This window comes from Chenopodium album, chromosome 15, assembly GCF_948465745.1.
Source record: "Chenopodium album chromosome 15, dcCheAlbu1.1, whole genome shotgun sequence".
NCBI classification, from domain to species: Eukaryota; Viridiplantae; Streptophyta; class Magnoliopsida; order Caryophyllales; family Amaranthaceae; genus Chenopodium; species Chenopodium album.
Genome location: NC_137848.1, coordinates 22,096,193 through 22,168,281, shown reverse-complemented (window position 1 = coordinate 22,168,281; position 72,089 = coordinate 22,096,193). Strand labels below are relative to the sequence as shown.

At 39.5% G+C, this 72,089-nt stretch overlaps 2 non-coding genes across 2 annotated transcripts; both read right to left on the bottom strand.

The window, feature by feature from the left end:
• Positions 1 to 58,313: 58,313 nt before the first annotated feature.
• LOC145583552 (small nucleolar RNA R71) lies at positions 58,314 to 58,420 on the bottom strand. The gene has a single exon (XR_014100191.1). It is a non-coding gene; the product is annotated as a small nucleolar RNA R71 (small nucleolar RNA).
• A 10,552-nt stretch (positions 58,421 to 68,972) lies between these two features.
• On the bottom strand, positions 68,973 to 69,077 carry LOC145583551 (small nucleolar RNA R71). The gene has a single exon (XR_014100190.1). It is a non-coding gene; the product is annotated as a small nucleolar RNA R71 (small nucleolar RNA).
• Positions 69,078 to 72,089: the final 3,012 nt, after the last annotated feature.

The window sequence follows — 72,089 nt, the reverse complement described above, 5'->3', positions numbered from 1 at the left end:
TAACTTTCTTCTGGGCCTGCGACGTTCTTGCCGTCACAGGGCCTTGTTTGGAGAGATCGCTCTTTTTAGTTTCTGGAGGGTCGTAGAGGTATATTTCTATCCTTTTGAAATTAGCACTAGACTTGTGCAAGCATTTTCTAACTCTCTTATCTGTGTAGATTTGGTTCTACGAGTACTTCCCCTCACTTGCACTGGTGAGACCTTCACCTCGCGAGCTTCCCGTTGGCGCTGGTTGGGGAGGTCGCATCGGTCAGGTTGAGACTGCACGTATTCATGATCTAATCCTCTCGGTAGATTCTCGTGAACACTTATTGTTTTGATATTTACTCTTTTGAGGGCATTTATCTTACATAACTGTTTTGTAGGAGCCTGGCGTGGTGTACCGACCATGGGCTGATTTTGCTATACCTGCGATGGCCGCGCGGTATATTACCGAGCATCGTTATTTTCAGGGGACGTATGACGCTACAGTGTATCTTGGCGAGAGAGTAGCTATTCAACACTCCTCGGATGTTTTCGTCGTCCCCACTTGCCCGCCTCAACATATGTTTCATGAGGCGTTGATGCGTGACTCCGCGAGTCGGTTGTCTCCTGGCACTCCCTGGCGGTCTCATTTCCATTTAGGGCAGAGTTTCGAGGATGACTTGCTGCCTTTGCTAGCATCGACCCTTGTTTTGTCTGAGGAGGCAGCGGTATGCTTTACTTTTTATTTTTCATTAGGTAGCCCCCAAGTGAATTTTGATCATTTGAATTTCACTTTATTAGGATGGGCCTATGGATTTCATCCCTCCGAGGATGTCTATCCGTTACCGGGGTATGTTTGGACCGATTGAGGAGATGATTCCTCCAGCTCCCAAGGATCAGCGTTTTGTGGAGCGCTCCATTCCTCGTCACCAGACTCGGGTAAGCTTATCTATTTTCTTGCTTTTGTATTTGTTTTGTATTATTACTGACTTTATTCTTTTAACAGTTTTCTCGCGAGGTGGTGACAGCTATGGCGAGGTGTATAGACGCCTTTCGCAGCCAGCTCGTGAGGTTACGGAACCGAGCTACCTGTCGGGGGAACGACGTTGAGGAGGTATCTCTGTTGTCTTTCTTTTGTGTCACCTTTTATTAAATTCTTTACTTGGTATCTGACTTGATTTACCTTTGTAGGGACAGCCTATTCCTTCACCCCGCTCTCAGTTGAGACCTGAGGCTAGGAGAGAGCCGACTAGATCTGGCTCAAGGCGTCGCCGCACTTCTGATGGCGGCCGATGTGGCCGGTCTGAGGCTGCTCCAATCGAGGATTCGGTTTCTTCGCCTGAGGATGTCTTTGCTGGGCCGGTGCGCCAAGGAGGCGTGACATCGGCTCCTTCGATGGGTGGTGGGACGTACGAGGTTGGGTCGTCGTCGCAGCAGCCCTTGCAGCTTCAGCCGTTGTCGATTGATCATCGGGGTGGGCCTGGGTGGACTGGCCCTGAGCTGAGGTTTCCGCCGGCTGGCGGGTCAGGAGATGGTGAGGGGCATACACCCCGGACTACAGCGTTCTTTGATATGATGTCGTACCTCATCATCTACGGCCTCTGGCACCATAGCTTGTACCTGTGCTTATTTATTTATTTGACTTCATAGGGCTTTTTCCGTTGTATTATATGACTCACATATTAGACATATTGTACATACAAACTTTTTATATTAAGATTATTTTATCTTTGCATTTTATTTTTCTTGTGCATGTGAGTGTGTGCAATTGTAACTTAATTTTTGCGCAAATATTTCCGTCATTTTTATTATCAATGGAGGGTATTCGACTTTCTCCCCCAAAAGAAAAAATGAAAAATAAAATGATTTTGACTAAAAATAAGCCTAAGCCCAATTTAATCAAAAGAAAAAAAGCAATATGGATTGGAATTGTATATAGGGGTATTGAATATCGGGGTGGAATGTGTAAAATCAAAGTCGAATCGAAGTCAGAAAAACGCGGTTTGTATAACGCGTAATTTTCGCTGGCTTAGGCGCGTTGTCACCACGCGACAAACTTGTCGTTTGGCGACAGACTTATTTTTCCAAATCCTTTCAGAATTTGAAATCTGCCAAAAAATTGTTTATAAATAGCCCCCAAATCTGACGATATCTGTATAATTCGAACATATTAACTCAAAAATTAATCATGGCTTTAATTAAGAAGAGTTTTTGTGATTTCACTCGTGAGTGGTGTTGTTCTTTAACTGCTAAGGAGAGAAAAGAACTTGACTTTTTCCATATGAGGGGTATTTATGGCATAAAGGGGGTAGATCTTGATTTAGACTTCATTCATACCACCTTAGAATATTGGGATCCTAATAGTCATTGCTTTAGATTAGGCTATGATGAAATTTTCCCTTTACTAGAAGAGTTTGGTGCCATTCTAGGCTTTCCTTCATTAAATCTTGTGGTAATGCCTAGGGTGAGTGAGTATTATTACAAAGATTATGAGCGTTTCCTTGACCTTGGGGGTAAAGATTTAAAAAACATAGTGCATGGTAGTAATGTTGATTTAAAAGAATTTGCACATTTTTATTTTGATAGACCACGCTCTGAATCGTTTCATGTTTATAGGAGAAGAGCTTTCCTCTTTTGCATGCTTAGCCAATATCTTCATACTAGTGGTAAAAATAATGATGGTCACGCAATTATAATATCTGTGCTAGAACAAATTGAATCTGGGAGAAATCCAATGCCATTAATCGTTGGAGAGACTATGCTTAGTCTTGTTGAATTGAAATAGAATCCAGAAGCACCTCTTCAAGGCTCTCCAAGTTTATTACAGGTAGAAAAATAATATTCTAAATTATAGAAATTAAAAACATATTTTTGTATAGCAATACTGATTATGTGCATTGATTTTTACAGATGTGGCTCATGGAGAGACTAGAATTAATTAGTCCTCCTGATAATATTGACAAATATACCCCTAATTGCTTTGTTCGGCAGAAGAAACGTTTCTCTTTGAAGATGGGTCGCCGTGAGTGGGGCAAAGTTTTTGCCTGTTGTGACTTCTCCATTAAATGGGTCGTTCCTTGGTGGAAGCTTGAAAAGATGATTGGTTGCAATACCCAACCCTTTTGTCGGCTTCCTAGTTTGTCAAAATTGACCTTTTTTATTATCCCTGTAGAGTAAAGAGGCAATATGGGATTGCGCAAACCATTCCTACGGGAGATCTTCGTTGCCCTTATGAATCCCCCGTTTCACAAGAAGTTGAACGATTTGACAAGTATTGGTGTGCTAGGCCTTTATGAGAAGTGATTACCCAAAAGGTTCCACCTTCTTTGTCCAATGATGTGAAGCAATGGTTGACTGGTAGATCTCAAAAGGACCGAACCAAAGTAGAGAAGACCAATGTGAAGACTCGCCTTTGTGACAAGAAATTTCCTGCTAAGGAACCCCTAGGTGAAAGAGTTGAGTTTAAGACTCCTGTGACGCCTAAGAAGAAGAGTGCTAATAAAGACAAAGGAAAGTGAAAGGTGGACTCTACAGAAAAGAAGGTTTGGGTAGAGAAAAAACACGGAGTTTTAGCTGTGGGAGAGACTATCCATACTAAAATCGAATGTAGAGCCTCTAATGGATGTGTCTTAGCAAAAGTGATGGATGAAGAGGAAGCTTCTGACAAGAATTGGAAAAGGATGAAGAAAGGAAAGAAAGACTAGAGAATTGCTTTTTCTTCAATTTATTAGACAATTTTAAGTTAATTTTAATTTTTTAAGCTTTATTTAAATTCCATTAATAATGCAATTTCTTCTTTTTAATTAAATTAACTTTACATTTGATTATTTAAAGCAATGAAAACAACTTAAATATTTTTTCTGAAAAAAATTTCTTCAAGTACGGAAGTTGAAAAAAATTTCCAGAACGCATCAAGGTTGTCCAGATGTTTGCAGAAAGTTTGTGCTGCTCATACGAGTCTGTCACCAGACTTTTCTACTTGTCACCTGGCGACACACTTGTCGTTTGGAGACAAGGTCTTTTTTTTTCTGCTGGGACGCAAAATTCTTAATAATTAAAGTGGCCGCACCCTTTAAAGGGTTGCCTACGTATCCTTTCTTAAGGAATCAGGCCAAACATAGCTCTCTTGAGTGTCCCACTCATGTAATTATGGGTAGTACTTCTTAAGTTGGTCAATATTGGTCATGTTTGAGAATTCATTGTCGTCCATGTCAGTTAATTGAGCTGCACCTCCTAACAAGATTGTTTTGACAATGTATGGTCCGGACCAGTTGGGCCTGAATTTGCCTCTTGGATCCAAAACATTTTTCCTTAGTGCTTTGAGTACCAAGTCTCCAACTTTGATGTTTCTTGTCTTGACCTTCTTGTTGAAGTGTCTAGCCATACGAGTTTGGTAGCATTGGGTATGATGTAGAGCTTCTAGTCGTTTTTCGTCAAGTAGAATTAACTCTTTATACCGTGCTCTAGTCCATTCAAATTCATCGAGTTTACTTTCTAACGCAATGCGTAGAGAAGGTATTTCTAGTTCTACAGGGTGTACGACATCCATTCCATTGACTAGGGCGAATGGCGTGTTTCCTGTTGAAGTTCGAATTGACGTGCGATAACCCCAGAGTGCAAAATGGAGTTTGTCAGGCCAATCTTTGTAATTTTCTGCCATTTTCTCGATGATAGTTTTTAAATTTTTGTTAGTTGCCTCAACCGCTCCATTTGCTTGAGGTCTATATGGGGAAGAATGGTGATGTTGAATACCATACTTTTGTAACAATTCTTCGCAGTCGGCTTGAAAGTGAGTTCCATTGTCACTTATCATCTCATGTGGGACTTCGTATCGACAAATTATGTTCCTTTCGATAAAGATTGCTACATGTTTTGCAGTGAGTTTATCATATGATTGTGCTTCGACCCACTTTGTGAAGTAATCGATTGCTACCAAGATGTGCTCGTGACCTCCTGTTCCAGGAAGTGTGATTTTAGGCCATGGTGAGGCCAAGTTGGAATGGCCATGGTGAGGTTTAGGTGTAGAGAAGAGATGGAAGAATGTGTTGCAAATTTGCATAAATTTGGCACTTAGGGCATCTTTTTATATATTGATGACAATCCCTATTCATGGTAGTCCAATAATACCCTTCTCGCATTATCTTTTGGACTAGCATTTTGCCATTAACATGTGTTCCACATACTCCTTCGTGGACTATTCTCATAGTTCTTTGAGCGTCCGTCTTGCCTACACATAATAGGGCTCGACCTTTAGGTACCCTTTTATGTAACTTTTCATTTATGAGTACGTATTGGGAAGCCAAATGTCTTAAAGCTCGTTTTGCTCTTTTGTCAGCATGAGGAGGGTATTCTCCTTTGGTGACATAATTGAGTATATCGGTATACCATGGTTCTTCTTCTTCTTCTTCTTCTTCTTGGATTGTTTCATCATCCTCTATAGCTTGAATGTATGCTGGTTTGTGTCTTTTCTCTATAGTCAGAGGCATTTTCTCAATTTCCCTAGGAATTCTAACCATTGAGGCTAGTCTTGCCAAGGCATCAACAAATTGGTTTTCTTCTCTAGGTAGATATCTGTAATCTACCTTTTCCAGTTGATCGGTGAGAGTTTCCAGATAGGTTTGGTAAGGGGCTAAGCTTTCACTCCTTACTTTCCATCTTTTGGAGATTTGGCTGATGATCAAGGAAGAATCTTCGAATATTTGAAGTTTCTTTAAACCCAATGCTAAAGCTGTTTCGAGGCCTACCACGCATGCTTTATATTCTGCAGCGTTATTGGTAACGTCGGAATCTAACTTTATTGAAATTGGAACATGCTCCTCTTTCAGTGATACTAATAGGACTCCTACGCCACATCCCTTTTGGTTCGAGGCTCCGTCGAAGTATAAAGTCCAAGTATCATCTTCCGTGACCATCGAGTCTTCATCTGGAAATTCATTGTCGTGTATTGGTGTCGAATCTTCTATCAAAAAGTCCGCTAAGAAGTTCGAGACTAAAGATCCTTTAATAGCCTTTTGAGGCATGAATCTTACATCAAACTGGGCTAGGTTGACTATCCACCTTGAGATGCGTCAGTTAAGCGTGGATTTCTCGAATAAGTACTTGAGAGAATCTAGTCGTGACACTACAAAGACTGTGTGAACAAGCATGTAGTGTCTTAACTTGGTTGTGGCCCACACCAATGCGAGGCATAATTTCTCAAGTGGTGTATAGTGTGCTTCATATTCGAGCATCTTTTTGCTTAGGTAGTAGATGGCGTTTTCTTTCCCTTCTACCTCTTGTGCGTGCATAGCTCCCATTGTTTCTTTGGTGACTGTTAAGTACAACCTTAGAGGAATTCCTGGAAGCGCTGGGGCTAATACGGGAGGATTGGCGATATAGGCTTTGATATTCTCAAAGGCTTTTTGACACTCGTCGTCCCATATTACTGGCACGTTTTTCTTGAGCTTCTTGAATATCGGTTCACATATTTTTGTTAGCTTAGATATGAACCTACTTATATATTGCAACCGGCCAATAAATCCTTGAATTTGCATCTCGGTTTTGGGCGGTGGCAATGACATGATTGCTTTGATCTTGGTTGGGTCTATCTCTATTCCTCTAGAGCTTATGACATATCCCAAGAGTTTGCCTGAGGTTACTCCAAAAGCACACTTGGATGGATTCAACCTCATGTTGTATTTTCTTAGCCTCTCGAAGAATTTTCTTAAGGCCACTTGATGTCCTGGACGGTCTTTAGATTTCGAAATCATGTCGTCCACATATACTTCGACTTCTTTGTGCTTCATGTCATGGAGTAGGGCAGTTGCTGCTCGTTGGTAAGTGGGACTCGCGTTTTTCTACCGGAATGGCATTACCGTGTAACAGTAAGTACCCCAAGGTGTTATGAATGTTGTTTTCTCCATGTCTTCTTCCGCCATGAGAATCTAGTTGTACCCTGCGTATCCATCCATAAATGAGAGAAGTGCGTGATTCGTTGTATTATCTACCAAAATATCGATGTGTGGCAAAGGGCAGTCGTCCTTTGGACTTGCCTTATTTAGATCTCGATAGTCGACACACATTTGAATCCTACCATCCTTTTTTGGGACTAAGACTACATTTGCAACCCATTCGGGGTATTTGGATACCCTGATAAAGCCTGCAGTTATTTGTTTTCGTATTTCTTCTTTTATTTTAAGAGCTACGTCGGGTTTCATTCGACGCAACTTTTGTTTTACAGGTTTCATTCCTGGGATTAGTGGTATAGTGTGCTGAGCTATTTCTCTATTAATACCTGGCATATCTTCGTATGACCAGGCAAATACATCGATGATTTCTTTAAGTAGATTAATTAAACCGGTTCTTTCATCTTTGTTTAGCGTGAATCCGATTTTAACTTCCCTTTTAATGGTCGGATCTTTTGAGATATCAACCGTTACAGTGTCCTCAACTATTGGTGTCTTATTTTCAAGTGTTTCCATTGCTTTAATAATTTCTTTGCCATTTTCATCGTTAGTTAAGCAATACTCATCATCTTAAGTTAAAGAAAGACACGAGGAATAAGGGGAAGAAGACATATTATTAAACTTAGAAATCATTACATCGAATAAAGAAATGTCCGTTGGGACTTGATTGCTAACTATCCTAGGAGTAGATGATGAAATAGAAGAGCTAGAGGGAGGTGCTACAACTAGAGACTTAAAGCACTCGATAGGGGAAGACTCAGACTCAGACTCAAACTCAGACGATTCTTCGAACATTGGCCCTTGTCCTGTAGTTATTGAGATCTTTCCGCTTGCAGTAGTCACCTTCACTATCTTGCGCCATCCTCGCTCTAAATCCTCTGCTGGAGTGATGAGCTTGGAAGGATCAAAGTTCTCGCTTTAATTTGTAGGACTGTTTGAATGAGTGAAGAGTTATCCTCTATATATCTTGGCTCATTCTTTTCTTGCCCAAAGAGAAGTCCCATGACATTAAAGGCAAAGCATGGGGGTGCTTTTTCTTTATGGATAGGAGTTGGGATTTCATCTAGAAAGCAACAATCCAGAAATATTTCGAACCCAGGTTGCCTTATACCGTTTACAATAAAGGGTTCTGGAAATTCATAACATGGATAATCTTCTCCCTCTCTTATGAACTGTCCATTTAAAGTAGGAGGGTATTGATCCATTGGGATTACTTTCTTTTGTGCGCGAGCATTTCTACGTGCTTTCCCAGGCTCGTTTAGATCTTCGAGAGTCGGTTCGAAACCAAGTCTGAAAGTATCTAATTTAGGGAGGCCAGGTAATCCCATCTGTTTTGCTATCCGTTTCTTCTTTCCTAGAGTCATTTTAGGGAAGTGTCCTTGTTTTCTCATGATAGCATTGGTTATCATGTTGGAGTGGAGGTCATAGCGAAGAGGGGTCCTTTCATCTTCCTCAATTAAGGAGACCTGTTCATTAAAGCCCCACAGATCTTCGTCATTCTCATCGTGCTCCACATTGATTAGTGGATTTTCTACTATTTTGATCCTCATGGGTGAAGCATCGATTGTAATTGGTACTCCTCCAACTATGGCTTTCACTTGTTGGTGAAGAGATTAAGGGATGACCTTGAGGTCATGAAGCCAAGGGCGTCCCAACAGTAAGTTGAACGAAGCCTTAATATCCACTACTTGGATTGTGGTGGCATGTTCAATTACTCCCACCATTATGTTCATAGTCATTGTGCCTAATGCTTGGCGACGTGAGTTATCGTAGGCTCTTATTCCTTGTGTTGACGGAGATAAATCTCCATCTCTTACCCCAACATCCTCGTAGTTCTAAGTGGGCAAATGTTAATTGCAGATCCATTATCTACAAGAGTCATAGGGACGTTCATTCTCTTGCAAATTACTGTGAGGTTGAGAGCTTTGTTGTGCTTGTCACCTTCCGGCGGTAGATCTTTGTCGGAAAAAGTGATCAAATTAGTAGGACATGGGAGATCACTCGTGAGGAAGTTAGCAAACCCCTCAGGAGTGGTGTTCGATTCTATCCCTACTTTAGCTAAGGCATCCATGACCGCAGCTCTATGTTCTCGGGATGTAGCTAGAAGTTTCCATACGTTCATTTGGACCTCAGTCTTTTTTAATTGTTTGACAACATCGTTGTCTTCTATGATTGGTATGGGAAATTGCTGAGTAGTGGGAATAGGTTGGGTAGTAATGGGAGGTTGCATTCTCCCGGACCTTGTGAGGACATCTATAGGTGAATCCTCTTCATCCCAAATGTCGCCTACTGGATAAATTGTCGAAAGTGGAGTTTCTTCGACGTCCTTGAGTTAAACATCCTCGTCATCACTATCCCAAACCCCATTAATGGTAGCATCTCGTTCTTGTGGGATTTGGACTAGTTTCTCGTTGTCAATCAATCTTTGGACCACGTCTTTGAACTTGAAACAATTTTCTATAGTATGTCCTCCCGATTGATGATATGGACAGTAGTATCTATCTGTCCTTTTTAGTGATTCAAATGGTCTCGGTTCGAGAGGTTGAATTTTACCATTCTCGGAGAGCATTTTGAACATATTTGCATAAGATGTCCCAATTGGAGTGTATGGCTTATTGCTCCTTTTGGGTGTGTCAATTACTTGGAAGGAGAATGATTTCTTCTCTTTAGGTAGAGGTCTACTTTTGAGTAGTTCATTTCGTTCTTTTATAACCTCCATGATCTCGCGTAACATTTCTCTTGCTTCCAATACAACCTGAATAAGGATACACACTTCTTGTTTTGTCGCAGGTTCTTGTCCACAAGGAAAATGATCCTCGACATCCTCGAAGATTTCCTGCTCTTCTTCAATAGCTTCGACAGGTTTAATGAGGTTCGAGGGGTCAACCTGATTTTCCTCATCGGAAATAGCCAAGGAATCCGACAGTGGTGCATTATTTATACTTGGCTTCTTGCTTACAGGGGGCAATGGAAGTTTGTTGTTATCAATTAAATCTTTGATTGCTTCCTTTAGCTTCCAACAATTTTCTGTGAGATGGCCCCTACCCTAATGATACTTGCAATGTGCATTGGGGTTCCAGCTAGCCGTTCTTTTTTCGACAGGTAGGTCCCCAAACGGTCCTATGGGAGTTATAAAACCTTTTGCATGTAAGCGATCGAATGCGGTGTCATAACTCATACCAATAGGAGTAAAGTTCCTCATAAATGGTTTCTTTTTTCCTTGATTATTCATAGCAAGGACTTCATTCAAATTAAAGGTGCTAACATTATTTGAGTGGGTGGTTTTGGAAGAAGAAGGATTGTCGTTCTTCTTGCCTTTCCAGCCACTATTAGAGGTACTGTTGTTAGCAGCTTTTTGTTTAGCTAGGTTGTAGACACCCATTTGTGTCTCCCCAAAACCAAACCCAGTGATGAATGCCTTTCACGTTGTGTTATTATCGAATTAGGTGAAAGTGGTTTGAAAGTCGAGTGTTGCGGTTTAGTTTTAATTAAATTCTTTTCTCTCTGTTTTTGAAAATGACTTTATTTATTTGAAAATAGCCGAACCAGTTTAGTTTGGTCCATAATTAAGGTCCAATAATAGTGTAGTTGGATGGGGTCGAAGAGATCTTTCCAACGATATATTATAAGCCCGATTCCGATGAATATTGAGGAAGTTATGGCAAAGATACTAAACTGGGCCTGGTTAATTATTTTAAATACGGTCCAATGATCTAGAGGAGGGCCCAATGTTAATTATTATTCCTAAAATTATTAGGATTAATTATAGTTTTCTAGAAGTTTCTAGAAGGTTCTTTTTAATTCTAATATTATTAGATTTAATAATTAATTATCTTTAATAGGTTTTTATTTGGAATAAAATATCGTTTTATTATCTTAAAAATATATATTTTATCTTCTGTACGGATTCTGTAGATCAAGTTGATTAAAGATCGGATTCCGCGTGAAGAAAAACGCGCTAATACAGGTTGTCGCCAAACGACAAGTCTGTCGCCACGCGACAGACATTGTCGCGTCACGACAGAGTTAATTTCTGGCGACATCGTGGAGTTTTATTCCTTATCAAATTCTATGATTTTTCTGGATTATTTTCATTATAAATAGCGTCCGACTCCTTGTTTTCAGAAATCAATCATCATAAATTCTCATTCACAATCACCAAATCACATTCAATTATTCCTTAATTCTTATTTTTCCCTCTCACTTTCTAAACTAGCTTTTTACAAACAATATTCCGCATTCACAAGATCTTGAATTACTTAGCCAAGTTCGAAGTTGCCTTCGCCCTAGACGTGAAAGGTTGATAATTTCTGAGGGTTTGGTCCAAAATTAGTCAAAACTTTATTTAACTTGATTTCAATTTGATTCTTTAATTATTGTTTATTATTTTCATTGAAGTTTACTAACTTGTGTATTTTGTTATTAGAAAGAGGTACAAGGCTTCAAAGTATGTAATCTTATTACTCTCTTTCAATGTAGAAAGCATGTTTATTATGTTTAATTCCTAGTATCATGTTAGGATGTTATTTAATGCTCTCTAGTATCATGTTTAGGATGCCTTTACTCTTTCTAATATCATGTTAGTACCATGTTAGGTTTAAAGCTTTGATCTTTATTGCTTAGTGACATGCTAGGATTTGTTATTAATCTTGTTAGTATCATGCCTAGGATCTTGTTATTATTATTAAGCTTTATTATGCCTTATCATGCTATTATCATCATTATTGTTATTGATTTATTATTATGTTGCTTGTTTTATTTTTATTGTTATTGCTTGATCACGCCTTTTATGATTGTTAAAGGGAATTTGTACTTGAAATCACGCTTAATAAGATAATTATTAATTTGGTTTAGGCTAATGTGATTTTAATTCAAGTGATCGCCAATAATAGTATTATTTGTGCATTAATTTCAACCAACATAGATAAACAGGGTAGGTTTAATATAATGTTTGTATGTTATTCGAAAAGCGCACATGAATACGAGCAGAACAAAGTAGAGGCCTATTTTATAGGGCGGGTCCTTTCTTTTGTAGATTGAATTCGTACCCTCATCCTCGGACCCTGTTTGGTTCAAGACCTTATGGAGTAGTTGATGGTCCTTTTGGATTGTCTTTTGGGTTTACAAGTTCCTAAAACTTGTTGGCGACTCTTTTTTTGCTCTTTTTCTTTCCCTTTGGAACGCCACCGTACTTTAGTGTATGATCACAGTGGGGTTCATGTTTGGGGTTATCGTAATGCTTGAAATATTCCATACAGTTTTTGGCGACTCCACTGGGGAGGATTTCTATTTATATTCCTGAAATGTATTTAATTTTGGCAATTATTTAGAATGAGCGGATGAGACTTGAAAAATTTTAAGTATTTCATGTGTGTGATTTGATTAACATTATTGTCATATGCATTAAAAGGTCCTCATGGGAGCACCCCATGAGTCAATCCATAGGAATTTTACACGTAGGAAATTTGTGAAATATCTTTCATGACTAGAATCGAAAAGATGATGCGAAATCTGGAAAATTCGAAGAACACAGAAACTTGCCAAGGCATGTAGGAACTAGCGTCTAGAAAACAGGGCTTGTCGCCCGTAAAAAGTTTCTGTCACCTGGCGACAGTTCTGTCGCCTGGCGACAGAAGCTTTTTTGCGGCGACAGTCCCTGTAGTCTGGCGCCAAGTTCTTCCAATACCGAGCCAGGGGTCTGCCTTCTTGCTTTGACCATTTCTAGCATTGTTGGCTTGATTTTGCTTATTGATTGAGTCCTTTTCTCACTTTTCTGAACCCATATGTGTTCTACATATGGATAAAACCCTCTAGGGGTTCCTGCTTCACCTGCCCAATGGAATATCCCACTATCATGTGCAAAGTTCAGATTTGGGTACGTGCAAAGTTTGTGAATCCACCAAACCATGGAGTCGAGTTCGATTTCATCACGAACTTGCGGAATCCTATCCATTCGCTCCAACCCTCCCGGTAGGATTGTGTGCAATGCATATGGATTCTTAACCATGGACCTTTTTGACTTAACCCATATCCTCGAACTTTAGAGAACTAGAGCCATAGTTAGGTTGCAAACTCATCATATTGTGACTATGTGAACTACTTGTGCACCCTTGCTTGTATATATTATATATGTGTTAACCGTTTGTTTGACTTGTGTTAAAGACTAAATAAATTGACTAATGACTAAAAGGACTTTGTCTAATTAATTAATTTTGAATTAATTAAAGGCTAATAAATCAATCAATTCGACTTAGTACGACTTTAGGCATGCCCATTTAGAGTAAAATTACTAGAAACAGTCCAGATTAACGTTCCAGCAATGGCGCAGAAATTTGGACTGTGGCGCTGCAGTTTAGTGTCTGTCGCCTGGCTACAATTTTGTCGTCTGGCGACAGGCTCTAAACAGTGGCGACAGTTCTGTCGTTTTAGCGACAGTCCAGTTTTCTTGCTCGAGTCACCATGACGAGTCTAATTAACAGTCTACTAATCGGATTAATCAATTTGTTAATGGTTCAAACCATGTTTAAGTCTTTAATTGAGTTTAGGCACTTAAAGTCCCATGGTCATACACCAGTAGTCAAAGCATGTCACTCACATACACATAAAGCACACACATAACATGTTTGTGACATTATGACCATGTCTAGAGAGTCTTGAATGCGTGTTTTCCGTCATTTTTTTTAGGGGGGTAAGTCGGATATTAATCCTCCAATTTTTTAAATTCCCTTAAAATACATACCCCATTTTTTCACTTTTTCTTTTTCATCTTTTGAACATAAAGTCAAGTCAATTAGAGTCAAGTATTAAAACAAACATGGTTTAAATTACAGCGCGTGGTCAAGAAAGGAAGGGCGTTTAATCAAGGACAACACTTTTGTTCAAGTCTTACTTTTTGACAAACCAATCGGTAGGAAAAGGAAAGCTAAGAAATCAATGGCTAGTCAAGAAGAACTTAATGAAGTCAAGGGACAGGTAGCCAACTTGGATGAAATGTTGCAAAACCTATCGCTGCAAATAAGTAATCCTGAAAAACAAAAACAAATGGACCTAATCCAAGAAAGCTTGGGCAAACTGTCCAACGACTTTAGATTTCAAGAGATTAGCTCCCAAGGGGTCTCGGTGGATAAGGACCTTCTCCCACAAAAGTTCAATCCCAATGACATCCCTAAGTTCAAGGCTATGGACAATCCTTATTTTCATTTAAGAGCTTTTGAAACTGTAATGAGTATTAAGGGGATAGATAGAAAAGCATTGCATTTTGTATTTTCATTATCCTTAGAAGCTGTATGTCAACAGTGGTACTTTTCACTTGATAAAGAAAAAACCTCTAGTTGGGAATCCATTGTGAGCGCTTTCATTGAAAGGTATAAATGCAATATACAAGTTGAAACCGATCATAGAGAATTAGAAATGCTAAAACAAAAAGAAAATGAAGGTTTCACCTCCTTCTTTAATAAATGGAGGGAAACTACTGCAAAAATGGTTGAAGTGCCTAGTGAAAAAGAATCCGTTAGAATGTTCATTAAGAACCTCCAAGAAAAATACTCTAAGCACCTTAAGTACCAAAGCAACTTAAACACTTTCAAAGCTGTATATGATATTGAAATTAATATTGAAGATGACCTTGCTAAACAAAAAGTTGCTAATAACAACTCAAGTAGTGGCTGGAAAAATAAGAAGAACGACAATCCTTCTTCATCCAAATCTACCCACTCAAATAATGTTAACACTTTTCCTCTAAATGAAGTTTTGGCAATGAATAATAATCAAGGACAAAAGAAACCATTTAGGAAGAATTATACTCCTATTGGTATGAGTTATGACACCGCATTTGATCGCTTACATGCAAAAGGTCTTATAACTCCTATTGGACCATTTGGGGACCCACCTGTCGAAAGGAGAACGGCTAGCTGGAACCCAAATGCACATTGCAAATATCACCAAGGTAGGGGTCATCCTACAGAAAATTGTTGGAGACTAAAGGAAGCCATTCAAGACTTGATCGATAGTAACAAGCTCCCATTGCCTCCTACAAGTAAGAAACCAAGTATCAATACCGCACCGCTGTCGGATTCCTTAGCTATTTCCGACGAAGAAAACCAAGAGGATCCATCTAGCCTCATAGAGCCTATCGAGACCATTGAAGAAGAAATCTTCGAAGATGCTCTCGAATTCCATGGCCAGGAACCTGCAACCAAACAAGAAGTAGTGGCATTGACATTAATATTGACAGAATTGAAAAAGTTGATCTCACAAACCTTTGAAGCTATAAAAGAGAAAAATGAGTTTACTTAGAAGTAGACCCTCATCTAAACAAAAGAAACCTTTTTCTCTCCAAGTAATTGACACTCCCAAAAAGAATAATAGAAAATATACTCCAATTGGGACGTCATACACAAACATGTTCAAAATGCTCTTCGAGAATGGAAAAGTTCAACCTCTCGAACGAAGACCATTTGAATCACTGAAAAGAATAGACAAATATTATTGTTCATATCATCAATCAGGGGGACATACAATAGAACAATGCTTCAAGTTTAAGGACTTGGTTCAACGTTTGATTGATGAGAAGAAATTAGTTCAACTTCCACGAGATGCCATGATTAATGGAGTATGGGATAGTGACGATGAGGATGTTTACCTTAAAGACATTGATAACCCTATGGACCTTATCCAAGCGGTTCTCCGAAGTGAAAGTTTTGACCCCTCCGAATTTATCACTCCAATAAAAGATCAAGAGCATGGATGGCGCAAGACGGTGAAGGTAACCACTACAAATGGAAAGAAGATTTCAATAACTACAGGACAAGGACCAATGTTCGAAGGATCGTCTAAGTCAGAGTCTGAGTTAGAGTCTTCCCCTATCGAGTCTTCTAAGTCTTTAGCTGTAGCACCCTCATCTTCCATTTCTACTCCTAGGATAGTTAGCAATCAAGTCCCAACGAACATTTCTTTATTTGATGAAATGATTTCTGAATTTAATAATATGTCTTCTTCCCCGTATTCTTCTTGTTATTCTTTATCTAAAGATGACGAGCATTGCTTAACTAATGATGAAAATGATAAAGAAATAATTAAAGCAATGGAAACACTTGAAAATAAGACTCCAACAACGCACCAACAACCAAACAACGCCGACTGTAAAAAAAAAAAAAAAAAAAAAAAAAAAAAAAAAAAAAAAAAAAAAAAAAATTCGCCGAATTAAGCACAAGGTATACCAATGATTTAAGGCACCCCTTGTAGCCATATCATATCTCTCACCCTTTAAATATATAATCCTTTTCTTGATAAACCACTTTGAGCCTCGTCTAACGATAGACCTTTCTTTTTTCAACCCACATCTACTAACCTTGGGATGGGATGGTGTGTAACTTATGCAAGTTCCAAATATGAAAGCTTGAGTGATTTCAAAAGAGTAAAATAAAAATAAGCAAAATGAATAAAAGTGTACAAAAGGGAAAGTGTTCCAATGTCTTGGATATAAAAATATCTTTGATAAGAACATGTCTCAGATTGCGTCTCTTATCGAGTGCTCGGTATCGTGCCTGAGAAACATGAATGCCAAGTGAGTGATAGACCGCATGATCGAGATTGCCCACACTTATATAAAAAAAAGCAAAATAAATAGAGAGCAAAAAAAAAAAAAAAAAAAAGAGAGCTCAAAAATGAGAAACCTCAAGCATAAACATAAAAAAAGATTCAAAAGCATGGTTGCACACCTTGGGGGCTTATTCAGGGTCTTGAGCCTTTATCCCTTTCTTTCTTTAACCTTTAGCCTAACCACATTACAACCCTTAAAAAGACCTTTTTGAGGTATACATACACTTGTGCGAGGTTCGGCTAGAGCTACGTTTGGCCTGATTCCTAACGGATACGTAGGCAACCCAGACAGGGTGCGGCCACTTTAATCCCTTCAAATTCTGTATCCCCGAAGTAAAAAACGCATGTCTGCAAAATTTCAAAACTGGCGCCAGACGATAGCCTCTGTCGCCAGGTGACAGAGCCCAATCATCAGCGACAGTAAATCAGATAGCAGCGTTAGTTTTCTGCGAGTGTCTAGACCAGTTTCACATATTCTGGAAATTTATTCGACTTCCGTACTCGAATTAATTCTCCGAAAAATACATATTGTAATTGTTTTCATTGCTTTAATTGAAAGTTAATTAAAATAAAAGCTGGAATTTTATTAATTAATAAAGAAAGTACATTATTGATAAAATAAAAGCTAAAAAATTAACTAAAACAAATTAACTTTGTCTAATAAATCAAAGGAAAAGCAATGCTCTAGTCTTTTTTCTCTTTCTTGATTCTCTTCCAATTTGTGTCTTCATTTTCTTCCTCTTGATCCATAACCTTTGCTAGGAGACAACCATTAGAAGACCTACACTCTATCTTAGTATAGATGGTTTCTCCCTCTGCTAGAACTCCATGTTTCTTTTCTACCCAAGCTTCCTTCTTTGTAGAGTCAACTTTTCTTTTTCCTTGATTTTTCTTAGAACTTTTCTTTCCTGGCATAATAGGAGTTTTGAATTCAATCCTTTCCCCTAGACGTTCTTTAGCAGGGACCTTTTTGTCACCTAGACGATCCTTCACATTGGTCTTCTCAATTTTGACTTGAGATTTTTGGAATCTTCCATCAAGCCATTGTTTCACTTTATTTGGCAAACGAGGTGGCTCCTTGTGGGTAATCACTTCCCATAAGGGCCTACCACTCCAGTATCCGTCAAAACGCTCAATCTCTTGTGACACAGGAAATTCATAAGGACGGCGGAGATCTCCTATAGGGATAGTTTGTGCAAGACCATATTGTCTCATAACTCTACAAGGAAAATAAAAGGTTAATCTTGACAAGCTCGGGAGACGACAATATGCTTGGTTACTACAACCAACCATTGCCTCAATCTTCCACCAAGGAACAATCCAGCTTATGGTAAAGTCACCGGCGGCAAACACCTTGCTCCACTCACGGCGACCTATTTTCAAAAATCGTTTCTTTCGCCGGACTATGCAATTTGGAACATATGTGTGTATATCGTCAGGAGGATTAATAAGCTTTAACCTCTCCATGAGCCATATCTGTAAAATATGTATTTAATTAGTATTACAGTGTAGAATAATATTCTTTAATTCTTGGTAAATTAAAAAATAACATTATTTTATACCTGTAATAAAATTGGAGAACCTCGAAAAGGTGCTCTTGGATTCTTTCTTAATGCATCCAACCATAGCATAGTCTCTCCAACAATTAGCGGCATTGGATTCCTCCCAGATTCAACTTGTTCTATAACAGATATAATCGTTGATTGGCCTTCATTATCATTACCACTAACTAAGAGTAATTGGTTAAACAAGCAATAAAGAAAAGCCCTTCTCTTATAGACACAGAAATCAGGATTAGGATTATCATAAAAGTAATGTGCAAATTCTGTCAAATCAACTATATTCCCATGCACTATATGTTTTAAAGCCGTAACCCTCAAATCAAAAAAGCGTTCAAAATCTTTATAATAATATTCATTGATTCTAGGCATTACCGCAAGATCTGTGGAATAATAACCTATAATGGCTCTAAATTCTTCCGGTAAAGGACATATTTCATCATGGAAAAATCTAAAGCAATGAGTATCAATATCCCAATAGTCTATGGCAGAATAAATAAAATCAATGTCAAGACTCATCCCCTTGATTCCAAACATACCCCCCATATGACAAATATCTAATGCTTTTTTATCTTTAGCAGTTAAATGACGACACCATTCATCCATATATCCACAAAAAGTTCTTTTAGCTAAAGGCATGATATCTAGTTAATTAACTAATTAATAAACTGGTTAAATTATGCAGTAAACGGATGATTCGGGGGCTATTTATAACTTTTTTTTCATGACAAACTTCAAATTCTGTAGGAAATAGGAAAGCGCGTCTGTCGCCAGGCGAAAAAATTGTCGTGTGGCGACAAAGGCTGTCGCGTGGCGACAAAACCTGTCGCGTGGCGACAGGATGAATTACGCGGCACCGGTTTATCTCTTTGCAGCGACACCTATTACGCGTAGGAAACCGTGTTTTTATGTACTTGATTTCGACTTTGACTTGACTTACTGTTCTCTTCCTATTCATACACCCTTATTATCACTATTATTATTATTATTATTATTATTATTATTATTATTATTATTATTATTATTATTATATCATATTAAGCTTAATTAATTTTGGGCTTATCATATTTTCTTCCTTCATTTTTTCTTTTTTCATTTCTTTTTTTGGGGGAGAGAGTCGGTACCCTCCATTAATATTAAAAATGACGGAAATTTTGCGACACAAAAAATTACACTTTCTCACACACTCATATGCACAACACATTTGTTATAAAATAATAAATCAGGAAAATAAAATGTTGATAAATAATAAAGTGCATATATATACAAATGTCTAGTACATGAGTCATATGAATAAGATAGACAAAGTCCTACAAAAGTCAAAAATAAATAAACACAGGTACAACTATGGCGCCGGAGGTCGCAAGTCGCGAGGGATGCCGAATGTATCGAAAAATGTCCTACTCCGTGGAGTATGTCCATCATCGCCCCCTGAACCACCAGGCGGCGCAAACTGCAACTCAGGGCCAGGCCACCTAACCTCAACCTGAAATCCGACGGAAAGAGGCTGAGGCTGCAAAGGCTGGAGCGGCGACAGAGTGCTGGGCCCCTCCTTATGGTTTTGTGGGTCTATTTTAGTAGTTTGGGTTCCTTGGTACGCCAGTTAGCCCCTTTAAGCAAATTGACATGATTTAGTCAGCTTGATTGCAAAGCACTGAGTGATCGACTTGATGAAAGATCATCTCACTTAGCTTAAAGCGCCTAAGTATTGGCTCATAATAAGGCACCGAAATATTGGTTCAACAAATAAGGCATCGAAATATTGGTTCAACAAATATACTGAAATATTGGTTCAATAGATGCACCAAAATAATGGTTTACAAAGACAAAGCACCGAAGTACTGGCACAAATATACAAAATCGATGATAAATAATAACAATATATTAAGGGTCAATAGGTAAAATGATTCTTTGGCGATGTCCCAACATAGAGAGGAGTTGTCTAGTGGCGAAGCACGGCCGTGGCGAGGTAGTGTCACAAATAGTGGAGATGGAGAAGCAAGGTCAACTTCGATGGTCCCTCAAGGTAAAGAAGAGATTGTCTATAGCGGCGACGTACTGCCGTGGCGACATACGGCCACACCCTGAAGATGACGACATACAATTATTTTCGACGATGTTCCCGAAATACCGTGGAGGATTGTCACCAAGAATATTAAAGACGACGACATACGGTTATCTTCAACGATGGCGTTCACGAGGCACTGTGGGTGTTGTCACAAACAACATATGAAGCAGCAGCAAAATGGTTACGTTCAGAGACGTGTGCTCGACGGTGCAAGATACGCGTTTCTTAACTCTTTTATCTATTTAACTAATGATTAGTTTGCAGGTATCAGCGTTATAAGAATGATTTGGAATTGCAGAACGTTTTGAATCATTCTCCGTCCCTATCGATACTTTAACTCTCGTTTTTCGAAACATAAGTTTCTCCAAACTCAGTCAAAGTGGGGGCTTCTGTTGACACCCATTTGTGTCTCCCCAAAACCAAACCCAGTGATGGATGCCTTTCACGTTGTGTTATTATTGAATTAGGAGAAAGTGGTTTGAAAGTCGAGTGTTGCGGTTTAGTTTTAATTAAATTCTCTTCTCTCTGTTTTTGAAAATGACTTTATTTATTTGAAAATAGCCGAACCAGTTTAGTTTGGTCCATAATTAAGGTCCAATAATAGTGTAGTTGGATGGGGCTCGAAGAGATCTTTCCAACGATATATTATAAGCCCGATTCCGATGAATATTGAGGAAGTTATGGCCAAGATACTAAACTGGGCCTGGTTAATTATTTTAAATACGGTCCAATGATCTAGAGGAGGGCTCAATGTTAATTATTATTCCTAAAATTATTAGGATTAATTATAGTTTTCTAGAAGTTTCTAGAAGGTTCTTTTTAATTCTAATATAATTAGATTTAATAATTAATTATCTTTAATAGGTTTTTATTTGGAATAAAATATCGTTTTATTATCTTAAAAATATATATTTATCTTCTGTACGGATTCCGTAGATCAAGTTGATTAAAGATCGGATTCCGCGTGAAGAAAAACGCGCTAATACAGGTCTGTCGCACGGCGACAGAGTCTGTCGCCCACGCGACAGACTCTGCCGTCGTGCGACAGACATTGTCGCGTCACGACAGAGTTAATTTCTGGCGACAGCGTGGAGTTTTATTCCTTATCAAATTCTATGATTTTTCTGGATTATTTTCATTATAAATTGCGTCCGACTCCTTGTTTTCAGAAATCAATCATCATCAATTCTCATTCACAATCACCAACTCACATTCAATTATTCCTTTATTCTTATTTTTCCCTCTCTCTTTCTAAACTAGCTTTTTACAAACAATATTCCGCATTCACAAGATCTTGAATCACTTAGCCAAGTTCGAAGTTGCCTTCGCCCTAGACGTGAAAGGTTGATAATTTCTGAGGGTTTGGTCCAAAACTAGTCAAAACTTTATTTAACTTGATTTCAATTTGATTCTTTAATTATTGTTTATTATTTTCATTGAAGTTTACTAACTTGTGTATTTTGTTATTAGAAAGAGGTACAAGGCTTCAAAGTATGTAATCTTATTACTCTCTTTCAATGTAGAAAGCATGTTTATTATGTTTAATTCCTAGTATCATGTTAGGATGTTATTTAATGCTCTCTAGTATCATGTTTAGGATGCCTTTACTCTTTCTAATATCATGTTAGTACCATGTTAGGTTTAAAGCTTTGATCTTTATTGCTTAGTGACATGCTAGGATTTGTTATTAATCTTGTTAGTATCATGCCTAGGATCTTGTTATTATTATTAAGCTTTATTATGCCTTATCATGCTATTATCATCATTATTGTTATTGATTTATTATTATGTTGCTTGTTTTATTTTTATTGTTATTGCTTGATCACGCCTTTTATGATTGTTAAAGGGAATTTGTACTTGAAATCACGCTTAATAAGATAATTATTAATTTGGTTTAGGCTAATGTGATTTTAATTCAAGTGATCGCCAATAATAGTATTATTTGTGCATTAATTTCAACCAACATAGATAAACAGGGTAGGTTTAATATAATGTTTGTATGTTATTCGAAAAGCGCACATGAATACGAGCAGAACAAAGTAGAGGCCTATTTTATAGGGCGGGTCCTTTCTTTTGTAGATTGGATTCGTACCCTCATCCCCGGACCCTGTTTGATTCAAGACCTTATGGAGTAGTTGATGGTCCTTTTGGATTGTCTTTTGGGTTTTCAAGTTCCTAAAACTTGTTGGCGACACTGTTTTTGCTCTTTTTCTTTCCCTTTGGAACGCCACCATACTTTAGTGTATGATCACAGTTTGGTTCAAGTTTGGGGTTATCGTAATGCTTGAAATATTCCCTACATAGGTCGTCTTCAATATTGATACCAATGTCATAGACAGCCTTGAAAGTGTGCAAATTATTTTGGTATTTGAGATGCTTAGAATATTTTTCTTGGAGGTTCTTGATGAACATCCTCACAGATTATTTCTCACTCGGCACCTCAACCATCTTTGCAGAAGTTTCCCTCCATTTATTAAAGAAGGAAGTAAAGCCTTCATTCTCTTTCTCGTTAAGTATTTCAAGTTTCCTATGATCAGTTTCAACTTGAATATTGCATTTATATCTATGAATGAAAGCGTTTACAATTGACTCCCAACTAGAGGTTTTCTCTTTATCAAGAGAAAAGTACCATTACTAACAAACGGTTTCTAAAGATAGAGAAAACACAAAATGAAAAGCTTTCTTGTCTATTCCCTTAATATTCATTAAAGTTTCAAAGGCTCTTAAATGAAAATAAGGGTTATCCATTGCTTTGAATTTCGGGATGTCGTTGGCATTGAATTTCTGCGGAAGAAGATCCTTGTCCACCGAGACCCCTTGTGAGCTAATGCCCTACAATCTATAGTCATTGGATAATCTGCTCAAACTTTCCTGGATGAGCTCCATTTGTTGTTGTCTCACAGGGTCATTGATTTGAAGAGTCAGATTCTTCAACATTTCAGCCATGTTAGCTACTTGTCCGTTGAGTTCGTTGGCTTCTTCCTGACTTGCCATTATCTTCTTAGCTTTCCTTTTTTGACTGATTGGCTTATCAAAAAGTGAGACTTGAACGAAAGTGTTGTCCTTGATTAAACACCCTTCTTTTCTTAACCACGCGCTGTAGATTAAACCATGTTTGTTTTAATGACTTGACTCAAGTTGACTTTGATTTTATGGTTTAAAAAAAGCAAAAATAGGGTGCATATTTTTGGGAATGGGTTCAAACAAGTTGTTTAATTGGAGGATTAATATCTAACTTACCCCCCTAAAAAAAATGACGGAAACACGCATTCAAGATTCTCTAGACATGGTCAAGGTGTGACATACATGTTAAGTGTGTGCTTTATAAGTGAGTGCAAGTGACATGCTTTGACTCTTGTGTATGACCATGGGACTAAGTGCCTAGACTCAATTAAGGACTTAAATATGGCTAAAGCCATTAACAAATTGATGAAACTGATTAGCAGACTGTTTAATTAGACTCGTCATGATGACTCGAGTAAGAATATGGACTGTCGCCGGAACAACAGAACTGTCGCCACAGTTTGAAGCTTGTCGCCAAACGACAATTTTATCGCCATGTGACAAGCAGTAAACTGCGGCGCCATAGCCCAAACTCCTGCGCCATTGCTGGAACATTAATCTAGGACTGTTTCCAGTGAGCTTACTTTAAGGGGACATGCCTACAGTCGTACTAAGTCAGATTAATTACTTTATTAGTCTTTAATTAGTCAAATTAATTAATTAATTAGTTAGACAAAGTCCTTTTTAGTCATTAATTGGTTTATTTAGACTTAAACACAAGTCAAACAAACGGTTAGCACATGTAGGGTATGCATAAGCAAAGAATGCACAAATAGTTCAAATAGTCACAATATGATGCAATGAGTTTGCAACCTAACCATGGCTCTAGTTCTCTAAAGTTCAAGGATATGGGTTAGTCAAAGAGGGTCCGTGGTTATGATTCCGGATGCATCGCGTGGAAGCCTTACCTTTGGAAGGGTTGGCGCGTATGGATGGGACCCCGCAAGTTAAAAAACTTGCTTCCATGGTTTGGTGGATTCACAAACTCGGATGTACTCGTCGTTTCCAGGAACGTTCGATTGGGTAGATGGAGCGTGAACCCCCAGAGGGTTATGTCCATATGTAGAACACATATGTGTTTTAGAAAAGAGAGAAAAACTCAATCAGGAAATAGAATCGAGCCAACTGTGCTAGAAATGGTCAAAACAAGAAGGCAAAGTTCTGGCTCGGTATTGGAAGAACTTGGCGCCAGACTACAGGGACTGTTGCCGCAAAAGTACCCTTGTCGCCAAGTGACAGAACTGTCGCCAAGCGACAGAAGCACTTTACAGGCAACAAGCCCTGTTTTCTAGACGCTAGTTCCTCCATGCCTCAGCAGGTATCTACGTTCTTAGAATTTTCCAGATTTCGCAATATTATTTCAATTCTAGTTGTGAAAGATATTTCTCAAATTTCCTACGTGTAAAAATCCTATGTTTTTTACTCTTTTCGGATGGTCTATCCAATGAGGACCTTTTTTATGCATATCACAATAATGCTAATCAAAATTACGCACATGAAATACTTAGAACTTTTCGAGTCTCGTCCACTCATTCTAAATCATTGCCAAAATAAATTTTAGGAATTAAAATAGAGATCCTCCCCAGTGTAGTCGCCAAAAAACTGTAGGGAATATTTCAAGCATTACCCTAAACTTGAACCCCACTGTGATCATACACTAAAGCATGGTGGCGTCCAAAGGGAAGGAAGCTAGAGCAAAAGAGTCGCCAACAAGTTTTAGGAACTTGTAAACCATTCACAAGGTGAAGATTACACCCCTTAACGATCCAGGAGATCGTCAACTCCAAAAGGTCTTAAACCAAATAGGGTTCGGGGATGAAGGTACAAATCCAACCTAAAAGAGATTGAACCTGCCCTAATAATAGGCCTCTACTTCATTCTTCTCGTATTCATGTGCGCTTTCTGACTAACATGCAATCAATAGGTTTATCCTAAACCTGTTTAATCTGTGTTGGTTGAATATTAATGCACAAGCAAAACTATTTTTGGCGATCACTTGAATTATAATCATATTAGCCCTAAAAAAGATTATTAATTATCTTATTAAGCGTGATTACAAGTACAAATTCCCTTTAAACATGCATAAAAGGCGTGATCAAGCAATAATAATAAACATATATACCAAGCAACATAATAATCATCATAATTATAATCATAATAACAATCATAATTAAAATAATCATGTTAACACTAAAGCATAATAATAGCAAGATCCTAAGCATGATACTAACAAGATTAATAACAAACCCTAGCATATCACTAAACAATAAAGATCAAAGCTTTAGCCCTAACATGATAATAACATGATATTAGGAAAGAGTAAAAGGCACCCTAAACATGATACTAGAAAGCAATAACAACATCCTAACATGATACTAGGAATTAAACAAATTTAAACATGCTTTCTACGAGAATAGAGCAATAAGACTACATACTTTGATGCATCGTATCTCTTTCTAATAACAAAATACACGCGTTAGTAACTTCAAGGAAAATATAAAAACAAACAATTAAATTAAGTAATTGAAATAGAGATTAGGGACCAAACCCTCAGAAATTATAACCTTCCACGTGTAGGGCGAAGGCAACTTCGAACTTGGCTAGGTGTGTCTAGTGCTAATGTATGAGGAATTGTGTTTGTGAAAATCGAGAGAGATGAGAGCTTAGAGAGAATTTAGAGAATTGATGATTGTAAATGAGAATTGATTGTTTATGATTGTGGATGAATAAAAACGGAGGTTCAAGACCCTATTTATAAGAAAACAGTCCGGAAATTGGTAGAATTTGATAAGGAATAAAACTCCACGCTGTCGCCGCAAAACCAACCTTGTCGCTTGGCGGCAAGGTCTGTCGCGTGGCGACAAGGCTTCTCGCGTAGCGACAGGCCTGTCGTTTGGCGACAACCTGGATTCCTACGCGCTTTCAAACACGGAGTCCACTTATCAATCAAAATTGACTCGTAAAGTCTGTATGAAAATTGAAATCGTATCTTTCATAAAATAATATTTTATTCCAAGTAAAACTTATCAAAATCTAATTATTAATTCTAATTTTACTAGGACTTAAGAGAACTTTCTAGAGAATTCTAGAAGTCTATAATTAATTCTAATAACTTTAGGATTAATAATTAACATTGGGCCCTGCCCTAGATCATTGGGCCGCATGTAAAGATCAAACTGGGCCCAGTTTAGTATTTTGGCCATAACTTCCTCATTACTCATTGGAATTGGGCTTATAATATATCGTTGGAAAGATCTTTGCAAGCCCCATCCAACGACACTAATATTGGACCCTTGTCGTGGACCAAAATAAACTGGATTGACTATTTTCGTAAAATAGATTTGTTTTTCGAAAACAGAAAGAAAGAATTTTTAATAAAAACTAACCGCAACACCTGACCTTTCACACCTTCACCTTATTCGATAATCATTCGACGCAAAAGGTATTCATCACTGGGTTTGGTTTTGGGGAGACACAAATGGGTGTCTACAATTATCGAACGAGGTGAAATGTGAAACAGTCTCGTGATGCATCTGTTATTAATAAAAATACTTCTTTCTATTTTCGAAAATATTTCTTTTCGTACCCTGTTTATGGAAAATGTCCAGTCCAATTTAGTTTGGTTCATGATATGGGTTCAAAAATAGTGTAGTTGTATGGGGCTTGAAAAGAGCTTTCCAACAATATATTATAATCCCAATTCCAATAAATAATGAGGAAGTTATGGCCAAAATACTAAATAGGGCCTAAAATGATTTTATATGGCCCAATGATCAAGTGGAGGGCCCATTAATTGATTATTCCTAAAGTTATTTGGATTAACTTTAATCTTCTAGAATAATCTAGAAGGTTATTTAATGTTCTAATGGAATTAGGATTAATAATTAATGAATTTAATTTGGGATAAAACGAATATTTTAATGATAAACTGATCTTAAATTAAACACGGAGTCTAATCGTCTAATTATATTAGGGAAAGGGCTCCGTACAGCTGTTTTCTCGTAGCCGTAGTATCGCTTTGCGAGGAGTCTATCGCATCGCGACAGGGGCTGTTTTACTTAGAGTCAAATTCTGACTCTCTTCTTAACATTCCAGATGTTTTCTCTATAAATAGGGGCGTTATTTCCGCGTTTTCAATCATCACTAATCATCTATTTTATTCTCTTTCTCTTTCTAAGCTAGAAGCTTGTTCTTTCTCCCTCTTGCTAAGCCTTCCCTTTTCAAAATACAATACTGCATTCACGAGTCTTAGACGCACCTAGCCAAGCTCGAAGTTGCCTTCGCCCTAGACGTGAAAGGTTGATAATTTCTTAGGGTTTGGTCCCAAATACTTATTTCAATTCTTTAAATTAATTGTTTAATTTAATATTTTCCTTGAATTTACTAACATGTGTATTGTTTTGATAGAAAGAGGTACGAGGCAACAAAGTGAGTAATTTTATTGCTATATATCTGTAAAAAGCATGTTTAGATTATTTTGATTCTTAGTATCATGTTAGGATGTTATTTATTACTTTCTAGTATCATGTTTAGGTTGCTTCCTATTTCTTCTATCATGTTAGTATCATGTTAGGGTTAAAGCTCTGATTTTAAATGTTTAGTGACATGCTAGGATTTGTTATTAATGTTGTTAGTATCATGCCTAGGATCTTGCTAATAATATTATGCTTTATTGAGATTGTTATTATGATGATTGTTGTTATTATGTTACTTGATATAATTGTTATTACTTGATCACACCCTCTCTTGCAAGTTTAAAGGGAATTTTTACTTGAGATCACGCTTAATAAGATAATTAATAATTTTATTTAGGCTAATATAATTTGAATTCATGTGATCGCCAATAATAGATTTATTTGTGCATTAATATTCAACCAACATAGATTAAACAGGTTTAGAATTAACATATTGATTTTATGTTTGTTAGAAAGCGCACATGAATATGAGAAGAATAAAGTAGACGCCTATTTTTTATGGCAGGTTCAATCTCTTTTAGGTTGGATTTGTACCTTCATCCCCGAATATCCAGTCATGGTTCCAGACCACTATGGAGTTAGCAATCTCAGGGATCGTGAAGGGGTGTAACCTTCACCCTATGATCGATTTAGAAGTTCCTAAAACTTGTTGGTGACTCTTTTGCTTTAGCTTCCTTCCCTTTGATCGCCACAATGCTTAAGTGTATGATCACAGTGGGGCTCAAGTGTGGGATGCTTGAAATATTCCCTACATACATCATGGGGATTCTCTCGGGTCTTGAGTCTTTTACCCTTTTCTTCTTTAAACCATGAACCTAACCACGTTACAACCCTTGAAAGACCTCTTTGAGGTGTACATACAATTGTGCAAAGTTCGGTTAGAGCTATGTTTGGCCTGATTCCTAACGGATACGTAGGCAACCTCACATTGAGATGTGGCCACATTCATATGCATGATCAAGTCAAAGAATATCCAATGCTTATCCCTATGACCCTATCCATCTAAGGCTAGACTTGGGGGCTTGAACCCACATCATTTAGCCTACCCAGCCTAAAGTGTCACCATCTCCACTCTTTTTCCATCATCATAACCTTTGCAGCAAGCCTTAGTATCACATTCACACACTTCTTTCACAAATACATAGCCATATCATCTTTCCCTTAGGAACCCTTTATCATAAAATCTTATTCCCCTGCCGCGCATGATTCATCATCTTTCAAGACAAGCATTCATTAAAAGAAATATTGTATAATTGCTTAGCATCCTGAACTGAGCAATATTCATAGTTTCACGCATTGCATAATGCGCTTAGCAATATTTATATATCAAAGATCTGTGATTATACAAAGCATATCGTGCTTAGCTCCTTGACCTAAGCAACTTTCATTATGAAATACTCAGCAATCACTTCACCTATATAAGTTCTTAGCTTCCATACCTAAGCAACGTTCCTCAAAATTGTGTTTTCATACACTATACGATGCATAGCTCCCAGACCTAAGAAACATCCATAGACGATCCTACTGTGCTTAGCTTCATGACCTAAGTACATTCATTGATTGTGTCACGTGATGTAATTGTCCTTAGCCTCCCAGCCTACGAACATTCATCATGCATGCATTATTCTCAAGACGAGGAGTTCAATTTGAATAGACAAAATCCATGCGATTCATTTCGCTTTACTTAATGAGGAAGCTCAAAACTTCTTCCCTTTTTCATGTCTTTTCTTTTGAGGAAGTTCAAAAACTTTTTCAAAATTTTCTCATCAAAGGAAGTTCGAAAACAAAACAAAATTTTTCACGTCTTTTTTTTTCGGGAGAAAGTCGGTACCCTCCACTCATGACAAAAAGGATAGAAAATTTTTTGTTTTGCATTTTCACTCTTTCGTTTTGCACAAACACTTAAATCATACACATACACACACAATCACAAGTCATACACATGTCATATCATGTCAAGTAATGCTTGGTCAAGTCAAGTCAATCGCTGTCAATACGGGTCTTTTGGCAAGTTTTATTTCGCAAGTCTCATTTATAACCCACGTTCGGGGATAAACGAACCATCTAAAGCCCAAGTTCGGGGACAAGCGAACCATTTGCTGCCAACGTTAGAAGATAAGAGAACCATCTAAATCCCACGTTCGGGAACAAGCGAACCATCGACATCCCACGTTCGAGAATATGCGAATCATCTACAGCAAACTTTCGGGGACAAGCGAACCATCAACAGCTCACGTTAAGGACCAAGAGAACATCTGTAGCCCACATTCGGGGACAAGCAAACCATCAACAGCCCACGTTCGGGGACAAGCGAACCATCATCATTTTTTAAATATTTAGTGATGATCTTGATGAGTGGCATTTATGCCACGATTAAGGTTCATTTTGATGGTCATTTTCCCACATTTGCGGCTTATTTGCATCCTTTTCTTTGCCCTTAGTTCCTTTTCCCTTTATGCATCTTTTTTCCTAGATTTTGCCCTTTTTCCTAATCTTTACTTTGATTTCCATGATTATTCTTTGTAGGAACCGGGGTGTTTAAGAGGAGGAAGCCAAAAGTTCAAGGAAAGCTGAAGATAAGCAAGGTTAAGGAGAGGTTCGGCCGAACCCCCTGAAGGTGCGGTCGAACCAGGGTGTGGCCGAACCTGCTCCACTGTCCGGCCGAACGCAAAGGCAGAGTCAAGTTAAATTTTGGTGATTTTGCAGGAGTGGTCGAACCTCAGAAGTTCGACCAGACCAAGATCAGGGGAGTTCGACCGAACCTACCCATGGTTCGGCCGAACCTACCCTGAAGTCCGGCCGAACCTTCCCAGTGTTCGGTCGGACCACTCCCTTACTTCAGCTAGCTGTGTACGGACTATATAAGTCCCATTTTGAGAACATTTTGATGTAATTAGATTAACTTAGTTTTAATTTTCTGCATTCCTTTTTAGCTTAATCTAGAGAGAGAAACACTATTAGTCTTCATTTTGGTAGAGAGAGAAAGTGTGGATTTCTTCGTTGATGAACTTGGATTTTGAAGAAGAACCTTGTTTAATCTTTTGTAGATCTTCAACTTCAAGTAATGAGCAATCTCTTACTCTTTCTCTTTACCTATGCATTTAATTTTGTTTGTTTACTTTGATTTTCCTTCTTTGCTTTTTGATCATGTTGATGCTCATTGATTTGGTGATTGATATTGTTTTCAACATGATTTGTGAGTAGTCACTTAGCCAAGGGTGTGGGGATGGTGTAGTTGGTAATTGTTCATGCTTATAATATTGGGATTAAGTTAATTGTGATTAAAATCTTCGCATGCTTGATATTCTTTGATCTTCTTGCAAGTGCACATTGTTGGTTGATTAAAGGTGAATCTTTGCTAACAAGGAACGGAAGTTGACTTAGTTAAGGTTCATTACTATCGATTGTTCTTTTATTGCACCTCCCAATATATGGTTCTAGTGTGGAAACATAGAGGCTATGTTAGGAGAAACCAATTAACCCCGGAAGGCGGTTAGATTGGACCTTATTTCGATATTCATGCATGTTTAGTTCACTATTGATTTGCTTTTATGTTAATGCATGATCAAGCGGCATCTACATCTACCCATTTCCCTTGGCGTTTAGTTATATTGATTTTAACTCGTTTTACCTTTAGTTTAATCTCTTAGTCATTCCTATACTTTGTCACGAGATAGCGTAAAGTCTAGTGATGAATGCGGTGTTTATGTGCTTCTCCCTTTGGTTCGACCCCTCTTCTTGCCATATACTTGTATTAGGATAAGTCGAGTGTTATAAATTGTATTTGATTTTGTGGCCCTATAATTTGATCCAATTATTATTTTTTTGGATAGGCCTTTTCATAATATTTCCAAAAGTGTATCATAAGCCCAATTCCAATTTAAAAAGAAGAAGATACGAGTAAAACACTAAACTCGGCCCAAAACCGACACCCTTTCACTAAAACAGTCATTTCTTAAAATATAAAAAGATTTTGACCTGATTCTAATTGGTTTGGAAAGTATAATTGATAAGATTTCCAACGATATGTTATATGTTTTATTCCAAATTACGGATCAAAATTTAGCATAGTTTTAAAAACGCATAAATAACTGGAATTATCACGCAACACATTAAACACCGCGTCACGATACTAGCTGATGTGTCACTGTTCCTTGTACCATGACACGGTAATCTTCACCGTGTCACGGTGCTTTTCCGTGTCTATTCCCCATTTTTCTCATCACGCGCTAAATTGAATTTGGACGCATTTTTTGGTAGAATTGTACACCGTTACACGGTGTGCTGTACCGTGCCACGGTGGACAACACCGTGTCATGGTGCCCACTACCATGTCATGGTGCCCAATTAGGGTTTTTCCGCGACTCTTATCTCTTCTAGAGTTTCGTAGAATACCCTGTTCATTTCCTCTATAAATATCCCCCTTATTTCTACAGTTTGGGGCACCAAAAATCATTCTTTTTCTCCCTACACAAAAAATCATTCTCTTCTCCCACTTTAGCCTAAACACTAGCCTCCTTATTCTTCCATAATACAACCTGACAAGGGTTGAACCTAGGTCGTTGGTTACTTAGTTCCCCGATGAAAACAAAATTTATAAAACCAACCTCAACCCTAAGTATAGGGGTAAGTTCGGATCGAACCCAAGGGAAAGGGGTATTTGCTAAGGTCTCAAGCTAACTATTCCAAAGTCTTAATAAAATAGGTTGGTCTAAGCTATACTATCGAATCAATCAAAGCTAACAAATAGAATTCAGTTATAAAAACACTAGGGAAAATAGGATCCACATGCACTAATGATAAACTTGCTAATTTGTTGGGAATTTAATCAATCAAGCAATGCAAGGGAAAATGATATTTGCAATCAAAATCACTCAAAGAGCTATTTCCTAGGGTCAAGCTAGATGTCTCTATAAAAGACTTGAAAGGAAAATCGCAAATCAAGATCAATCGATAATAATAGCTTCCAAATAAATTTTTCGTGTTATTGAAAACTATTATGCAACCTAGCATGATAAGCAAGGTTAGCTACTCCTCTTCAAATGAAACACATGCACAACTTTCATCAACCAATTTAATCACATCATTAAATCAATCAAAAACCCCAAATTAGCTATAGATTATCACTAATACATGCTTCACCACTTTCCTAGCAAAGGAACTACTCACTACACATTGCAAATTTGAAAAGCATAACAAAAGTAATCATTAATTTCATCATCAACATTGTAATTCAAATATCAACAATCTAATCAAACAAAATAATAGAAATTCAACAATATATCAAAAATCAAACATAAAATTGCATTGAAAAGGAAAGAATTCTTACAAAACTATGATCAATATAAAAGAGGAATGAAGATCACAATGTAACAATTATCAAATACCAAGTTTCTCTTTCTAAAATCTAAGAACAAAATCTCCAAAATCTTTAGCTTCTCTCTCTAATATTTTAATCAAAATCTAATTCTCCTTCAAAAATTAATGTTCTTCTCTCTCTAGAAATGAAGGAATTCTATATATAGTAAAACTAACTAAGAAGAACTTAGTTAGACATCCAAAAAGAACCTCAAAAGGCGTGACCTCTCATCCTTAAGCGTAGCCACAACAAAATGGGTACGGAACATGGAGGATGAAGCTACGCGGCCACTCCTGGCACCTGCGCGGCCGCTCCTCCCTCACGCGCGGCCTTGCCTGGGAGTAAGGGAGAATTCCTTTCGTGCGCTCGATGATGTTCCCGTGCATTCCACATGATACATGTTGGGAAGGCAGTCACTAGAGGCCTTTACGGTGGGTTCAACATCGTCTTTAATGTCCAAGAGGTATGAGAGCGCGGCCTTGAAGACTTGGCTTATGCACTCCTTCACTTTTGAGCTTCAAGAGGAGGAACCGGGTTGCATCCTTGGCTTTGTATGCCCCGAGAGAACGCCAATGATCTTCTCGAACATCATCACTCTCCTAAAATCAAAGAAAAGAAAACAAGTAAAGGAAAAAATGCAAAATAAACTAAGAAACACAAGAAAATAAGGAAACCACTAAGGAAAATACAAAATAAAGTGATTAAAAATACAACTAAAGAAAAATAGGTAAAAGAGATGCAAAAGAAATGAAAAATAAGCCTAAAAGAAGCTAAATGAGTGCCATAAATTACACTCATTACTTCCCCTAAGCACTCCAAGGAGTCCATACTTGACCCGAGGTTCCATCCTTAAACCAAGGCGTGGAAGGTAGAATTGACTGAGGTTTTGGACAAAATCAACTCTACTTTTATTTAATTTACTTTTCATTTGATTTATTTTTTATTAAGTTACTAACAATTTATTCATGATGTAGCAATTTCAAGGATCGTGCAAAATGTGAGTAATTAATTAATTTAATTACTTATTTTATTTTGATTGCTAGTATAATGATTAGGGTTATTATTATAATTTTATTTAACTAACGATATTTTTGTTAAATTGCTTCTAATATTATTGTTAATTATATTATATTTTTATGATCACCATATTGCATGTTAAAGGGAATATATAATTTGAAATCAAGATAAATAATATAATTTAAATAACCGGTTAAGGTTCCTTTTTAATCTTGTTGTTGTTAAATTAAGTGATAACAATATTTCATAATTATATGTTGCATTAACATTCAACAAATTTAGCTTAATAATAGTTTTGAGCAAATTGAATCTTTGTTTATATGCCTTTGAGGTCACAGGAAATACTTTTAACCATAAGAATCGAGTAGAGGCCAATATAGGCGTATGTGACTCCATGACTCACTTTGTACCATCATCCCCGATCCTCCTTTCGTGGTTCCAAACCATATGGAGTTAGTAATCTCATGGATTATGAATGGGGTGTAACCTTCACAGGTCAGTCGTTGTTATCTATCATTGACCCTTAATCGTTGTTGCCTTAAATGATCCGTGAACATTTTACAAGTTCCTTAAAAACTTGTTAGCGGCTTCCTACTTTCCTTGTCCCTAATCGTATTATGTCAATTCCCACTTCCTATGAGTGCCAAGAATATTCACCACATGCGAGGCGCGCTTCGAACGACGCCTACATCGCGTAGGAAACTGGGTTATGCTGGGATGCCACGTGTGACTTGATGAGTTGCGCGCGACATTTGAATCAGTAAAAAGAGGTGGAAAAGTGCAATCTGCAGCTCACTCTCTTTTTCTCCTCTTTCGCCATTTTCAATCTCGTTCCCTATTTTGATGTCATTTGTAGGAAAGTAAATCATGCTCCTTTTATTGTACCACACTTTGAACTTGATCAATAAAATGCAGAAAGTCGAATGAAGCACTCTAACTTTAGAAGTTGGGGGTTTTCGATTCCACTTGTTATCATGATTTTTTTAGTTTTGGATTTTGTGGTGCTTGAGATAGACGAAGATGCTAGCATTCCTATCATTCTAGGGAGACCCTTCGTCACTACATCGGGTGCTATGATAGTTGTCAATAGTGCTAAAATTTCACTTAAAGTAGGAGATGAGGTGATAGAATTTGACTTGAATGATAGTATGAAGTATCCATGTTTTACTTAGGAGAATTATATGATGATTGAATCTCTTGATCATTCTGTGTCTTCCATGCATGAGCAATTGCTCAACTTCAACGATGCTCTTAAGAATGTTTTGTTAAATAAGGAAAAGATAGGTGCTCTTAGCAAGCAGATGGCTTTGTATGATGAAGATATGCTTAATGGATGCCTTGAGGATGTTGATGAGCAAATATGCATGAACATTACTAGTCAAGAAGCATTGCAAGCGGCTACATCAAAGGAAGGTAAAGGTGTCCCCATGGTTGAGCTCAAACCTCTTCCATCACACCTTAGGTATGAATTCTTAGGCCCTAACTCAACTTTTCCCGTGATTGTTAGTTCCTCCTTGAGTGATAGCCAAGCCCAAAAGTTGTGTGGTGTATTGAGAAAGCACCAAGGTGCTTTGGGCTATACCATTGATGACCTCAAGGGTATTAGTCCCGCCTTACGCATGCACCACATCACTCTTGAGGATAATACGTCACCTAGCATTGAAAGACAACGAAAGCTTCACCCTCAAACGAGGGAGGTGGTCAAGAAGGAAATCACCAAGCTATTGGATGTGGAATCATATTTCCCATCTCTAGCTCAAGATGGGTTTCCCCGGTCCACGTTGTCCTAAAGAAAGGAGGCATGACCGTTGTAGAGAATGAGAAAGGTGAGCTCATTCCTACAAGAACAGTCACGGGATGGAGGATGTGTATAGATTATCGACGTATAAACACATCCACAAAAAAGGATCATTTCCCCCTTCCCTTCATTCATCAAACGCTTGAAAGACTAACAAGGAATAAGTATCATTGTTTTACTGATGGCTACTCCAGTTTCTTTCAAATTCCTATTCATCCGGATGACCAAGAGAAAACTACTTTTACTTTTCCATATGGAACGTTTGCCTATAGAAGAATGCCACTCGGGCTTTGCAATGCCCCCGCCACCTTCCAACGATGCATGATGAGCATTTTTGGAGATATGTTAGATGATTTTATGGATGATTTTTCGGTGGGAGGTGTTCCATTTGAGGCTAGTCTTGAGAATCTTGAAAAGTGTTTGGCTCGATGTGAGAAAGTGAATCTATTCTTGAATTGGAAGAAGTGTCACTTCAAGGTTGAGGAAGGCATTGTTCTTGGTCATAAGATCTCTCACAAGGGAATTGAGGTGGACCAAGCAAAGATTGGGGTCATTGAAAAGCTTACACATCCGGTCAATGTGAAAGGTGTGAGATCATAGGAGATTCATCAAGGATTTCTCTCTAATTGCTAAGCCCCTCAATATTCTTCTTCAAAAGGATGTCAAGTTCGTGCTTGATGATAGATGCTTGGAAGCATTCAACAAATTAAAGAAAGTCTTGACTTCAACCCCCATAGTCCAAGCCCTAAGATGGGATTTACCTTTTGAATTGATGTGTGATGCTAGTGATACGGCTATTGGAGGTGTTTTGGGTCAAAGAGTTGATAAAAAGCTCCATGTTATCTATTATATGTCAAAAACTCTCAATGGAGCTCAACGAAACTACACAACAACGGAAAAGGAGTTTTTGGCAATTGTGCATGCTTTAGAGAAATTTCGTTGTTATTTGTTGGGTTCCAAGACTATTGTTTTCACGGATCATGCGGCTCTCAAGTATCTCTTTGCTAAGAAAGAATCAAAGCCCAGATTGCTTCGGTGGGTGCTTGAACTTCAAACCTTTGATATTGAGGTTATAGACAAGAAATGGGCGGAGAATGTTGTGGCGGATCACCTTTCTCACCTTGAGGACTCTCAAGTCCAAGATGATGGTTCTACTGTTGAAGATAGGATGCTTAATGATTTTCTATATGCCATAGATGCGACGAAACTCCCTTGGTTCGCCGATTTGGTTAACTTTCTAGCATGTGGGGAGTTTCCACCTTCATTTTCGAAGAATCAAAGGAAGAAGCTCAAGAGAGAAGCCTGACATTATTTGTGGAATGATCCGATTTTGTATAAGCAAGGAGTTGATGGTTGGCTCCGTTGTTGCATTCCAAGTGAAGAAGTGCCAAATGTCTTGAAGATATGCCATTCGGATCCTAGTGGAGGTCACATGGGAGTTAAAAAACAACTTCAAATATTCTTCAAACTCGTTTATGGTGGCCGCATCTTTTCAAGGACACTTGGGGTTTTAACTAGTCTTGTGATAGATGCCAAAGGATCGGAAACATTTTGAAGAGGAAAGAGATGCCTCAACAACCCATCCTTGAGTTGGAGGTTTTTGATGTATGGGGCATTGACTTCATGGGACCATTCCCTTCTTCCTTTGGAAACCAATACATCCTTGTGGCGGTCGATTATGTTTTTAAATTGGTTGAGGCCATTGCCTCCCCTAAAAATGACCACAAGGTGGTGATGAAGCTATTGAAAAAGATCATCTTTCCGAGGTTCGGTGTGCCCAAGGCGGTGATAAGTGAAAACGGAACGCATTTTGTTCACAATGCTTTCCAAAAGTTGTTGAAAAAGTATGAAGTTTATCAACATTTCGGTCTTCCCTACCACCCTCAAACTAATAGACACGTTGAGGTGTCCAACTGTCAAATAAAGTTAATCCTTGAGAAGACGGTTGCTAGGAATAGGAAAGATCGGCCGGACAAGCTTGATGATGCTTTATGGGCATATCGAACGGCTTTCAGGACCCCATAGGCACCACTCTATACCGCCTTGTTTATGGAAAGTCTTGTCATCTTCCGGTGGAGCTTGAGCACCGCGCTCATTGGGCAATCAAGAAAATAAACTTTGATTTAGCGAGTGCGGGAGAGCAAAGGTGGTTGGATCTTTATGAATAGAAGACCTTAGGCTCGATGCTTATGAACGTGCAAGTACCTACAAAGCTCGATCTAAGGATGCTCATGACAAACTCATTGAGAAGAAGGAGTTTTGTGTAGGTGACAAAGTTCTTCTTTAAAATTCTAAGATGAAGTTGTTCCCCTGAAAGCTCATGTCAAGTTGGAGTAGTCCCTACTTGGTTCAAGATGTGTTACCAAGTAGTGTTGTGGAAATTTCTATGTTGGATTCATCATATCCGTTCAAGGTCAATGGCCATCGACTCAAGAAATACTTCGATGGTGCTTTTGTTGGCCTAGTTCACAAATTGATTCTCCGTCAACTACCTTGATAGGTGGAGAACGTCAAGCTATGACGTTAAACAAGCGCTTCCCGGGAGGCAACCCGGTTTTCTAACCCTTTCTTTTGATTTTTCAATTCTTTCTATTTCTTTTATTTTTGAGAAATTTTCTTATCTTTCTTTGTTTTCTTGATTTTAGGTACCTCGGGATTGAGTTGATTAAGATTTTCGACAATTTTGGTGAATATTGAAGGATTCAAGAGGTTTGAGTTGAATAAGGTGAAGGAGAAATTGATGTGCATGTGCGCTCTCGTGATTGCCCTCTCGTGAATATTAATCATGAACAAGTGATTTTTAAAAATTTTATGTGATTTTTTGTCTGCCCCCCTCGTGGGTATCATTCGAGCTTAACCCCCCCCCCTGGCCGCTGATGGTGCGCACGCATAGAGGGTGTGCACGCACACACTAACAGGGTTAGCATTCTTCCCCTTTTTCTTAGCCAAACCCAAGCAAACCTCCCCCCCTAGGCCCTAGCTGGTGCGCACGCACAAGCTAGGCCAGCTACCTCCTTATTTTTTGAGCAAAACCAAGCAAAAATTCCCCCCTCATGCTGCAGCTAGTGCGCATGCACAAGGGGGTGTGCGCGCATGCACTAGCTGTAGCAGCCCCCGCTTATTTCCGTGCCTCTCTTCAACCTTTTTTTCCCCATTACCCTTTTAATTCTTTTTCAATTTTCTCCTTCTATTTCAACTAAATCTCTTCAAATTTCTCATGTTAACCTTATCCCTCATGAATTACAAACAACAATTTATCAATTTCAATCACTAACATCTAAAAATTTCTGAGTAATTTTCGAAAATTTGGGTCCTATTTTCAAATTTTTGGGTGGTTGTTTTGTGTTTGGAACGTTCTTCTTGGTGTTCAAATTGGTTTATAATATTCATTTGTGCAATTTTCAAGAGTTTTAAGGCTTCATTGAGGTATAATTTCTCACTTTCTAGTCATCTTCTTCCTCATTTTTGAAGCTTGAAACCCTTGTTTGTGCTTTAATGGTAGAACTCCATTGTTGGTTCTTCTTGCTTGTATTTTGTGTTGAATGATGTTATTTGATGATAATTTGAAGCTTTTTCATGATGAATTTGTTTACCTTGCTTGAATTCTTGAAACCACCATTGTTGGTCATCTTTCTCTCTTATGGCTATTGTTTATGATCGCTTTGTTTCTTTGATTATTCAATGTTTTTGGATTATTTTACCTATGATGATTCATGATTTTGGTCTTTCATGTCAAACTTTTGCCTTTGATTCATAATTAGTTGCTTCCTATTCTACATTGAATATTTCTATGGTTGCTTCTATATTCATGGCATTAGTTCATCATAACCAATTCTTGTTTCATTCATCATTGAATTATCGTTGTGCTTGAAAATTCTTGAGCAATTCTCTATGACTCTTTGGTGATGATTTTATCTCTTATGCTCTTATGTTTTTGAATCAATTTCTTGATGAATTGCTCATGCTTAGCCTTTCTTCTTATAGATGGCCCCTATTCGTCGAAAGAAGCGCGCTAGAACAAGCACAAGTAAATCTCGGCATGTTGTTCCACCTCCTCCCGAGGTGGTGGAGACGTATGGCATTGAATTCTCTAAAGAAATGCATTGGGAGAGATTCATCCAACTAACTAAGAGGAAGCTTAAATCCACAAGGTTCTATGATCAAGCGACTACCAAATTGCTTGGAATTGATGATGATGTTCGTCTCCTTGCCAAGAATCTCGGTCTTTTGGAGTTCTTGGACTTGAGTGCGCCTACTTATGCTAGGGTGACATATGAGTTTCTCTCGTCCCTTAAGGTGATCCGTGAGACTAATTCAAGGACGTTGACTTTTCAATTGTTTAACAATGATTATCGGATATCAGAGTCTCAACTTTGCTCATACTTTCAATATCCTTGGGCCGTCGATGAAGATCACAATATATATCGTGCCGATGTTAAAATGAGTGATGATCATGAGTATGATGAGCTCAAGTGGTGGAGGCGAATCTCAAATGAAGGGAAATATGAGCCTCAAACTTCAAAGTCCACATCATTCATCCATCCGGCTATGAGATACTTCAATCGTATTCTCACCTATGCCCTATGCTCTAAAGACTCATTGGGAGCCATTTCCCGTGAGGAATTATGTTGGCTTTGGATAGCCGATCAAGATCCGCAGGAACTCGAGCTTGTTGATTTTACTCAACATTTGATCAACCGATTTCTTGATATTCGAGATGGTCTTTCACTTTCGAGGAGCATTCAAATTGGGGGCTTGATCTCCATTCTTGCCCTATGCCTTGATGATTCGTACAAGGATTTTCTTTGTGAACTTCCGCCAATAGTTGATCCTCGCGAGAAGACGCCTTCCCACTACCTTAACATCTATGCTCTTGTCAACCAAAAGTTCATCGATCAAACCAAGAGACAAAATCTTTACATTTGGAAGGTCTCTCGTGTCATAGATTGGTTCTTGATTCCTAGCAAAGAAGCCACCGATCGTAAGACGAAGAAGAATTCCCTTACTTGGAGATCTCCAAGGTGCAACATCGATCCTTCTCTTCGGCGGAAGACAAACCATACAAGAACCACTCCCAATGATGTTCTCTCGGCGGATTTCTAAGCCTTGCCCCCAGTTGAACGGGGAGGTACTCCTATCCTTTCCTCTACTTCTTATACTATACTCGAATTATCCACTTTACATGACAAGATAGATTCCATTACTAATGTCTTGTGTTCTATGCCTTTGGGGTGGTTATGATTTCCATTCTAGTCAAGTGTATGATTTTCATGTTAGGAGGGGGGAGATTGACCTTTACTTGAACTATCCATACCTTTCGGTCCAACAAGGACCTATCCCTCAATAGGAACCCTTTGACCCATCCATTACACCTAAACCTTGTTACCCCTATTGGGAGGGTCCTCATATCTATCCTAGTGCTATTGTTGGCACCTCCCCGGCCACTTACGATTATAGGCGGCCCGATGGATACGACTATACTTATGATCCCGCGAACCCTATGCCTTTCTTAAACCCCGAGACATTTGGTAGGTGGGGCTTGTCGGGCGAGCCGATCTTGGATGATTGTTCTCATTTCTTCGCGATAGATCGTGCTAGGAGGAAGGGGAGGTTAAGGGGAAAGGCCCCTATGGAGGTGAGTGAAATGGCTAGCTCAAGTCATGTTTTAGAGACCGGTGAGGGGAGTTCCCACCCACCCCTTACCATAGTGCAGAGTGAGACTATCGTGTCGACCCCCCTATCTTATTTGCTTTATATGTTGATTTCTTTTTGCCTATGTGTCATTAGGGTTAGAGTTTGGGGGGTAGTTCATTTCAAGCTTGGGGGTGATTTATGTTGTTTGTTTGCTTCAACATTTCCCCCTTTGCTTTTATGGTTCACTCTGGGTCACTTTTGCTTTCTTGTATTGATCATTGTTTGTCTCTTGCTTCTCTGATACTCTGTATGGATGTTCATGTTTTTCTTGCTGATGGTTTCTCTACTACAGTTCCTGGTATTGTTGTTTGTTTCCCTGATTACTGTGTGATGTGTTTCTCTGCCTCCTAATGATTATGCTTCCTGATAACTGTCTGTTGTATTTCTTCCTGATTATGCTTCCTAATATCGCTTCCTGATTCTGTTCCTGATATTTCTGCTGCTATCCTGCATTACTGTATCCCTATTGAGTACCTGTATCTCTTTCATTTCTTTCTTTTCTTTTCTTTTATCTTGAAGTTACTAACATTTTTCTTTGTATATAGTCTATTTTATTTCTCACCTTGCCTCGTAGTTCGTGCTATGGTTATTGGTGCTCCATGAAGGTGGATGTTCTTTCACCTTATTTGTTATAGCATAACTTGGATGCTTGGTGAGATCCTTCTTATTTTCTTTCTTTTCTTTCTTTACTTTTCTTGGATTCTTAGTTTAGGTTTAGATTAAGAGAAGTTGAACGGTTCGAGGTTGCTTACATTTAACACCTTAGCGTGTTTGGGGACATTGGCATTATAGCCGAATGTCCATTAGTTTGTATATTAGGACATATGTGTTAGCTTGCTTCCTTGTGACTTTCTATTCCTCCTTTGTTTTCTTTCTTTCTTTTTCATTTCTTTTTCCTCTTTTTCTTTTTTTTTTCTTTTTTTTTTTGTTTTACCTTTACTTTTTCTTTTTTATATCTTTATCTCTTTTCTTCTAAATTTCTTTTTGCATTTTGAAATCATAAGTTCAAAATTTGTATTAAAAAAAGTTTGAAACTAAAAAAAAAAATTAATTTTTGAGGCATTGCTCCTCTTTCTTAATCGTTTTGCTTTTGCTTTGGACTTAGTACCACTTGGACTTGGACTTTTAGCTATCTCCCTTCCTAAGGACAATGGTTCGCACGGTTTGAGAGTTTCTTAGGTTGATTTTAGGATAGAGTATGCTAAGGTAGTGTGTTTAAAACTTTTGGAACCTTGAAGCAGGATTCTATTTGTTTTTGAAAATATGCAATTTCTCCCTTTTGGTGAATTTGAAACTAATAGTGAGTTTTTGCTACAACCATGTGAGGTTTCATTCTTTTCCAGCCTTCTACATATTTTGCATGTGCGGCACATGGATCCTTGACTATTGTATGCTTTATCTAGAATTTGATTTTCATCTCCCGAGATCGCAACCGAGCCATTTAGGAAGGACAAAGGCATCTTTTCGGGGTGGTAATTTTTACTTTTCTAGGATAGTTTTCTATCTCTTTATTTTTGGTTTCATTTGCCTACTTGCTAACCATTTCAGCCATAAACCTTCTTTTCAAGCAATATCTTTAGGTTTTGAGCCTTTTGTTCATTCTTGTTCCCATTTTTGTTTTTGTGAAGCAATTGATCAATTTGTTGGAGACTATGGTGGATGAGTTGTAAATTGGTTCTTATAATGAAAGCAAGTTTTTGTTGTAAATGTTTGTGAATAAATAGCAAATGCAAAGTTAAAAAAGCCGTCCATAGTTAAAAAAGGCGAGGACAATGAAATAAAGTGAAAAAATGAAAAAATATATATAAAAAAAACAGAGAAAACGCAAAGCAAATTAAAAAGCTTTGGCAAAAATTTAATAAAGTGAAAAATGAAAAAGTTCAAAAAATATTTTGAAGTGATATCTTTCTCCCTATCTTAAGCATTGAGGACAATGCTTTGTTCAATCTTGGGGGGAAGCGTTCTTACGATTTTTGTGTATATGTTTGTGATTTTTGCTTTGAATAAGCTTGGGGGTGTTGGTGTTTTTGTTTGGTGATTACTTGGTTTTGGTGTTGAGATTTGGCCAATCTTTGCTTCACAATTTAGGTATACCACCAAATTTCAAATTTTAGCCTACTTTCACCTTTTTCGTCTTTACATTACAACCCGTTCCAAGACCTTTTGACCTTTGTGGTTGAGTCACAAGTCGGTGGAGGGAGATGTAGGTCAAGCTTATAAAGCGGTGTGCAATAGTCGACATGTCGAGAGACCTCAAATCTATTTCTTTTTCCGGTTCCTTCGAGGAACCATAGAGATGCTTGCTAAAAGTAGATTTGAAGCTAATTGGGAGAATCTGCTAAAATTGTTTTGAGATGAAAGTGAATTGAGTCTTGATAGTTCTCTATACTTAGCATGTCCTATGTTTCATCAACCCTAGATCTCTAGGAACGTGCTTACCATTGTTTAGGAAGCTTGGTATCTACTTGTGCTTTGTCTATTTACAAAAGTCCATTGAAAGAGCACTTTTCTTCCTTTTGGTTTTAACTTTCTTTTTTCTCTTTTTATGCTTTACTTCTTTTTACTTGAGAGTTATGGATTATTCTCTTAGGAAACCCTTACGAGAGCATTACTCGTCCTCTAGAGCGATCTAGACGTTTAAATAGCTTGTCTTTTGTTGCTAAAATTAACTGTGATTCCTACGAAAGTGGGTTAGTGTACATTCTCATATTCGTTTGTTTTCTCGTTTCTTGCTTTGCTTAAATAAGGTCATCATCTTTCCTTAGGTTTGATTTTGTTTTGCTCGAGGACGAGCAAAAGTTTAGCCTTGGGGAATTTGACGAGCGTCATTTATGGCGCTCAATAGAGTAGTTTTCGATTCCTTTTTCTTTATTTTCTCGTTTTATTTTTTTATAATCTTTCTAGTTTTTTCTTATTTTAGGTGTTTATAGCTCATTGTGGTTTTCCGTTCACTTTTATGAGTTTTTCATGATTTTTGTTCTTAATTAGCTATTTTAGTTTAATTTCTATTCTTTTCGCTTTCTCTCTTACTTTTACTTGATTTCTTGCAAGTGAAATTTTGAAAGCTTGTTTGTCGCTCCCTTACGGATGTTTTCTCATTGATTTTAGGTCCAAGGTGTACAAATATTTGAAGATTAAAAGGTTGCCCTCCTCACGGGCATCACCTCAAGAGGACTAATGATGAGGATGCACGAAAGCACAAGGATCGATGAACGAGCAAGGGAATCCAAGCTACGAACACCACAGCCGGGGTGCGCGCACGTAGGCCTCTCTGTTGATGCGCGTAGACCCTGCTGTGCGCACGCACGGCTGCCTGGTGCGTGCGCACTGGGTGCTCCGCCTCCCTTTGCTCGATTTGTTATAAATAACCTTGACTTTTCCTTTTTTAGGGGTAGACGATTTTATATGTACTTGAGACTTATTTCCAGAAATAGAAGAAAGAGAAAGTAGAGAGAGAAACTTGAGATTACTTATTTTGTACTTCAATTTCATCTTTGATTTCAACTTTGAGCTTGGATTTCATCTTAAATCAATGAAAGTATGTGAGATTTCTTTCCTTTGAATTTACTTTTGCTTGTTATTTCCTTAAATTTTTGAATGTTTGATTTGAATTTTGATCTTTGGTTGAGAATTTGTTGAATGTTTGATTTTCTCTTTCATTAAGCGTGAAATGATGATGTTTGTTATTCAATTTGTATTGTTTTTAAATTCCACCATGATTAGTGAATAGAGTAGCTAGGGAGAAGGGGAAACATGCTTGATTGATGATTATTGCTAGTTGATGATTCTTAGTTGATTGAATTATTGCAATTAAATTGGTTGACATAGTTGTGCAGGTGATTAATTAGACTAAGAGTGATCAACCTATAAGATTAATCTAGATTGCATAGCAAATTTCAATGACATGAACCCTTGATTTGAGAATTGCTTTAATTGATTGAATTTGATTGTGATTTTCCTTGATAGCCATTCATAGTGAACCCTAGCTTGGCTTATAGTAGATAGCTTTTGGATTCCATTAGTTACGACTATTGTTTGTCCTTTGCAAAGTTTGAATCTATCAAGTCATCCATCGATTAGCGTAATCATTTAGCTTACATGTGGAACCTAAATCCCTAGTGTTTAGCTTATTGAATTTCTTTGATTTGTTTAGCTATGTGATACCTTAGTTACAAACCAATTCATCTTATCTCTTATTCTCTGAAGTAGCTTGACCATAGACTATAGCAATCTCCCTCTCATTCCTCGTGGTTCGACTCGGACTTATCCTATACTAGGAATAAGTTTGATTTTCTTAATTGTTTGATTGGTGGTACTTTAGTTTCCAACGACCTAGATTACCACGCATCATTGGCCGCTTGATCGGTTGGTTAGTGTAGACCACTACCGGAAGTGCCAAGAAGTAAGGTTTCAACTTCTTGACTGCCATGTGAAGAGCGAGGCCAAATTTTTCAACCATGGGGTACCGAAGCTCTGCGTTTCTAAGAACGTGGCTAATGAAATAGACCAAGAGCTGGGTGCCGTCTCTTTCAGCAAGGAGAACAGCACTGAGGGCATGATCTGAGACAACCAGGTACATGTAGAGCGTCTCTTTGGGCAGAGGGCTGACCAGCCATGGCAAATAGTGCAAATGTTGCTTCAATTTTTTGAAGGCCGCCTCAGCATCATCACCCCATTCAAACATAGTCTTCTTCCTGATCGCCTGGAAGAAGTAGACGCATTTGTCACCTAACTGGCTGAGGAATCTTCCCAAGGCTGCTAGAACACTTGTTAACTTTTGTGCCTCTTTGACAGTGCGGGGCGACTGCATGTCAATGACCGCCTGTATTTTTTTAGGGTTGGCCTCTATCCCCCTTTGGTCAATCAAGAATCCGAGAAACTTCCAAGACTCAACACCAAAGAAACACTTCTTGGGATTGAGCATGACCTTGTGCCGCCTGAGTATGGCGAATGTTTCTCGGAGGTCAGCGAGGTGATCCGCCTGTTGCTTGGATTTGACTATCATGTCATCGATGTACGCCTCTACATTCCTCCCAATCTGATTAATGAGGACCATACGGCATCACTGTGTAACAGAATAACCCCTGATCAGTGACGAAAGCTCATCAAGGCATGTTCGGTTATAGAGTCGACCAGACTGTCGATCTTTGGAAGTGGATAACTTTCCTTCGGACATGCTCTGTTCAAGTCAGTGTTGTCAACGCACATGCACCAGGTACCATTCGGCTTCTTCACGAGCACAACATTCGCAACCCTATCAAAGAAGTTACATGGCCGAATAAACCCAGCGTCTAACAGCTTTTTTTCTTCAGCGGCTGCTGCCCGACTTCTCTCCTCGCCATAATCTCTTCTCTTTTTCCTGATGGGCTTCTTTTTTGGACCCACAACGAGTTTGTGGACAGCAAGATCCGGGCTAATGCTTGGCATCTCTTCCACTTCAAAGGCAAAAATGTCTTTGAATTCTTTCAGCAGATGGTGCAAGTCTGCACCCATCTTTGAAAAAGCAACCGTCCGCACCTTAACAGTTCGCTCTAGACGACTATCTTCCTAAGGAATATCAATGTGCTCACCAGCCGGTTGGGGACGGATGTCATCTGACCGTTCCCCGGTCAGTGATTGCTATTGCTTTTCTTTTTTTACCACCACCAGCTGATCAGTCTTGCTTTTCTTTGAGGCTGGTGATGCCGGATGGTCATCCTTGATATCATCAAGGTCTATTAGCTCCAGCAGCCGCAGGCTTGACGTCCGAGAGATAGCATTCTCTAGCCGTCGTCTAATCCCCGCTTAGGGAGCCAACAATGCGATCATCCTTCTCATACTTGACCAGTATGAGAGAAGGGATGATGACGGCCTTGCACTCGTTCAGAGTGGGTTGGCCAAGAATGAGATTGTAGGCGGTCAGCTCTTCGACCACTAGAAACCGGATGGTCATGTGCCGACCGTTGCCCTTTTCTCCCAGCGGAACAGGGAAATCTATTCATCCAACTGGGTGCACCACTCCTCCCCCAAATCCGATAAGAAGATGGGAGACATTATGCATGCTATCCGGCTTATACTTGAGATTAGATAGGCATTTGTGGCTAATGATGTCAGAGGAGCTTCTTGTGTCAATCAGAATGCGGCCAACTTTTTGATTAGCCACTTTGCATTCTATGACCATAGGGTCATCATGCGGCCGGTGGAATTTGCCCCGGTCTTTCTCCATGATGACGACTTCTGGGAAGGCGAATGTGCCAGCCACCGGTCCCTCTTCAACATAATGGACCATCTTTTTCAGATGGTCCTTGGTGCCCCGCATAGTCGGGCCACCTCCGGCGAATCCGCCTGCTATTGTGTAGACCGGTTCCTCATCGGTTTTGGAACTACCAGTTGGCTAGGGAGTCTTCTTGGAGGACTGCCCCGGATTCTCCTTTGATGTCACTTTGGACTTCACATAGGACTTCAACACTCCTTTGTTGGCCAGACAGTCTAGCGTCGGCTAGAGGCTGAAACACTCATTGGTGTCATGGTCGACGTCCTCATGGAAATGGCAATGTTTGCTTTTATTTCGATTTTTAGCGGAACCTTTCATTAGAGTCTGCTTCTCTAGGGTCAGCCGATCCTTTATCTCCATGAGGATGGAGTAGTTGTCCTTGTGGAACTCGTACCTCCAAACGTACGGTTTCCATTCTTTTTCCTTTTTCTGGGCCGGCTGATTGGAGTTATCAACCGCCCAGATCTCTTTTTTCCTCTTGCTCTCTTCGGGTTTTTGAGCCGGCTGAGCAAGCCGACTCTACTTTTTCCTGTCAGACTTCTTAGAGTCCGACTGCTTATTTGAGGAGCAGAGTTTGGTCGCCTATATATAGGCTTTCTCTTCCATCAGGGCTCCTTGGAGGGTGAAGATTTTCTCGTGGACGAGGTCGAACTTGAAGGTCGACCCCTCCTTCAGACCTTTGAAGAAGTCTGTATAGGCTACCTCGTCAAACAGCCCTTGAATCTGGATTCTAACCAGATTGAACCGCCTGATCTAGGAGTGCAACCCTTCTCTATCTCCCTGCTGCACATTGCTCAGGTCGAGACTTGTTTTCTTTGCAGGGATGTTCATAGAGAAGTTGGAAGCAAACAAGAACGCAAGCGTCTTGAAGTTGTTAATGCATCCAGTCGGCAGGTTGCCAAACCACTATTGGGCTATGCCCTTCAAAGTAGCTGGGAAGAAGCGACACTATGCGACATCATCCAACCCCTGTAGGTACATGAGGTGGGTGTATGCCAGAAGATGATCTTCTAGACAGGAGGTACCATCATAGGTCCCTACCAACACATTTTTAACCTTAGCCGGCTGTTTGGCCTCGGCTATCTACCTAGAGAACACAGAGGGTTGTTCTCCAAGGTATTGTAGCCGAAGCTGCCAGTCCATAGGCTGGTAATTGTATGCCTCCTGTCCTCCAAAGAAGGAAAACTGAATGTAAGGCAAAGCAGGCGGCCTGTATAATGGGGTGGGCCAAATACTGTGCCGAGTTGATTACACGGGGACCCGTATGGACAGAGGAGCAGCCTAATGGAGTCCCATGTACAGATTGTGAATTCCTCATTGAGGTATTCTTGAAGCTATCTGGATAAGTCGACGTGGATACCGACTCAGACAGCTGCTGGTTCTTCTTTTGCTCAATGTAGTGTCGAGCATTAGAGAAGGTCTTTTTGCTGCCGTCCAGCTGCACATGTCGGATAGCTTTTCTTTTTTCCGTTTCTAGGAAATGGATTTTGGAGATATCAATTAGGGGCCGAGCCTTCTCCTTCGTAGCAAGATGAGGAGTAGGCTGTCGGTCCCTGACTGACTTGGCGTTCTTAGCCTGAGTTTGTTTTTTGGCCGATTGTTCCTTCCTTGGAGCAGACGTCCAATTGGTGATTAATTCCTTGATTTCACCCTTGAAACTTGTCATGAATTTCATGAGCTCGTCTCGGGTTATTAGGGCTGATCCTGCTGCCTGAGTCTGATCAAACAGCTGCCTAGGGGGCTTGCTTGTACCCACCTAGTCAATGTTCCACTCCCGTTTCTATTTGTGACGGATGCGCCTTGAGATGAATGACCCATCACGGGCCACATAGGTTTCGACGTCACAGTTGTCACCAGAGTCATGGTCTGAATGGACCTCTCCACCAACCAGAGGCCGGTTGGTCTCTTGAGGCGGTATAGGCTCTTGTGAAACCATCTTTCAGGTACTCTCCCCACAGACGGCACCAAATGTTTCCGGTGTTTTTGTGTCCCTTAGGAGAGTTACAACTCGAAGACTAGATCCAACGAAGCTGCCTGTACCTGCAAAAGAACGGAGCTCCGGATGTTCGGAGGTCCGCCTCCGAAGATTAAGTTAGTACGGATTCGGAGTAAAACGTGCGGAAAGTAAGTATCTTCTCGGATTTCGAGATCAGGTGTTCTTTATTTTCGAGAGGAATAAATGAAGTAATGATTCAAACGTGCCCCAATAAATGGGGGGAATCTCCCTATTTATAGGGTCCTAAAAAGGTGTGTCGTATCCTAGGGTTTGATGACCTAGGATTTAGGGCAGCGCCGTTTTGCGGCTCTCCTTGGGATTTAGGCCTTGAAGGCCGCCATTCCCAGGGGCCGTATCAGCGTGACACATGTCATAATCTGGAAAGTCCATTTGGACACTTCTTTCAATGACACGTGTCGCACCCTCATTGGGCCACTTGGCGGGGTATAAAATACCCAAATCATCTATCTTTGTTAATCGTGTTTGACACCCCCGTACCCCCTAGCGTGACACGTGTCATAATATGGAAAGTCCATTTGGACACTTCTTTCAATGACACGTGTCGCACCCTCATTGGGCCACTTGGCGGGGTATAAAATACCCAAATCATCTATCTTTGTTAATCGTGTTTGACACCCCCATACCCCCTAGCGTGACACGTGTCATAATATGGAAAGTCCATTTGGACACTTCTTTCAATGACACGTGTCGCACCCTCATTGGGCCACTTGGCGGGGTATAAAATACCCAAATCATCTATCTTTGTTAATCGTGTTTGACACCCCCGTACCCCCTAGCGTTGTTTCCTTTATTCTACTTCTTCTAGCTTTTGATTTCTTATTTTGTTTGTTTTCATTCCTTTGTAGTAGTAATTTGACTATTGAAAAACACAAAAAACATTCAAAATACCCCTTTGCAAAAGATTCATAATGCACCTTGATTGAGAAAAACCCCTTTTCCTCGTGGGTCGATCCTTTGACCAAATTTTGGCGCCGTTACCGGGGAAATGGCTAGTTTTACATTTTTATTGTGTTATTATTGGATTCGTTGCTTTTTCTTTTGTTCATTTATTTTCTTGCTAGTCATTGCTAATTGTTTGTTTAGCTTTGGTGAATTCTTAAGAGGTCTCAAGGACCACCCACACATAACATTGACCACGAGATTGACCGAACTTTGAGACAAGTCCGTAGGCTTCATCAAGAAGAGAGAAGAGGTCTTGGTGTTATTGTTGAGAGTGGGAGTGATTCTTGTTCTTCAAGTTCGCAAAGTGAGGCAATTGCGGGACAAGATGATGAAGTATTGTTTCATGAGTTTTGAAATCCGGAGGATTATGAGCTCACGGGAGGGATTCTGCTACCCGTCACTGACAAGGGAATAAACGCGTCGTCAATTGTCTATCCCTAGATCAAATACAATTTATACAACCTAAACAAACCTAATACGAGTATAAGGCAAACATAGGGGTCGAACCACAGAGAACGGATAAACACCACCAAATGTTATCGACAATTAAGCTAGTCCGGAATAGGAGATAAATAAACTAAAGTCTAAATATGCTAAAACAAGAAATAAAACATTAAGGGAAATGGTTTAGGAATAGCATTCACTTGAACATAAACAAAGGCATAGAAATTGAATTAATTACGAACTAAACATGCTCAAATATCGAAATAAAGGATCCAATCTAGCCGCCTTCCGGGGTCAATTGGCTTCTCCTAACATAGCCTCTATGCTTCCACATTAGAACCATATACTAGGAGGTACTATTAAATAACAATCGATGATAATGAACCTTAGCTAAGTCAACTTCCATTCCTTGTAAGCAAAGATTCACCTTTAATCAACCAACAATGTGCACTTGCAAGAAGATTGAAGAATATCAAGCATATAAAGACTTTAATCACAAATAAATCAATTCTAACCTAGAACATGCTCAAGATCCAACTACACCACAACCATCCCCTTAATGGGGAAATTATTCACCAATCATGATAACAACAAGATTAATCAACAAATAATCAAGAATCAACATGATTAACAAGCAATACCAACAACAAAAACAATAGTCAAGAGAAAGCAAATAAAATAGAGGAGAGAGAGTTAGAGATTCTCATCGATTGAAGATGAAAGTCTACAAACAAGATGATCAATCTTCTTCTTCAAAATCCAAGCTCAACAATGGTGAAACCCTCACTTTCTCTCTCTAAACTACTCTAATCCTAAGCTAAACCTAGAGAGAGAATCTCTCCTAAAACAAGGGGAAAAAAATCTAAAAGAATGAAGTTCTCCCGTACAAAACAAGCCCCGCAATATATAAAGAATCGCGCAAAAACGCTAAACAGGACCCGCTGTGCGCCCGCGCAAGGATCTGTGCGCCCGCGCATGGTAGTTGTGCGCCCGCGCGTGCGCCCTTGCAGCGGTCTGTGCGCCCTCGCAGCGGCCTGCGCTCCCTCTCAGCGGCCTGCGCGCCCGCGCATTTGTGGGTTGTGCGGCTTGTGCTTGGGTGTGCGCGCCCGTGCTGCTGGATGCGCGCCCGCGCGGTGTTGGTGTGCGCCCGCGCACATGGCGCGCACAGGCCGCGCAAAACTTTCTGCCTCGATTCTGCAATTTCGCCAATTTTGCGCGGGTTCTCATAGGGCTGCGCGCCCGCGCATTATTCGCGCCCTTGCACCTTGCTTTCTTCGATTCTTCTCTCATGCTTCCTTGGCTTCTTCTTTGCAATCCAAGACTTCAAATACCTAAGCACAAACACCAAGGGAAGCAATAAGGTATAGGGAACGGTGCAAACACGCAATGAAGGCAAGCATTCAACAATATACGCGATTTCATTAAAAATACATCGAGACATGTATGCACGCATTATTTGAACAAAACAACTGCAGAACACCCTAAGACAAGCTAAAAAAAGGCATAAACACTATCCTAGGAGTGACATAAAATGTCACTCATCAAATTCCCCCAAGCTAAACCTTTGCTCGTCCTCGAGCAAAGCAAGAGCAAAAGAGAACAAGACGAAGTTATTGGAAGCAAAAGAAACAAAATATAAACAAGGAGAAAGAATGTACACTAACTGACTAACGTAGGAATCACGGTTGTTTTTAGCTACAACATGCCCTTAAAACCCCAAAGTCGCCTATGTGGACGAGTGAGGTCTCGTGAGGGTTTCCTAAGAGCTTAACCCACAACTCTTGACAAAAACCAAGGCAAGGCAACAAAAGGAAAAGAAAAAGAAACATGAAAAGAAAGAGCAAAACACAAGTTCATATATGGACAAGAGATAGGGACAAGTACTAGTGAATGCAAACCTTTCTAAATAGACAAATGTATGCACGTTCCAAGATGTCAATGGTTGATTGAAACATAAGAAATGATAAGCATAAAGAACTACATAGGACTCAATCCACCCTAGCCCCAACCAATCGGGCCACGTTCTCTCCACTACCTTCAAATCAACCCTTAAGCTAGCTTCTCAAGATTCTACGAAGGAACCGGAAAAAGATAAAGAAATGAAAAACTTTGAGAAGGTAATCCTGACGTCTCAACTATGCATACTCTTTCCATAGGTTTGAAGTCTATCTCCCTCCACCGTTCTTTTGACCTAACCCACTAGAGTCTAAGGGTCTTTTTATTGGTTGTAACGTAAGGCTAAGGGTTAAGGCGGGGTAAAAATTTTAAATTTGGTGATAATTCCTAAGTGAAGCAAAACGTGCGGCCGACACTCAAAAACAACTCAAGAAGTCTCTAAATATCAAGCAAAAATACCACTACTGCCATTCCCCCAAGCTTATTCAACACAAACACACAATATTCCCCCCAAGCTTGTTCAAAGCATTGTCCTCAATGCTAAAACTAAGGAAGAAAATGAATCCATCTAAAATATTTTTGTTGTTTTGCTTTTTTTTTTTTTAAATTTTTTTTTCTTTTTTTTCTTTTTTTTTAACTTTATTCATTGTCCTTGCCTTTTTTAATTTTGGACGGCTTTTTCTTGAAGCTTCACTTGATTTTCATAAATTTGCATATTTCTTTACAAGCTCAACTCTAACCAAATCTCAAAATGCATCTTGTTTATGATCAACAACTCAAAACTTAAACCTCACATGCCAATGCTTCACTAACTAAAAGGGTTGGTAAACATAGGCCATTAGGTTTGTAACATGGTTTAAACAGGAGCGGGAAATATAGGATCAAATTGGTTAGCAAGTAGGTTTATGCACAATAGAAAATCAAATTTGTAACAAAACAAAAAGAAAATAAAGAAAAATGAGAAGGGGAGCCCTTTTCCTCCCCTAGAGTGCTTTGGTCACGATCTTGGGAGCTATAAGTTAAAACAAGGATCAAGATATGCATAGCTAAGGATCCAAATGCGCCACACAACAAAGTGATGAAGGCTAGAACAATGTTACCTCACACGGGATTATAACTAAGCAAATACCAACTAAGGGTGCCAAATCCACTATAGAGAGCAACACCATCTTACCACATACCACGTGAACTAGGGCTTCATGGATTCCTAAAAGTTCTTAACCCGGCTACCTTAGCATGTAGTATCCTAGAGTCAACCAATGACACTCTCAAACCGTGCACACATTAACCACTTAGGAAGAAAGGCATTCAAGAGTAAACAAATCCAAAAGATATAATGTCCAATTAAGAACAAACAAAACACAATTTTGCTAAACTTGCCTTGAAGTAAACCAAAAATCTTTTAGGATTTTCCAAAAGCATGAAAAACATGGAAATGCATATACTCAAGTGCATGACATATATGAATCAACATCCCACCAAACATGGTAGAATACCCTCCCCCAAACTTGAATGAAACCAAGCTCTCAAATCATAAACGATGAAACCAAGGAGGGGAAAACAAGGAAAAATTAATCCAACATTACCAACACGTGATCTTCAAGTCACAATAAGTAAGAGAGAGAGGGAAAAGAAGGATATTACCGGATATGGGATAAATGCTAAATCACACAAAAAAAAAACCCGAAATAACCTCATATGAGCCACAATCTCTACAAATAAGGCTTGAATTCCACATGATAGGTAAGTTGAGGCACCTTTCCTTGATTCTTGATCATCACCAATGCGCAAGAGTATATCAAGTTGTGTACCTAGAAAGGAACATAAACACGTCCATGAGAGAAAATCTAATCTAAAAACAAAAGAAAATGAAAGCAGGGTTACTTCCCGCAAAGGCTTGCTTAACGTCCAAGCATGACCAATCTAGTAATTAACCCGACAAAGAACGCAAAAGCTTGTCATATGCACCGGCAGACATATCAAGAAATAGAGCATACGCGATGCTCATATGACAAGCAAACATAAAGTACAAGGAGACTTTATGTTTGAGAGAAGGGGGAAAAGAAAAAGTAAAAGAATCAAAAGAAAAATCAATAAAATAAGAAGAAAAAGAAAGATAGGGAGGCAAACTATCCTCACAAAAATCTTTTTGGTTGGCATTATAACTCTTTTCCTCATCAACAATAAAAGAGTTGGGGGCTTCGGAAGCATGGATAGGAAGAGGATTCCTAAGCGGTTCTTTGAGAAAAGAAGGGAGGAACATAGGATAGTAGGGGATATGGTTAAACCTTTGGGAGAAAGGTGTATGAGAAAGGGGAAAAGGGGTAGCTATTCCCTCACCACAAGGTCTCACATCACTAATGAGGGCATGTAAATCAATCATGGAATTCTCAAATGAAGAACCCACACGATCTACATCTCCCTCAAGCTCAAAAACTCCAAATGATTCAACCTTAACCTCCTCTTCATCATATTGAACAACATCTCCCATATATTTCTCAAGTCCTACCATCTTAAATCCAAGAGTGAATGGGGGCAAATTCCTCTCAAACTCATCTCTTTCTAATGAAGCATTATCAATGAACTCACTCAAAGGGTTATGGGCTTTCGTTTGGAATGAAAGAAATATTTGGGCCATAATCTTAAATGAGTCCAAATCATCATGGATAGACGAGTCAAAAGCTTGCTAATTGGAATCATCTAGGGAACTATGGGACACACCTTTAGAATTCATGCAAAAATCGGATGCAATATGAGAAAGAACATGCACTTCATCATCATTAGAATGTACCTCATTACATTGAGCTATAGAGGGAGGGGAGTTGAAATCATGCATTACATGGTCACTATGGGGAGCATCAAGCACATCATGGGAATTCATATTAGACAAATCATGACAATTAGCATCAACATTAAAAGCATGAGAATCCCGAACATAAGTCTCATGATTGGCCCTCTCCCAATCATAATTATCCCTAGCTAACCATGAATAGAAATCCCAAGCTTCATCCGAAGACATAGTTTCAAGATCATCATTTAACATATTATCAACCACTCCTCTAAAATGCTCATTTAATCCCAAATTAATGATTTCACAATAATCACCCTTGGTAAAACCGTTAACACCATCCAAGAAATCCTCAAGTCTATTAAATTACACCCAAAACGGTTCATTATCAAATTGAGGAATAGAAATACAAGCCATTTTTTTCAAATAAAGCAACACAAATAAAAACCAACAAATAGAAAGATAAATATACACAATGGACTAGTCTCAATAAGATAACACAATGGTAATGGAAGCCGTTCCCCGGCAACGGCGCCAATTTGACAAGGGAATAAACGCGTCGTCAATTGTCTATCCCTAGATCAAATACAATTTATACAACCTAAACAAACCTAATACGAGTATAAGGCAAGCATAGGGGTCGAACCACAGAGAACGGATAAACACCACCAAATGTTATCGACAATTAAGCTAGTCCGGAATAGGAGATAAATAAACTAAAGTCTAAATATGCTAAAACAAGAAATAAAACATTAAGGGAAATGGTTTAGGAATAGCATTCACTTGAACATAAACAAAGGCATAGAAATTGAATTAATTATGAACTGAAACATGCTCAAATATCGAAATAAAGGATCCAATCTAGCCGCCTTCCGGGGTCAACTGGCTTCTCCTAACATAGCCTCTATGCTTCCACATTAGAACCATATACTGGGAGGTACTATTAAATAATAATCGATAATAATGAACCTTAGCTAAGTCAACTTCCGTTCCTTGTTAGCAAAGATTCACCTTTAATCAACCAACAATGTGCACTTGCAAGAAGATTGAAGAATATCAAGCATATAAAGACTTTAATCACAAATAAATCAATTCTAACCTAGAACATGCTCAAGATCCAACTACACCACAACCATCCCCTTAATGGGGAAATTACTCACTAATCATGATAACAACAAGATTAATCAACAAATAATCAAGAATCAACATGATTAACAAGCAATACCAACAACAAAATCAATAGTCAAGAGAAAGCAAATAAAATAGAGGAGAGAGAGTTAGAGATTCTCATTAATTGAAGATGAAAGTCTACAAACAAGATGATCAATCTTCTTCTTCAAAATCCAAGCTCAACAATGATGAAACCCTCACTTTCTCTCTCTAAACTACTCTAATCCTAAGCTAAACCTAGATAGAGAATCTCTCCTAAAACAAGGGAAAAAAAATCTAAAAGAATGAAGTTCTCCCGTACAAAACAAGCCCCGCAATATATAAAGAATCGCGCAAAAACGCTGAACAGGACCCGCTGTGCGCCCGCGTAAGGATCTGTGCGCCCGCGCATGGTAGTTGTGCGCCCGCGCGTGCGCCCTGCGCCCTCGCAGCGGCCTGCGCTCCCTCTCAGCGGCCTGCACGCCCGCGCATTTGTGGGTTGCGCGGCTTGTGCTTGGGTGTGCGCGCCCGTACTGCTGGAGGCGCGCCCGCGCACCGTAGCTGCGCGCCCGCGCGGTGTAGGTGTGCGCCCGCGTACATGTCGCGCACAGGCCGCGCAAAACTTTCTTCCTCGATTCTGCAATTTTGCCAATTTTGCGCGGGTTCTCACAGGGCTGCGCGCCCGCACATTATTCGCGCCCTTGCACCTTGCTTTCTTCGATTCTTCCCTCATGCTTCCTTGGCTTCTTCTTTGCAATCCAAGACTTCAAATACCTAAGCACAAACACCAAGGGAAGCAATAAGGTATAGGGAACGGTGCAAACACGCAATGAAGGCAAGCATTCAACAATATACGCGATTTCATTAAAAATACATCGACACATGTATGCACGCATTATTTGAACAAAACAACTGCAAAACACCCTAAGACAAGCTAAAAAAAGGCATAAAAACTATCCTAGGAATGATATAAAATGTCACTCATCAGTCACGAAAACAAACTTTATCATTCAACCCCAATATACAAAAATGGTACAAGCAAAATAATTTTCGGGTTCTCCGAGTGAAATTCCATTGAGCATCTTGATAGATTCCTTGAGCTATGTGCCATGATTCAAACCAATCAAGTTTCTCAAGAGTACATCCGAATGCATTTATTTCGACAATCTCTTTCGGGTAGAGCTAAGAAGTGGCTCAAGCAAGTGAAGCCAAATTCTCTCACAACATGGAGCGAGATAGTCAAGGCATTATTGAACAGGTTCATTTCTGAGGAAAAGATCGCCAGAATGAGAAGGAAGATTGCATCATTTGAACAAGAAATGGATGAGATTCTTAATGAAGCTTGGGAAAGGTTCAAAGAGTTGGTACAAGCATGTCCTCAGCATGAATACAATCAAAGTTTGCTCATGCGATTCTTTTATGATGGATTAGATCCAATGTCTAGAGCTAACTTGGATGCGGGGGCGGGTGGAAAATTGAGTAACATCCCCGAAAATCAAGTTGAAGCGACAATGGAAGAGGTAGCGAAGAACTACTCTTGGGGTGGTAGAAGGAGGAATGCACCAAAGAAGGGTGGGATGTACGAATTGGAGAAGGTTGATCAATTGCAACACCAAATTGAGAAATTGACAAAAGGTCTTTCCAAGTTGAACATGAGTGTTAATAGTGGGATAAGCTCCTCTCAAGTCAACTCTTTCTTTTGTCAAAATTGTGGAGGTACAAACCATTATACATCTTATTGTGGAGGTTTGAGCCCCGAGCATGTAGCGGCATACAACACAAGGCAAGATGGATATAGTGGAAGTGGAGGTGGAGTAGCTTGGAGACAACCACCACTCGGATTTACACCTCAACCTCAACAATGGAATTAACAAGCTCAACCCTCCTACAATTCCTACCCTCAATACCAAAACCCACATCCAACTCAACATCAATGCCCAAGAGGAAACTACCCAAGGAATAACCAATACAATAACCAAAACCAATTCAACAATCAAAACCAAGTGTCTCCAAGAAGTCAAGAGCAAGCACCTCAAGCGGAGCTAACACAAACCCAACTCCTCTAAGCCATGCATCAACAACTTCAAACCTTTAGGCAATAACTTCAAACTCAAAACCAATAAATGCAAGAAGTTAATTCGCAATTAGCCCTATTGGCAGAGAGATTACCTTTCAACTCACCTTCTACATTACCCGGACAACCACAAGCAAACCCATCTCATAACATAAAACCCGACTCTTGCAAGGCAATCACATTGAGATCGAGCACATCCTATGAAGGGCAAAAAGAGGGGGGTAGTGAGGGAAAGAAGGGAGGAGAAGAAGGTGTGAGGGGGGGAGAAGAGAGTTGAAGAAGACAAGGTTGTTGGGAAAGAAGAGAATGTGGAGAAGAAGAAGCCTAATGATGAGAAGACAAGTTCAACTCCTAGCGAGACTAGGAATCTTGATGAGCCGGTTCCTTTTCCCGGGAGGCTTGCTGAGAGAAAGTTGAATGATAAATTCTCAAAATTACTTAGTGTAATGAAGAACTTACACATAAGTCTCCCCTTCATCAAAATTGTTTCCCAAATGCCTTCGTACTTTAAATTTTTCAAAGACATCCTAACCAACAAGAGGAAGCTCAATGATGAGCTAATTACCCTCCCTCATCAAGTTAGTGCACTCGTTCAACATAAGATGCCAAATAAAGAGAAGGACCCGGGAAGCATTACTTTACAGGTTAAAATTGGGAAAATGGAACCAAGGGGTGCCTTAGCGGATTTAGGAGCGAGTGTTAGCTTAATTCCCCTCTCCATTATACAAAAACTCAATATTGAAATGATACCCACAAGAAAAACAATTCAATTGGTCGACTGATCGGTCAAACTTCCTTGTGGTAAGCTTGAGGATGTTACTATTCATGTTGGGCATATCTATGTGCCATGTGATTTTGTAGTGATGGATATGGAGGAAGATGTTGATACTCCGTTGATCTTGGGTCGCGAAGCTCTTAAAACCTTGGGGGCGGTCATCAATTCCAAGAACAATACTATTACATGTGAAGTGGCCAATGAGAAGATTGTTTTTGAGTTTTCCAAATTACTCAAGACCCCCATGGTTGAGAAATGTTATAGAGTTGATGTTGTGAATGAGGAGTTAAATCGCTTGGGAAGGGTAATGATGAAGCCTCAAGATCCAATGATTGAAGCTCTTACATGCTAGGAAGAGTTCTATTCTCAAGAGGCAAGAGAGTTTGTCATGGCTATGGAAGAAGTTTCAAAGGAGGAAGAGGTTTAACACCAAAAAGAGATCGAGCTTGAGAATAAAGAGGAGAAATTTGAGGAGAGTTCGAAGCCTCCTCCCAAGGTAGAACTCAAACCCCTTCCCCCTTCTTTAAAATATGCTTATCTTGATAATCAGGGAAAATACCCTATTATTGTCAATGCTACCCTTAATGGAATTGATTTGGAAAAATTGTTTGTTGCCTTGAGAAAATATAAAGATGTGATAGGGTATAGCATTGATGATATTAAGGGTATTAGCCCTTCTTCTTGCATGCATCGTATTCATCTTGAGGATGATCAATCCACCTCAATTGAACCTCAAAGGAGGTTAAATCCCAACCTTCAAGAGGTAGTCCAAAAGGAAATCTTGAAATTACGTGAAGCGGGCATAATTTATGCTATCTCCAATAGCAAGTGGGTTAGCCCGGTTCACGTGGTTCCAAAGAAGGGTGGAATGACCATTGTTAAAGGTGAAGAGGGAGAGAAGATCTCCACCCGGACGGTGACCGGGTGGAGAATGTGCATTGATTATAGGAGATTGAATAAAAATACCAAGAAAGATCATTTCCCTCTCCCCTTTATGGACCAAATGTTGGAGAGACTCTCTCACCGTGCTTTCTTTTATTTCTTGGATGGGTATTTCGGATTTTTCCAAATCCCTATCCATCCAAGTGATCAAGAGAAAACTACTTTCACATGTCCATATAGAACATTCGCATACCGGAGAATGCCATTCGAGTTATGCGATGCTCCTTAAACATTCCAACGATGCATGACTTCTATTTTCTCCGAGATGCTTGAAAAAGAGATTGAAGTATTCATGGATGATTTTAGTGTTGGTGGCTCGTCTTTTGACACTTGTCTTTATAATATTGAGAAAGTTTTGAAAAGGTGTCAAGAGACGAGTTTGGTTTTGAATTGGGAAAAATGCCAGTTTATGGTTAAGGAGGGTATTGTCCTTGGCCATAAAGTTTCAAATAATGGCATTGAAGTAGATCCGGCCAAAGTTTCGGTGATTGCAAAGTTGCCCCCTCCTACTTCTATCACGGGAGTAAGAGCTTTTCTTGGGTATGCCGATTTTTACCGGAGATTTACTAAAGATTTTTCATCAATCGCCAAACCTTTGACCGAATTACTCAAAAAGGATGTTGTTTTTAGCTTCAATGAGGCTTGCCTTCAGGCATTTTGTAAGCTCAAGGAAGCTCTTATTTCCTCCCCCGTTATGTTAGCTCCGGATTGGAGCTTGCCTTTTGAGCTAATGTGCAATGCTAGTGACTTTGCAGTAGGTGTCGTGCTTGGGAAAAAGAAGAAAGGAAAATCATATGTCATCTACTATGCAAGTAGATCTCTAGATGAAGCTTAAAGGAATTATACAACAACGGAGAAGGAAAAGCTAGCGGTTATGTTTGCCTTTGACAAGTTTAGGTCCTATCTTATTTTCTCTATGGTTATTGTGTACACGGATCATATAGCGGTTCAATATCTCATGACTAAGAAATAAGCAAAGCCTCGCCTAAGCCGTTAGATTCTCTCCCTTCAAGATTTCCACATGGAAATGAAAGACAAGAAAGGAGCGGAGAACTATGTTGCGGATCATTTGTCTAGGCTTCCTTTTGAGAACAAAGATGATGTACCAATCAATGAGGAGATGGGATTTCAAACTCTCGTGGATATAGCTTCAACATCTAGCCCTTAGTATGCGGATATCACCAATTATCTTGCTTGTGGAGTCATTCCCCCGGAGTTTTCTTCTCAACAAAAGAAAAGGTTTTCAAGGAAGTAAGAATGTACTTTTGGAATAACCCATACTTGTTCAAACAATGTGGAGATGGCCTTTTCCGGAAATGTGTTCCGGATCATGAAATCGAAGGAGTTCTTGAGCATTGCCACTCATTATAATGTGGAGGACATGGGGGAGTTAACAAGACGGTGGCAAAGATTTCTCAATCCCTATTGTGGTGGCCGACGATGCATAACCCACAAGTTTGTTTCAAGATGCGATAGGTGTCAAATAAGTGGTGGCATAACCAAGAGAGATGAAATCCCTCAACAAAATATTTTGGAGGTCGAACCTTTTGATGTATGGGGGGTTGAATTCATGGGGCCCTTTGTTTCTTCTTGTGGGAACTTGTATATTTTGGTAGCGGTTGATTATGTGACTAAGTGGATTGAGGTCATACCTTCCCCTACCAGATCATAAGGTTGTGCTTAAGCTTCTCAAGAAGATCATCTTTCCTCGATTTGAGGTCCTTAGGGTGCTCATTAGTGATGGAGGCTCTCACTTTGCCAAGAAGCAACTCGAAGCCCTTCTTAAGAAGTATGGAGTTAACCACAAGGTCGGCCTACCTTACCACCCTCAAACTCAAGGACAAGTGGAGGTATCAAATAGAGAAATCAAGAGTCTTCTTGAGAGAATGGTGAACAAGTCTAGGAAGGATTGGGCTCTCAAACTTGATGACACGCTACGGGCTCTAAGGACGGCATATAAGACTCCAATTAGCACAACCCCTTATAGGTTGGTTTATAGGAAGGCTTGTCACTTGCTGGTGGAATTGGAACACAAGGCTTGGTGGGCTATCAAAGAGCTCAACATGGATTTATCATTGGCCGGTGAGAAGAGATTGTTGAAGCTCAATGAACTCGTAGACCTTAGAGATGATGTTTATGAGTGCTCGAGGATATATAAGGAGAAGACAAAGAAGTGGCACGACCAACACTTTTGGAACAAGAGCTTTAAGGTTGGAGACAAGGTCTTGTTATTCAATTCAGGACTTCGTTTGTTTCCCAAAAACTTAAGTCCAAGTGGTCGGGGCCTTTTGTGAATTCAAAGCCATGATGAAATTTTGTCTCTTTGAGTGCTTAATGCTTGATCTTTTGGATCCTAAGCCTCCTCCTTGATGAAATTTTCTCATGGTCAAGCTAATGACCTTATAAAGAAGCGCTTCTCGGGAGGCAACCCGAGTTCTAAACTTTTTTTTCTTACTTATTTTTCTTTGTTTTGGTCGGTTTTGTTGTTAGTTCTTATCTTATGTTCTTTGGCTTTTCTTTGTAGGTGCTTTAACTCTTGGTCACAACGTGTTTAGTTTAGGATTTGAGGCCTTAGGGTCGTGATTTGACAAGCCATGATTGAGTTATGAACGAGGGAGAATTGAAATTGGAGTTTAAAGGCTTTAAGGTGAATCCAGCGCCCAAGGAGAGCCCTCTCCAGGGTACCGCGGGCGCGGCTTCAATAGGCGTTCTTACAAGAAAGAAGCAGGAGATGCCCAGCCGCGCCCCAGGAGAAGGCGCGGCCTAAAGACCCGCGGGTGCGGCTGTCGGGGTTTACCCGGATTCCCGAGCTCTTATTCCCCCAAATTCGCTTCACACCTTTATTTTTTATCATCTTCCTCACTCATTCTCTCTCTAAATGCCCCCACCTCAAACCCTAACACTATAAACTCACAAATCCTACTAATTTCTCACTCAAATTCCTTCAGATTTTCACTAATTTCCTTCAAATTCATCATCTTCACCATTTCCACCACATTTTGGTCCAATTTTTGAGAGGGACTCCATTGAAGGTGTTTGAAGGTTGCTCGAAATTTTCCCTCTTTGGGCTAGTTGGAGTTGATTTTTGGCTCACATAATTGGTATAATTATCTCCTCTCTAGTCTTTATTGAATTTTTAAGCATAATTTGATGATTTACATGGTTGTTCTTGTGATTTTCCTTGGTGAATTTTGATGCATGAATTGGTGATTGGTGTTGGTTTTTATTAATTAATTCTTGGTTGTTTGTTGTTTGTAAGTTGATATTTGGAATTTCTTGTGGATATTTGTGGTTAATTTTTGTTGATTGGTGATTGAGAAGCATTTGGACTTTGGAAGTTTTGTGTTGTAGTGGAATTGTTGGTTGTATTTGGAGTAGTGTGCTTTGATTATTTGAAGTAGTGAAAATAGTGCTTGGTATGGGTTCAAAGAAGAGAAAGGGTGGTAAAAAGCCTCAAGCTTCAACCTCTCAACCCCCTTTAAATGATGAGCAACCACCACCACCTTTTCCACTAACTAAATTTATCAACAAACACCATAAGTTCATATATGACACCCTACAATCACGAAAAATCCTCCCCATTAAACACTATCATCAACCCACAACAACACAATTGGGCATTGATGAGGATTGTTAGTTCTTTTTCAACAATCTAAGGCTAAATTCCTTTGTAACGAAGGCTTACCAAACCTACCGTGAGCTTACCTCGGAGTTTTTAACCTCCTTTGAAACACATGCCACCGGGAGCAATAACCTTTTTATCGACTTCCAACTCTTCAACAAGAAAGAAATCATAACCCTCCCTCAATTCAACAAATATCTTGACCTCAATCCCGAGGCCAACCTATTCCTCCCCGAATATGAGCCATTACCCGATTATAACCTCATTCATTGGTGGAACTGTATATCCAAGATGAATAGATTCAATTCTAAGTTTTCATTTGCTAGGGATGTCATGCACCCGGCTCTTAGACTTCTTCATCGTAAGATTTGGGAAAGATTACCTTAGAAGAGATTCGGATTTTGTGGCTTGCCTCTAAGCTGGACTATGGTCATAGAGTGAATTTGGGTTTTATCTTCACCGAATGCATTGAAAGTATTGTCTCGGGTACAAAGATAGGGGAAATTCATTGTGGGGCTATGGTCACTCGGTTAGTAGAAAAGTTAGGTCGTTCGGATAAGTTGCATTCTTGCACCCTCGTGGGAAAAAGTGATGGGAGTGACATTTGGTTTGATACGAAGCAACTTAAGTTGATGCAATTCATCAAAGAGACTAAGATAAACGGGATTTGGAGTTTGCTAGTCTCCCGCCGCAAGCATCATTGTTTCCACCCTAAGCCGGAATTCACTTCCCATACTAGAGAGGGAGTTAATCAATCTTGGTGGGTGAGGAAAGACTCGGGTGTCCTTCCCCATGACAGGATGGAGGTGGATGAATTGGATGAGATAACTGAATTAAATTTGGAGATTGGTATTGATGGAGAGGAAAAGGATGAGGTGGAGGAGGTGCCTCCGATTTGGCAATAACAATAGCATGAAGGAAGAAAAAGAAGACGACGACGACAACAACAACAACAACCCGATTTTCAACATGAGATGGCGGCGATGAGAGCTCAAATAGAGAGCATGTACTGTATGTTCGCCTCTCGCCAACATAATGTCTTTCAAACTAATGCCTAATATGATACTAGTGTACGTAGAGAGGAGGTCACTCTTCCGGTTAACTATCCATATGCGCCGGCCCAACAAGGGCCCATGCCATCTTTGGGGGGTGGCAACCGACCTACTTACCCCTATTGGCCGGGTGTCTTAGACCCCAATGAGCCAAGGCGTGAGTTCCTCGATAAGTCCGATCATTAAGACTACTGGGTTTCGGGTGGGAGCGATTATAGGGGCGACCCTAACCGCCCGTATGTTGATCCCTCTCACCCTTTTCCTTTAGTGAAACCCGAGCCATATGACCAATGGTCCTCATCCCAACTAGATATTTTCAAGGGTCATTATGGGTGGCCTCCCGGTGACACCGGAGGTTGGGATCCCCATATGGCCCCCCTCGGGTTTTTCCTATGATAGTTGGAATGGGGATGATGGTGGTGCCGGCCTTAGTGGCCAATTGATAAGCGTCATTTATGGCGCTTAATAGAGTAGCTTTTAATTCCTTTTCCTATATTTTCTTGCTTTATTTTCATTTAATCTTTCTAGTTTTCCTTTATTTTTCGTCTTTATATCTCATCTTGGTTTTTCGTTCACTTTTATGAGTTTTTCATGATTTTTGTTCTTATTTAGCTGTTTTAGTTTAGTTTCTATACATTTTGCTTTCTCTCTTACTTTTACTTGAATTTTTGTTAGAGAAGTTTCAAAGTTTTATTTGCTGCGCTCCCACGGTTGCGCCTTTATTGACTCTAGGTCATGAAAGCGTAAATATTTGAAGATCAAGGGCTGCCCTTCTCGCGGGCATCATCATGAGAGCACCAACGATAGGGATGCACAAGAGCGCTGAGAGCGTAGCTTCGCACAAGGATTTACGAGCGAGCAAGAGGAGTCGTGCACGCCGCAACACCACAGCAGGGGTGTGCGCGCACGCATACCCTGTTGTGCATCCGCATGGCTGGTGGTGCGTGCGCACGGCCCTGCTCCGAACCTCTTCGCTCGATTTATTATAAATACCCCTTCACTTTTCCTTTTTTTGAGGGGATGACGATTTCACATGTACTTGAGACTTATTTCAAGATTTAGTAGAGAGAGAAAGTAGAGAGACAAAACTTTAGATTACTTGTTTTGTACTTGATGAGTGGCATTTATGCCACGATTTAGAGCTCATTTTACGGGTTTTTCCTCCCACTTGTAGCTTGTTTGCTCTCTTTTTTTTTCTCACCTTTTTGTTCTTCTTTTCTTTGTTTGCCTTTCTCCTTTTTTTCTTTGTTTTCGTTTTGTAGGAATCAAGGCATTGGAAGAAGAACAATTCATTCTCATATCCCCTGTGTGCGGGCGCGCAGCATTGTGAGAACCCGCGCAGGATTGCCTCAAGAGCATAACAGAAACAGAAGGTTTTGTGCGCCTTGTGCGCGGCTTATGCGCGGGCGCGCGCCTTTGAACTGTGCGGGCGCGCAGCCTTGTGAGAACCCGCACGAGATAGCTGCAGAAGCAGAGCCAAAACAGAGAGTTGTGCGCGCCACATCTGCGACATGTGTGCGGGCGCGCACTCATCATGCGCGAGCGCGCAGTAGCTGGGAGAAGGCGCGCATCCATGGGTCTATTTTCTCCGTACCCACAGATCTGCGGGCGCACAAGATCGGAGAGGGCGCACGAATGGCAGCTGTGCGGGCGCGCAGTGTATATGCGCGGGCGCGCACCGCTGGGTTTCAGTTTTTTTTATTTCGAATTCTTGTATCTTTTTAGTGGACCTATATATATAGGCCGTAGGGTGAATTAGTGGATCATCTAGCATTATCTTAGAAACAATTAAACCCTAATCTTAGAGAGAGAAAGTGTAGTATTACTTAAGTTATTTCCATGTATGCAACTTTGGCTCAAGTTTCATTTCAATCCATCAAGCAAATTTGCAAGTTTTAATCTTTCTATTATTGCCTACTTAGTAATCTCTAATCCTTTCTCTTAGTCTTGTTTATTTGCACTCTAGTTATTTATTTCTATCTATTTTGTGGATTAATATATTTTGGTATTTTCATTGTTTTTGATCATGTTTGCTTTCATGTTTATTGTGTTTTCATCTAGTTTTGTTATCATGTCTAGTCCCCCTTTTCTAGGCTAATCTCTTAGCTAGGGGAAGGGGTGTAAAATATGTATTGAATGATGGATGAATGATGATAGTGGATTGATTACATGCCTTAAATTGATGAAAGATATGATTTTTATTGGCTTGAGATTATTGTAGTACTTTATTTGATTGTCTTCTAGTTTAAATGCATGAAAATGATTTGAACTAGATTTAGATCACCTCTATTTTAATGATTGCATGAGAATGAGTTGTTAAAATAGAGTTCCATGTATTGTGCCTCTTTATTCTTGGGTTAGCTTGTGCCTAATGGGATGCATGAAAATGTTCCTAATCAGCTTAGACCACTTTCATTGGTTTGCCTAAACTATTGCATGAAAATGAGTTGTTTAGGTACAATTTTATATTCTTTGGCATGTTAATCATGATGCTTATCATTGTTTTCCTTCATTCTAATCATGTTTGAAACCCCCTAATCCCTAGCGTTGTTATTCCTTGATTTAATCACCCTTTTAATTGTTTATTTATAGTTCTAGTGTCTACATTCCAAACTCCAACAAAATATACCCCTTTATTACTCTTGCATGGTGATTTTGATATTAAATGAGAAAGTTTCCTCAGTGGATCGACCCTTGCTTGCCACTAACTAGTTTAGTGTGAAGTCTAGGTTTTATAAATAGTTAATTTGATTAGGGTTAATAGTTTAACGACCTATCCTAGCCCGATCAAATTTTGGCGCCGTTGCCGGGGAAGCGGCTTGTTTAGTGTCTAATTTTGCTTTTGTTAGGGTAATTTTAATTGCTTTCTTTTTTGTTTTGATTTGTTTTATCATACTTGTCATTGCTAATTGTTTGCTTAGATTTGGTGAATGCTTAGAAGATATCAAGGACCACCTACACATCATATCGACCAACAAATCAACCGAACTTTAAGACAAATCCGTAGACTTTTTCAAGAAGAAGGAAGAGGACTTGGTACTTTTTCATTTGATAGTGGGAGTGATTCTTACTCTTCTAGTTCGCAAAGTGAATCAATGGCGGGACAAGAGGATGATATTTTATTTCGTGAGTTCGAAAATCCGGAGGATTATGAGCTCACGGGAGGGATTTTGTTACCCGTCACGGAAACTAACTTTATAATTCATCCCCAATATACAAGAATGGTTCAATCAGAGCAATTTTCGGGTTCTACAAGTGAAGACCCCATAGAGCACCTTGATAGATTCCTTGAGCTATGTGCCATGATTCAAACCAACCAAGTTTCTCAATAATACATCCGGATGCACCTATTTCGACAATCTCTTTCAAGTAGAGCAAAGAAGTGGTTGAAGCAAGTGAAGCCTAACTCACTCACATCTTGGAGGGAGGTGGTTAAGGCATTCTTGAAGAGGTTCATTTTCGAGGAAAAGACCGCCGAGATGAGAAGGAAGATTGCATCATTTCAACAAGAAGCGGATGAGAGTCTTAATGAAGCTTGGGAGAGGTTCAAAGAGTTGGTACAAGCGTGTCCTCACCATGAATACAATCAAAGTTTGCTCATGAGGTTTTTCTACGATGGATTGGAGCCCATGTCTAAAGCTAACTTGGATGCGGGGGCGGGTGGACAATTGATCAAGATTCCCCAAAATCAAGTGGAGGCAACGATCGAGGAGGTAGCAAAGAACTACTCTTGGGGAGGTAGGAGAAGGAGTGCACCGAAGAAAGCTGGGATGCATGAATTGGAGAAGGTCGATCAATTGCAACATCAAATTGAGCAACTCACAAAAGGGCTCTCAAAGTTGAACACAAGTGTAAATGCAAGCTCAAGCGGTGGAGCAAGCTCTTCTCAAGTCAACTCTTTCTCTTGTCAAAATTGTGGAGGAACGAACCATGATACATCTTATTGTGGAGGTTTGAGCCCCGAGCATGTAGCAGCATACAAAACAAGGCAAGATGGTTTTAGAGGAGGCGGTGGTGGAGTGGCTTGGAGACAACCACCACCCGGGTTTGCATCTCAACCTCAACAATGGGGCCAACAAGCTTAACCCTCTTACAATTCGAACCCCCATACCAAAATCCACCTCGATCTCAAAACCAAAACCCAAGAGGAACCTACCCAAGGAACAACCAATACAACAACCAAAACCAATACAATAACCAATACCAATACAACAATCAAACCCAAGCGCCCCAAAGAAATCAAGAACAAGCACCTCAAGCGGAGCCAACACCCACACAACTCCTTCAAGCTATGCATTCACAAATGCAAACTTTTGGGCAACAAATGCAAGAAATAAGGGCTCACAACAAGATGGTTGATTCACAACTAGCTCAATTGGCCGAGAGGACTCCTTTTAATTCACCATCAACTCTACCCGGACAACCACAACCTAACCCTTCTCATAACCAAAAACCCAATACATGCAAGGCAATCACTTTGAGGTCGGGAACTTCCTATGATGGTCCAAATGAGGGGGATAGTGAGGAAAAGAAGGGAGGAGAAGAGAGTGTGAATGAAGATAAGAGAGGTGAGGAGGAAAAAGTTGATGAGGTAAAAGGAAGTTCGGAGAAGAAGAAGGTCAACAACAAGAAGACAACTTCTAAGTAGGCTTGATGGACCGGTTCCTTTTCCAAGTAGGCTTGCGGAGAGGAAGTTGAATGACAAGTTTGCAAAGTTTCTAAGTGTGATGAAGAACTTGCACATCAATCTCCCTTTTCTTGAAGTAGTGACACAAATGCCATCTTACTCTAAATTTCTCAAGGACATCCTCACCAACAAAAGGAAGCTCAATGATGAGCTTATAACCCTTCCACACCAAGTGAGTGCTCTTGTTCAACATAAAATGCCCAAGAAGGAGAAAGACCCGGGGAGTTTCACTTTGCCAGTGAAAATTGGAAATATGGAAGCTAGGGGTGCATTGGCCGATCTTGGAGCAAGTGTTAGTCTAATCCCCTTATCCATTTCTCAAAAACTCAATATTGAGATGATCCCTACAAGGAAGACAATTCAACTAGCCGACCGCTCGGTGAAGTTACCTTGTGGAGAACTTGAGGATGTTCCAATTCAAGTGGGACACATCTATGTGCCTTGTGACTTTGTAGTGATGGACATGGAAGAAGATGTGGAAACACCCTTGATTTTGGGTCGGGAAGCTCTTAAGACTTTGGGGGCGGTCATCAATTGCAAAAACAACACCATCACATGTGAAGTGGCCGATGAGAAGATTTGTCTTTGAGTTTTCAAAGTTGCTAAAGACCCCTATGGTTGAAAAGTGTTATCGAGTTGATGTTGTGAATGAGGAGTTAGACCGTTTGGGAAGGGTCATGATGAAGCCTCAAGGTCCAATTGTGGAAGCTCTCTCATGCAAAGAGGAGTTCCACTCTCAAGAAGCCAAAGGAGGAAGTTGATCAACAAAGCAAGATTGAGCTTGAATCAATGGAGGAAAAATCGGAGGAGAGTTCCAAGCCTCCTCCCAAGGTAGAACTCAAGCCCCTCCCCCTTTCTTTGAAATATTCTTATCTTGATGAGGAGGAAAAATACCCTATTATTGTCAATGCTACCCTTGATGAACTTAATTTGAAAAAATTGCTTGATGTTTTGAGAAAATACAAAGATGTGATAGGGTATAGCATTGATGATATCAAGGGCATTAGTCCTTCTCTATGCATGCATCGTATTCATCTTGAGGATGATCATTCCACCTCCATTGAACCTCAAAGGAGGTTGAACCCCAACCTTCAAGAGGTTGTCAAGAAAGAAATTTTGAAACTACGTGAGGCTGGCATCATCTATGCTATCTCCAATAGCAAATGGGTGAGCCTGGTTCATGTGGTTCCCAAAAAGGGTGGAATGACCATTGTCATGGATGGAAAGGGAGAGGAAATCTCCACCAGGACGGTGACCGGGTGGAGAATGTGTATTGATTGTAGGAGATTGAACAAGAACACAAAAAGATCATTTTCCTCTCCCTTTCATGGACTAAATGCTTGAAAGGCTTTCTCACCATGCTTTCTTTTGTTTCTTGGATTGGTACTCCGGATTTTTCCAAATCCCTATCCATCCAAGAGATCAAGAGAAAACTACTTTCACATGTCCATATGGAACATTTCCATACCGAAGAATGTCATTCGGATTATGCAATGCCCCCTCTACTTTTCAAAGATGCATGACTTCCATTTTCTCCGAAATGCTTGAAAAAGAAATTGAGGTTTTCATGGATGATTTTAGTGTTGGTGGCTCGTCTTTTGACACTTGTCTTTTTAACCTTGAAAGAGTTTTGCAAAGGTGTCAAGAGACGAGTTTGGTTTTGAATTGGGAAAAATGCCATTTTATGGTCGATGAGGGCATTGTCCTCGGTCATAAAGTTTCAAAAAATGGCATTGAGGTTGATCCAGCCAAAGTTTCGGTGATTGAGAGGTTGCCCCCACCTACTTCCGTCACGGGAGTACGAGCTTTTCTTGGGCATGCCGGTTTCTACCGGAGGTTTATAAAAGATTTCTCCTCAATTGCCAAACCTTTGACCGAATTACTTAAGAAAGATGTTGTTTTTAGCT